At 49.7% G+C, this 58450-nt stretch overlaps 1 protein-coding gene across 3 annotated transcripts; it reads right to left on the bottom strand.

Annotated features, from left to right (window-relative positions):
* Positions 1-19149: 19149 nt before the first annotated feature.
* On the bottom strand, positions 19150-53325 carry LMCD1 (LIM and cysteine rich domains 1). 3 transcript variants are annotated; one of them, XM_076346710.1, is made up of 6 exons: positions 53285-53325; positions 34707-34795; positions 32406-32661; positions 26633-26968; positions 21080-21295; positions 19150-20579 (listed from the first exon to the last, which is right to left on the bottom strand). In XM_076346710.1, the coding sequence occupies exons 1-6, from the start codon at positions 53309-53311 to the stop codon at positions 20421-20423; spliced, it is 1083 nt and encodes a 360-aa protein (XP_076202825.1). In that variant the 5' UTR covers positions 53312-53325; the 3' UTR covers positions 19150-20420. The 3 variants fall into 3 exon arrangements, with proteins under 3 accessions (XP_076202825.1, XP_076202826.1, XP_076202827.1); XM_076346711.1 differs by lacking the exon at positions 53285-53325 and adding an exon at positions 52661-52776; XM_076346712.1 differs by lacking the exon at positions 53285-53325 and adding an exon at positions 35225-35398.
* Between the last annotated feature and the right edge of the window lie 5125 nt (positions 53326-58450).

The following is a 58450-nucleotide window of genomic DNA, read 5'->3' as shown; positions in this document are numbered from 1 at the left end:
CCGGGGCCATGGTCACACAGTGCCCATCCCTCAGGGATGCTCCTTCACTCCCGCCTCGGGAAACCCTATTTTTCAGTGCCATGTACCTTGTGGGTGATGAAATGGCTCGGGGACGCGTTCTGGGGGGAAAGGGAGCAGGACAACCTTCGGATCAGCTTTCAGCTGGGGATGTGGGAGCTGCTGCAGGTGCCGGTCGGGGGGTGCTCCTCCGGGCGCCCCTCCATGTCCCTGCCACCAGAGCACGAACAGGACCTCGCCAGGGAGATGACAAAGAGTTGTTGTACACATTTTCCAGTGTAAGCTGCTCTAATTATTTATAATGAGAACCTAGAGAGCGGAAAAACATAACAAAACCCATATTTGAGGCAATATTCATGAAGCAGCAGCGAGAACTGTGGTAATCCCTTTGGTAACTCCGTGGGTGCTGGAGACCCCTCGACTTCTTGCATCTATTTTTGACATGGAACAGCTCAGATGGTGAAGACATCAGCTAGCCATGCTTGCCCTGCTTTATGAAAAACAAGGAAATACCTCTCCCACGCAGGAAGGGAAGGAAAAAAGCCCTTACAAGTGAATGCAAGGGTCAGCACAGGAAACCCTGCCGCCGTCTCCCTCCCCAGGAGGCACCTCTGTGGGCAAACGCGCGCTGGGGCTGGGGCTGGCTGGGTCGCTGCTCAAAGCAAGGCAAAGCGCAGAGCAGCACAGCAACGCACCGGTCGGGGCAGTTCCTCACCAAGGGAGCCTCCTCCAGAATAAGCCGGGCTCCACGGAGGGTACTGCAGCTCGCCTGGGCTGCTTTATTTCTAAGGAGATGCTATAGATGCTCAGCATCTACTCGTGCGGTAAGTGGGTGCACGCAGGGGAGAGCAGCACCAGTGGTTTATCCACCGCAGCAGACTGCTCGTGCAATGGTTTCCCTGCCAGGGATTAGAGCAGGGTGCTGAACACGGGTCTCTGTTTAGGAAACAAATGTGCAGAGCCCTGCTGCTGTGCAGTTCAGGACCTTGTAGCAAAATATTGGTCGTAGGCTTGCAGTTCCTGGGGAGCGCTGGTGATCTGAGGCCGGCCTGTCTGGCCGGCTCCGTTTGGCTGGGAGGGCAGAGGCATCCTCTACAGAGGCGCCGAGATCACAAGGCTTTCTCCACTGCGCCTGCTAAATCGGAGGAAAGCGACAGAAAAACCAAATCTTTAATATTGTGCAAGGAAAACACTAATTAGACACATTTTGTAGCCGACTGAAATGCAGCATTAGCAGGCCTTTTTTTCTTTTTTTCCTTTTTTTTTCACTCCTGGCCATGTTACTCCTTTCCCCAGACAGATGACATGTTTATTTGCCCGAGCTGTAGCTGGGAGCTTGTACAGTCTTATCATTGTCAAAGCACAGCCGAGCAGAGAAGCGATTTTATCTTTTGCTCTCTGCTATTTTTGCTCCTTCAGGGCTGCCCTTGCAATAGAAAAGTAATTAGCAATTGGGCAGCAGCTCAAAAGAGGTTGCGTGATCGTCTGTGGAGCTCCTTGCTTTCCCAGACAAGCAAATGTTTTTAAGTCTTTATATAGTTCTTGGGTTCAAAATTACTACAAATTAATTACAGGGCTCGCTATCATAAAAGAGTATGTTTTTAAGGACAAGAAAATACATTAATTGGTTCAGGCACTAAGAACATATGAAATAAATTGAATTTCATTTGGGGATTAAGGAGCAAAATCTAGGGAGGCTCCAAGACAAATTTGAGAAAATACAATAGCTGCAGTTAATTGAAGTGTTTCAACTGCATTTTTTTCTTAACCATTTGAAATTTGTTTTCCCAGAATCGGGATCTCTCAGAGAGCTGTGATTTGGGCTCAGACACATCACTTTATATTTAATACTTCAAAACTAACTGGAATTTTGCATCCAGCTGCAGTTAAACGCCATGCCAGGATACTTAGATTACTGTCAGTGTTTTATTTTTACAGGGGGATTCTGCTCGTTCTCTTCCTTTCCAGTTCTCCGCTGGCTTTTTCCCAGCTGAACAACCTGGCGGCAGTGCTGGCACAGGGGCGCAGACCCCACTTCAGCAACCGACCACGGCTCCTGGGAGGGGGGGATGCTGCAGGGGCTGCGCGGGGCCCGGAGCACCCAGGGCACTGTGAGCACCCAGGGTGCTGCTTCTGCCTGGCCGGGGGAGGCTCCCAGGGGCATGCACAAGCGTTTGAACTGCTTGGACCACCATGCCTTTGATCCAGCAATCACGGCTCTGGTTTCTTTGCTTCCATTTGTTTTGAATTCATAGGAAAATAGTAGCGCCCTGATGTCCCAAGCGGGGCCAGTGGCACCCGGCAGCACCCACCCTGCGGCGGGTGCTGGGAGCCTTGTGTGGCACTGGGAGGCCGGATCCGAAACCCTGCATGGCTGCAAACCATCAGACACACACCATGGTGGTGGCAGCCTCTGCACCGGCTCGTTTCGTTGTTCCTCTGCTCCCAGCTGCTCCCACCTCAGCTCCTTCCAGAGAGTGGTATAATTTCAGTGACATTTCACCACCGCTTTCAGATGTGGCTTGTGCACTTGCTGACATTACCAGGGAAAGATTTACGAGCTGTATGAAATAATAATAAAAATTTCTATTTTATTCTAAGCCACTTGAAGGAAAAGAACTCCATTCTGCATTAAAACAAACAGAACAAAGGAAACACTGGGATCGTGTTCATCCTCAGAGGCACGTGGGGTAACAGCACTACTACAAAGTTAGTGCAAAATGGGGAACCTGCCTCTGGAGCAGGCTTGGCACGTCGCAGATTCTGTTTTATGCAGTAAATCATTAAAAAAAAAAAATCCTTTCATCACTATTACTGACATTTGCTCAGCCGACATTAAAAATTGCAGTTAAAAATGAGAAAGCTGAAATCCAGCTGAAAGTTACCTGGAGCCCTGGAACTGCTATTAACGGTTGTGCAGTCCCAGGGTTGTTTCTTACGAAAAGTGTAAGAGCAGCAACTGCACACCATTATGCTTGAGCAAGACTTGGAGGATAAGTTGCATGAAATAATAACATCTGATGAAATATGGTGCAAGCTGGACCCCGTCGATGGTACCCATAAACTCACCAGCAATCTTCAGTGCTGTGCAACGGGGCTGGGTTTGGTGCGATTACCTCCATAAAGTTTGTACGATGTCCGGCCCTGAAAGGCTCTTTAAGGTGAGCGCAGGCAGAGCGACGGCTGAGCACTGCAGCAGATCCCTGCCAGCCGTGCTCAGACCTGGGCACCGAAGCCCGGCGAGCTCCCACCCTTGGCAGCCTCCAAAAACTCAGCTGTGGCCAAACGCAGCCCCCCGGCTTGGGATGGAGGGGCTGGGGCCAGCCGTGCTCTCCCTTTCCACCGCTGTGCCACCACTCTTTCTGGGCTTTTTGTGATAACCATACGTAGCACCTCTCTTCTTCCTTGTTTTCATGCAGATACCTGTTGCCTTTCACCCATTCGGGGATGGTTGGCTTCTGCATGCTCAGAATTATCTTTGCATGCAAATATGGATGTGAGCTATGAGGCAGGGGAAAGGCTTAATCAGTGTTTCAGCCGTGCAAAGGAAAGCAGAAGCATTGCTGTGTTGGCTTACAGGAAAAGGCATCGATGAGCAAACACTGAGCACAGCCCTAAACCTCCAGTGAAGGGCAGGAGGAGGTGTGAGGACACTGCTGAGATCTTCCAGCATCACCCCTGTAACGTGGAGATCAGGGTGAAAGGCAGACCAGTCCCTGGTGGCTTCCCACACCCCCATGGGGACCCACAGGTGACCTGGGACCACCGTGGTTAGAAAGCCCGCCTGCAGAGCTCAGGGTGGCCCTTGAGCGGGGCGGCTGGGGGCACCGAAGGAGCTGGCAGAGCTGGAGGTTTCTGGGGTTCGGGCAGAAGCCCCAGGAAAAGCTATTTGCAGCTGTCTTGTGTGGATTTTTGCTAAAAGCAGCCAAAACAAGAAAAAAATCTTGTATTCCAAGTGAGGGGCCGGTGTTCCCGCACAGATGTTGCACACCCCGCTTTCTGCCGGCCAGGAGAGGGCTGTGTGAGCAAGCTGGGGGCTCTCTGTAGGGTCTGCGATTAGCATTTAATACCGAGGCTCATTACCTGAGGCGATAGTCAGCCCTTTGAAAATATATTTTATCAGAGGCCCAAAGCGATGCAACGGCTTCCTGTTACAACCAAATGCATCTGGTTTGGGTTTTCAGATTTATCCCTTGATCCCTGCCATAAGGGGCTGGTGCTTTGCCAACCCATTGTTTCTCAGTTGGAAACAGATGGTATGGGCTAAAAATCTGATTGCGTTCAAAACCAGTCCAAAGCATTTAATGTCAACCTGCTGGCCAGATGCATTTTTAGAGATCTGCCCCTCCGCCACCTGAGCGCCCTGTCCCCCGGGTGGTGGCCGCACTGTGGACCTGGGGACAAGGCGCACGACAGACACGCTCAGGCTCATGCCAGCAGGACCCATCCCCACCCCTGGTCTGACCTGGCGTTCCCAGGGCAGATAGACCCACGTTTGAAGTCCATAAACCCATCCATTTCCATGCTAGAACTGTTTAATTTTCCAGACCCTGATTTACCTCTGCCTTGAGTTTTTCTTCAAACTGAGTGAAATCAAGAACCAAAGGTGATCCGAGAACTTAATTCTGACGGAAAGCTTACTCCTTCTTGGAAGAGGATAATAGATCCTCACTTTCATGGCAGCCTTTCTAAGTCACATTTTTGGTGACTAAGAAACCATAAAGAACAGCTACTTCAGGGAAGACACATTTATCCTGATACAACATTTTCATCAAAATTGATCGAAACTTAGCTGTAGAGTTTTGCAGGAGCTACTGATATTTCAGAATTTGTTCTGATAAAAAAAAAAAATGACGACTTTTTTCCCCAGGCAACAGCATTTGCAGGAAAACCCGTGAATAATCCTGGCTTTCTTTTGGTGAAAGATCCTGAGGCAAATTTTCTGGTGCTGTAAATAGATACTCTTCCCTGAATCCTCTGTGCTTTGCCTTGAAGAGTGTTGACTACAGTCTCCATCTCTCCAAGACTTGTGCTTGCAACAGCCCTGACTCTTTCTCCAGGCTGTTATTCAGCCCCCAAAACCTGATGCCAGAATTCTTCACTCCAGGCAGAGCGGGCCAGGTTTTCCCTGCTGCTACTCAACCGACTGCAGCAAGTTTCCACTGGGGAATGTGACCCAATGAGCTTAATCAAAGGGTACTTTCATGCTCTTTCAAAGTGTAGACGTGTGTCACACGAGGGACTATTGACTGGGGTATGATGACCAGAAATCTGATGCAAAATCTAAAAGCCATGCCTTGCTGAAGTGTTTAAAGCCAGACCAAGAAAAAAAAAATTAATATAAAAGGAAAGAAAAGTTTCCTCTTGAAGATTTAAGACTAGGCTGCAGCCTCAGGTAGATCAGTTACATTCAAACTCCCCATAAGGTATGAAGGATAAAAAGGACAGGATTTCTGGAAAAAGTAAAACAAAACAAAATTGGGCCACTAAGGCTGTCTAAGATGTTCAAATGCACCCAACTCCTTCCAATGGGAAAAAGCCTTGCCTGTGGCACTGGCTTGATTTCCACAGGTACCAAAAAGAGGTTCCTCTTTAAGAGCAGCTTGACTTCCTACCCTAAACCTTATGTCTATGTCACAATATTAGGGGCTGGGAATTTCAAGCACCAACCGGCAGGGAAGGGCAGTGTCAGTGCTGGCAGGCTGCACTGACTCCATCCCAGCCGGAGAACAGGGGGAAGCTGGTGAGAGCCGGTGTGGTTTGCATGCCACCGGCTGGCACGCGGGTGCATGCGGCATTTCCCGTGATTAGTGGAAAGCATGTAGCATTTGTTGAACTTTTATGGTTTAAATGTTGTGCCCAACAGTCAAGTAAATTGTTGTATATTCTAAACAAAGCGGAACATGCTGGTTGTTTTCTACTGTAAACACTAGGATTTGATTTATCTAAACTTTTGTCATTTTTGGGGAAAAAAAAGTCTTAAAGCATAAGATATTTGTAACTTTTTTCAGTTTGTTTGTACTAAAAAAATGGAAGGGCTCTCCTTTTGGCTGGTGTGCCTCAGCGAGCGCATCCCCGGCATGCCAAGGAAGGCAAATGTGGGCCCTGGGCAGCGTGGCCACCCAGGCTGGAGCTAGGGTGGCTTCCAAAATCACCAGCAACTCCTTGGGGTCTACCAGTGGCCTCTTCTCGGGGACTGATTTCCTGGGGATTGGATTATTCCCTCTTTATTTGTATTTAGTGGTGCCATGGGGATTTGCAAGGTTGATGATATAACCGAATTTTATCAAAAGAGTTGGCATTTCCCCAGGCAGCTGCTCACTGCGCTGCAGCAGCAGGATGGCAAAAAGCAAGTGACAGGGAGAGGTCTCGGTGTCCCTTTACTTTAACCCGACATGACGTATTGAAACAAAGCCTCACCCCAGGGCCGTGCACATGGCAGTGACCGGGGGGGCTGCAGCCGGGTCGGGCAGCACCCAGAGGGGAGCTGCTCCCAGGGTCCGGCCCCGGAGCAGCCAGCTGGAATGCCAGGCTCGCCAGTGCAAGGGCGCTTCGGCTGCCTGCTGACAACTGAGAAGCAAGCACGCTCCCCAGCAGAGCAAAAGTGGGTCTGTGGGTAGGGGAATTCCTGTATGGGGCCAGAGCGATGTGGCTGGAGGAAGCCCCCGCTGGTGTGCTTTTGGGAAGGCAGCAGGCGACCTGTGTGGCTTGGGAGGGGTCAGGAGCAGCAGTGGCTGGAAAGCTGGCGGGGCAGCAGGTGGGGGACGGCAGCGCTTCCAAAAATTGAATCCAAGCTTAGGATTCCCCCTACCAGCTTTTCTCCCAGCTGTATTTAATAATGCAGGCGTGTGTCAGGAGCGAGTGAGCCCAACTGTCTGCAAGTGGTTCAGCTCTGTGGTCAGCGTCCTGCCAAGACCCAGCCTCTGGCAGCAAGGGCTTTAACCCTCGGGCTGCAGCCCTCGGGCTGCCTGCTGGGACAGATGGGCGCACGGCGCTGCTGGGCTCGAGGGGCTGCAAGCAAGCCCACTGAGCCAGGGAGAGCTGAGGGTCGCGCAGCCGAGTGCATGCTGGGGCTCGGTCAGCAGCCTCCCCGCTGCAGCCCCGTGCTCCTCCAAAGGCACCGGGCACCCCTGCCATCAGGTGTTGGCAGAACAATAAACCCTGCTCGAGTATTTGATGTCCCTTGAAAAGTCCCTGGGAAGTGGGTAAATGTCTCTAAGTGTCACAAACCTATTTTTTGACCGGCAAACAGTAGGGATCTCTGTTACAAAAGATGTTAATGTCACCTAGAGCAAACCAGGAACAACGGGAAACATTTTTAGCGTGGCTCCGAAGAATTATTGTGGGAGGCTGATGCAAGGACAGACCCTGAGCGCTGCGGGTCGCCGCAGCTCTGCTGCAGCCCTGGGGACAAGTTCATCCAGTCTTAGAGCCGGAGGACACTGGTGCGGCAGTAGTTTTAGACGAGTTGTAATGGAAGCCCTCAGAAAGAGACATGGTCTCATAAAGGCATCCATTGTCATGAGGGCTTTTCTTCCTCCTTGCTCCCAGACTTTTCTTTTGGATAGTTGATGTCCAAGCCCTGCATTTAAAGAGGTGTCTTGGAGATCTAACATCTGGCCGCAGAAGATGGCGTTCTTGATGCCTATATGTCAGGGTAACACCTCCACATCCTTTGGGCAGCGTTAATATTTGGACAGTGTTAAAATATAACGAGCGTTTCTTAGTTTAGATTAATGCCCTGGCTGTGCACCAGTCCTTGCCAACCTGCGAGACACTGCCTGGATTTCCTCCCACTCCTAAAGCAGCACAGGGCTTAGGGCTTGACATTGGCACTCGGTGTTTAAACAAAATACACATTAATACCTGCGGAAGTAATGCCTGAGTAATAGCTGCAGGAACAGACACGATTAAGGGCTGTGGAGAAAAACAATTAAGCTGATCAGCCAAAATATTAGGAAAGCAACTCTGCAAATACAATTTTTTTCTCTCTCAAAAATAAAGGGGCCTGAGGTTGCTGGGAGCTGTGCTCTGAATATTCATGGGGTATTACTGGTCCTCAGGCAGCGCTCGTTTGCACTGAGGATAAGGAAGGCCACCAACTGTTAACCTCTGCAATTTAGTCTTTCATTTCCCGCATTAGTACACTATGGAAAAAGCTGAAAGTGGCGGTCATGGTGTATTAGTCCTGATAATGGCTGCGTGAAATCAGGCTGAACTCCCTTGTTTGCCTGAAGAGAGGAAGCCTGGGCCCGAGTCTGGGGGGAAGAAAGGAGGATTTTCTCATAGCCTGAGAGCACCGGTGGTGCAGGGGGAAGGACGGACCCGGGCTTGGGGACTGTCGGACATGGACAGACAGTGTTCCCATGGGATGAACACTGTCACCTTTCCTCCTGAGAGAGCCGGAGGCGAACACGATGGACCCGCTTGCTGACCAGCCTTGAGGGCATCAGCTCCTGCTTGTGTCATGTTTGTTTTGACTCTATCATCTAGTCAAGGTTAAACTCAGTCATTTAAAAGTTAGATGCAAAGAGCTGCTGACTCCGCAGGCGCTCAGGGGGATGTGCACGCTTTTGCCTTTACACTATGTCACAGGCAGGCAAATAAACTTTGGTACAAAACTTGGAGCCATTTTGGTTCAGGTAGGCTACTCGGGAAGGGTTATTTTTCTCGCCAGGCTCTTGCCTTCTAGCACTTCCCAGGCTCTCCTGCCTGACCCTCTCCTCCTTTACTGGGCAGTTCTCCCTTTCTCCATCATTTGCAGGTTCTTCTTTGGGTCTGGTGACCAATGTGGGTTGCTACATGACAGATGCCGGCACTATATAGGATGGTGCTGCCAAAAGCAAGCCATTCCTCCCCAGAGCAAAACATCAAACTGTGATGTGGTTGTTGCTTCGAAGACAAAAAAACTGAATCACCAAACAATGCAGATCTTCCGGATTCACTCACGCTGTGTGAAGTGGGGATATGGGAAGGTACTCAGAAAACATGCATTTTCTGGGGGATCTAAAATATAAGCTGGTATGTAGAAACAGAATAGTCTCTTGTAGATCACTATGAACCTAATCCGGCATGAAATGGAGACGACTGAACGCTCTCCCTGGTTTGCAGACCCAAAGAGCAGATCCACATCCCTCCCTCCGCTGGCACGCCTGGTCTCCCTGGTAGGCACTGGCTCAGCGGGGATGGAGTCGGGCAGTGCCCGTGCTGCCCCACTGCCCCTGCCGCACCCCGCCGGGTTCACCCCCCCCCGCGGTGCGGAGCAGGTTTGCTGGCGGCTGGTGAGGCAGCAACCCATGAGCTGCAAGGCTGCAGCAGGGCACGGGGCACACTGCCCTTCCATTTCAGGTCCTGTCCCCCCCCCATCGCTGGGCTGCCTCCAGCCTCTGCTAGTGCTCGCTGTCGGCACTCGCCCGGGAGGTGCGGTTTGGCACTGCGGGGTGTGGAAACACCCATGGAAAAAGCAACCCGAGAACAGCACGACTCTGTCTCTCCTGCGGCCCAGCTTGTACAACAGCCATCTGTTTGCCGGCCTCTGCGTTTGGAGGAAGCACTGGTGAATTAAAGGCTGAGGAACAAAAACGTTTCATTTTGGTTTGTGGCATGTGCACGTGTGCAAGGGCAGCAGGAAGCACGGTGGGGGCTTTGTTTGGCCCCCCCACCCCACCCCAAAAAGGAAGATATAACTCCAGTATCATGCCCATGTAAGGCTACGCAGACACCTTACAGGATCTATGAGACAAACTGCCTCCTGGGAAGTTCCTGACCACAGTCCAGCTCCATGAGACAAACACGACCCAAAAATGCAGTCCCTGCACTACCGACTGCTGGGATGCTGCCCATCGCTGGGCTGGGAGCGGTGGGGAGGAAGAGCCTCCCCACGCTGCTGGGGGCTCGTACAGCTGGGGTGGGGGTCCGTGCATGGCCCTTCTCATGCACTAATACGCTGGAGACCAGCCTGAACCCAATGGCTGGGTCTCCGTCACGGGAAACCACCTCATCCCCCTGCGCAGGGGAGCGAAGGCTCTGTGCCTGTGGGATGCAGGGGAGGCAACGTCCCCTGGGATGAGAGCGGGGTGCAGGGCAGCCTCCCTGCCTGCGCCAGGCGCGACCGAACAAACCCGTTTGTCATCACTGGGTTTGCAGGGCTGAGTGATAGGAATGCAACACTAATTGCAGCAAGTATGATTTTTCCATCCTAACCTGTCACTTCTTGTCTTTCCTTTAGCTTCTCATCACATGGTTTAAAACGCCTTTTGCTAGCACAGGAACTGTGTTGTTGTATGGGGAGAGGGATGAGCACAACGGACTCTGTAATGCAGCAACTAGGGAATAACTACGCATTAGTTGTGGAGAAGGTCAGGGAATGAGGGGGCTTCATTAAAGCACAGCTCTAGTACAGACACAAGGACAGCACTGTACTTACGCTGTTTATAAACTGGCTGACGGTGTTTGCAGAGGGGAATCACCGCTTCTTTTCATTGTCTGTTCTCCTGCATCCCAGGTGAGCCAGCATCCCTCCTCTCCCCCGGCTGCAGTGGCACTACTGGAGCTTCTTGTCACAACTCTCTTCCAGCCACAGGAGGGTCCATCCCAAACCCCGGGGAATTTATGAAAACCCCTCAACATTAGGCACAGTCAATTTATCAAGAATAGTTAATTGAAGGCATCTTGTTGTTACTAATTTGGAGATTCCCAGAGTATGCAATTGTTCAGTCCCTGTAACAGCACCAGAAAAGAAAAATTGCTGCAACAAGTTTTCCTTGGATTTGAAAAATGACCTTTCTTTTCTGCGTAAAATCAGAGCTGCAAAACCAGAAGGCCGGTGCATTCCAGTTGAACGGCTTTTGAGTCCCGTTTCACTAAAAGGGTTGCTTTTCAAGCCTTGTCAATCTAAGGAAATTTATTTAGGCAGTCTCAAGGGAAGGTCTTGGCAAAGTATTAATAGGTTTCTTTTATAAAAGAGACCTTTATTCACTGGTCTTTAAGTTGGCCTGTGTCTCATTCGGCTTTTTGAGTTCATGTGCAGAGAAAATGTCTGTCTTTGACAGTCTCCATGCTTCAGCGCCGTTGTGGGGCTCCAGAGGAGTTTGCTAAGCCCGTAATGAAACATCTGGCTCAACAATAACACAGCTGCATGCGGCGCCTTCTCACCCTGGGCAGTGAGGTGCTGTAGCCCTTGGCGTTATGGGCCTGTCGCAATTAACGCGTGCGGCTCGGTGCAGCCCGCCGCAGGGGGCACGCTGGGCGATACGAAGGAGGATGAGTCACACAGGAAAAAATAACCAAGCCTGCTGTGCATGCTTTCTTACCCCAGATCCGTTGCAGCTTGCCTGCTAAAGGTGCGTCAGGACAGAACCTGCTTCACGGAAAAGCCCTTGTCCCACCCCAGGTTGTGGATGGAGCTAAAGCGCGGGCAGTTGGAACTCCACAGGACCGAGCGTGCCTGTAGCGTTTGGGACCTGCAGACCTGGACTCCCACTGCAGAGGTTTTGCCCCATTTCACCACGTGGCCACCTTCCCACAGCTCTCACTGACATGGGCTACTTGCTTCGAGCCTAGCTGCGGGGCACGGGGTACCCAAGCGATTCAGTGGGACAAATTTCTAGCAAAGGCTGTAGAAAAGCAATGGGAGAATTATCGTTGCCAACAGAGTAGAGCAGTGAAATATGTCAGCACTTTGCACAATTTAAAAAAAAATACTGATTCAAGAAAAACTATTTTCGGCTGCTGCAGCGCCGGTCCTGCAGCCAGCCAGACGATGAGGCACAGCCGCAGCTCACCCTCATGTCAGCGACTGGGGCTGGGCGTGCATTTCTTGGTGGGGTTCCCTGTCTGCAAGATGGTTTGAGCTGGCACCTGGAAGTTGCTTGAAGTAGAAGTGGTTATTTGAACACTATCCATCACGATTTGTTCAGAAGGCAGTTTGCTTTCCAGGTAGACAAAATCCGGTTCCCTTCAGTTTTCTTGTATTAGCAGTACAATGCAGTGCACGGACATGTAAAGTCATAAATCAGGTATTCCTGCAGACGTGCAAGGCAGGACGGGAGAAGCACCGTCGGATTAGCACCGTGCCACGGGGCTGCTGGAGATGCTTGCATGCATCACCTCTTGAAATAATGCATAAAAACCTCATTGTGGAGAGATTTACTTTTTGGGTGATTTGGCTGAAGAAGTTGAGTTAAAAAGTAAATAAAAGCTCAAATTAGATTTATATAGGCATAATTAACCTCACTTTTTATAGAATAACACATACCCATATGAACTTTATTTAGCTCAGTCCTAAAGCAGCAGCTGTTGCAAGTCTCTGGAAGAGTGTTTCCCCTGAAACACACCAGCACTTCATGAATACTTATTTTTGCACCTCTAAATTTTTCTCTCTGGGGCTTTTAAGCAAGTTTTATTGTAGTGTTTATATAGCTACCTCAGTCTGCCTTTGGTTTATGTTTTTCTCACCTGAAGCCACTGAATTTTGAGTTTTATTAGTTATAGGTATCTGAAATCACATTCTTTTAAGAACTGACTGCACTAATAAAACTCCTGAAAAGTTTCTGTTTGAGGCAATTGTCTTCTGTGCAGGTATCTGATTCTTACTGAATTATACTAGAGATTAACAAGTTTTCTATGGTTGGTTGTTACCACGGAGGTAAATAACAAGAATCCCATCGATTCCAAGAAGTCAGGACCGAGTCAATTCATTGGAGAAATGTCCAAGCAAACAGATTTTTTTCTTGAAATACATCGTAAAGGAGAATGCTGCTTAGCTTTTCTTGCAGAGAATAAAGAGAAATGCAGCTCGATCACCACCAAGCCAAGTCTCCACCTCTCAGGCCGGAGCAAAACAGCCTCTTCCAGGTCAAGAGGAAGGATCCTGCAGAGCAGGACTGCTCTCGTGCTCAAAAGCTGTGCGCTGCAGGAAAAGGTCAGAAGAGCATATTTCTTCCCCCCTTTAAGGATTTCCCTACTTTTTCTGCATGGTCCCAGAAGTGCAGGGGGTGCAGAGCTGGCCCCCGGTGCACACATCATCCGTGCCCTACAGCAACCAGCTCTCACCCTGTCACCACTCATTTACTCCTGATGACAGGGCTCCTTCTTCACAGGTTCAGGGCCCATAAATAAATCACAGTGCCCAGTGTTTTCCATAGACCTCTGAGGGAAACCTGTTAAATGTCTCCAGACCTGCCTTCCCTCTGGCTCTGCCTAGAGGAACCTGTGCAAAGCAGTGGTGGGAGCGAGCCTTGCTGTGAGACTCCAACCAGCTTCCTAGTCCCTTGTCAACATTGATGGGTTAATTGACACCTGTCATTGAAGGTGTAGCCCATTAACAGTAAGACGCTGTCTTCCTGGCACAGGGATAGCTAGTTTTCTCCTACCCATCTGAGCTGAGAAATTTTATTTCAAGTTTTATTGTTTGTCTTAGACTAGATGTTGCAAATATATACAAAGAATCATCATTCACTTAGGCAAAGGGCTCCCTTCCTTCAAGCCCACCACCCTTGCTGAGATGTATAAAGGCATCGCTCTAGCCACTGCTCATTTCTTAATTGCTTTTTTCCCCACCTTAGCAGTGGAGGCTCCCCATGCTCACGTGCAGGGCAGTGCACAGGACCCCCCCCCGCAGCTGGGGCCAATTCCTCCTCCGGCCCCAGTGGACGCGTGGCCCCAGGGTGGTGACAGCCCCGGTGGCGAGGGGGGATGCCGTGGGAAACCTGGGAGGAGGAAGGTGACCCGAATGGAGCTGCTGTCCTTAAACAGCCTCTGCCTTTCCACTGGCGAAATCCTCCCAAATCACAAACAGACGGTCCCTTTTTCTTCCTCAAATATTTCTTAAAAAAAATAAAAAAGGGACCACAAATAAGACAGCACTGCAAATATTTGTAGATTCAGATCAGTTAAGCTTTGAAAAACTTCAGCTTGCAAAACTTCAGCTGAAATGTGGTTTCTCCCCAGTCAATGGTTATTTTCTCTCTGCCAATGGGCTCTGCCCTCCTTCCCACCCACCCCACGCTCCCGGCTGGGTCTGCAGTTCAAGGGAGCAGGTGAAGGACCTCCCCGCTCCCGGCACAGCCCTTCGTGCCCCAGCCGGGTCCGGAGGCTCGCCCCTCGGCTGCTGGCATGTGCCAGACTGTGGGCTGCAGCCCAGGGCCAGGGCTCAGGCATGGCCACCCTTCCCCGCCAGAGCTGCCACACTCCAATATTCATTTCTCCTCCATTAAACAATTTATTTTCAAAGTGCTTCTTCTCCTAGACCATCTTGAGGAAATACTGGGGGCAACTGCACTCACTAAGCCTGCTAAATAATTAACCTCAAATAAGTAATGGCACTGGGCAACAAGTTAATTTTATCCCAATATTTAAGCATCTACAGATTTTGCAGGGTCAATCAGGAAGGCTTCCCCAGGAACCCCGTTGCCGCCCGCAGCCAGCTCCTCACCGTTAAACACACGCCTGCGTGGGCAGGGCTCCCTCCCAGGAGCGGGATTTCACATGAATTCCGTCTCTACACACACCCTTGGCCCCTGCTCTGCTGTTTCAGTCTCTTTGGCTGTCGCAGCCCATTTTACCAACACCAGCTGGCGTCTCGGATGTGGGGATGGCGGCGTGTTCTGGCCTGTGAAAAGCAGCAGCATCTCCGACGGTCCTCCTTCTCTCTTCCTCGCAGGAGCCCTCGCCCCACTGCAGCTCCTGCTCTCCTGCCCTTCCCTCAGCCAGCACGCCCACCCCGAGACCGGGAAGGGAACCGAAGCAAGACCTGGGAGACTTTCATATCCAGAAATAGTTTACTTAAAGTTTTAGGAACATTGTCGTGTGTTGTCGGTCGTATTTAGGAGAACAATTATACAGAACATTTGAGTTTAAATTGGAGCTGAATGTTCACGTAGGAGGCACAAAGCCCTGTGCTTGCCATCTTTGGCCATCGTCAAGAGGAAATTGAGAGGTTTGTCCTTTGCAGATTCACAAGCTAAAACACTGGCATCAGTTACTGCAATACACGGTGCTCAATTGACCGTTAGACAATGCAACGTATCCCTGTGCTTCCATGAAAGAGCTAGATTAATATTAAAAACCCACCAGGTGAGAAGTTCAGCTCACCGGTTCAGCTCTTACGGACTGCTCCGACCGGCAGACGCCAGCGCTTCGCACCATCCGTGCGGGACCCCTGCACCACGCGGCAGCATTTGAAATGAGCAGCGTCCACGTCCACAGAGAGGTTTCACAGCAGCAGCACTGAAATTCACGTATCGGCAGCACAGAAAACATTACTGGCCCTGTGGCACTGTCACCCCCCAGCCTTGCCACCTCCCTGGGAAGGGCGGCCGAGGTCCTCGGCACACCATGGTGCTTGGTCGGCGCAGCAAGACCTGTTGCCGTACGCAGCTGTTACGAAATCCCTCACCCTGCCCCGTCTGTTCTCACTTGGCAGAGAGCAAACCTGGCACAGCCGGGACGAGCAGCTTCAAGCATCCAAACGCCTGGATTTTCCAGTTAAAGGAACCCAGTGCAAAGCTTGGGGAGAAAACAAACAAATTCAGGTAGCCAGCATGCTGGCACACAGGAACAGATGTGGAGACTGGGCACGTCTCTCTGGCCAAAGCCACTTAGAAAGCTTAACCTCTGCGCAGCATCCTAAGCATGGAGAAAGACCCACGTCTTAGGTCCTTATCACCCTAGCCATCCGACCACAGCCAGGCAAGAGGCTTTTCACCTGAGCCGTTCATGCGAACACGAGCTGCTCACTCGGGGCCGCGTACAAACATGGCTCTTCAGCTGCAGGAGCACGGCAAGTCCTGGGAGATGCCCACTCAGGCAGGGTCTGAGCATCCCATCGCGCCCCAGTCCCTGTTCCCCATCCTGCTGCCTGCTTCTTCATTAGTTTTTATTTCATCTCCCTATCTGTCTGGCCACAACACAATGCAGATGAGCTGAATCAGCAAGCGGGATTGCTGACACCATCCTCTGCCAGGGACCTTTGCTGTGGGCGGGGAAGGAGATCACGTCAACTGTCTGGGGGCTCGAGTGCCGCACTGTGCACTGACCCTCTCGCCTGGGGTCCCAAAGCAGCCTGTACCAGCTAAAGGTCACACACACAGCCAGACAGGATAGAGCGGTCTTTGTACAGGAGCTTTTATTTGAAACGATGGACTGGACACAGCTGTGGCACAAGACGCTTTTCCAATAGTCACACAACACGGTCTTCGCCCATAGCCTATTCCTGTCGCACGTAGTAACCTTGTGAAGCACCTTGATTTTTATTAATTTTGTGTATTGCTTGCTGATGGCTCTCTATTAGACAGGCCAGCATACCCCCATAAATTTAACTTTCTTGAAACCCAGAGCTCATGACCTGCAGAAGGCAGCTCCAGCGGCCTCTTTTGTGCTAGACGATAAACTACGCTATGTTTTGCTATAATGTCTTCACTTGGGGTGAATATCTTCTCATGCTTAGTTTTGATATTAAAATTGAGTTTCAGTGTAAAGACTCACATACGTTTTGAGCTGTTAGATGCATTAATTTCATGCTTTCGCTCCTGACACTTGAGAGGCACAGGATTTTGTTAAGCTGTTTAATTGTAGTAAATTTTTTAGCAGACAGTATTTTACAAGCTGCAAAAATACCTGAAAGGCTTGAGTGGATGCCAGCAGTCCAAAAAGCCTGAAGCAATCATGTGTATGCTGAAACAGGGACTTCAGAGGACAAGAATTACCATTTATAGATCACAAAATCAAAACCCAAACCAGAACACGCTACAGTGGTACCTATTTTCCAAGTAGCCAAATAAAGACATTAGTGATGGAGGATTGTGTTAATGGGGGCAGACTGTGTAAGAAGTTGATGCTACTATGTGTGGATCTGCGGTCACAGTCCAGTAAGATAAGCCCGACAAAGGTACCATCGTTGAGGACAATCCTTGTACGTAAAGTGGACTTGACACCCCTCTCACCCGGAGACCATCCCACCGCAGAGAGGGTGGTGGGGATGACCCCTCGCAGCCCCCGGGAGCGACGGCTGGGGACAAGGGGAGGGCCACCCACCGCCACAGTGGACAGTTAGGCAGTGCCGGACATGGAGGCAGGCACCGGTCTCAGCATTATGCCTCCCTCCCCGATGCCGTGCTGGGGTGCCAGCGCTCCCCCCAAAACCCCATCCTCTCCCAGCGCCTCTGCTCTGACATTTACCCAAGCTCCCACCACACACATTCTTCTGCAGCAGAGAAAACAAGAACCAGCTCTTCTCCACCGCCTCCCTTGTGAGGCTTTATTGGTTTTTAACCCTGGCAGTGGTGGAAAGGGGATCCCCTTTACCTACACACCTCCCCAGGCAGGGGAGAAGACTGCACGAGAAGAGGGGTCTGTTGGAAATCCCACCTCTAAAGGGCTTACGTGTAGGTGCTGCCCCACAGATGCAGCAAACATGCCAACCATAGGGAGCTGGGAGCAACCTCAGCCCTCTCCGCACAGAGGCACAGGACAAGGGTCCCCACCCATACAGGCTTAGCAACAGACATTTGAGGTCCAGACAAGCATCCCCCACCCTGGGGACATGCCCAAGCCACCCACCATAGTCTCATCTGAACTTGATGCACACCATATAGCTCTTAAGCTAGCTTGCTTAGTGTCAAATACTCAAAAAAGGAAAAATTGTCACTGCACACTTTATGGGGCTCAATAGTGTCAGTGCTGAGAGCACAGCACCCAGCTCATGGGGTCCCCCAAGCCTGGGAACAGGACTATGCTGCCTGGCACAGACCCCCCCTGCCAGCCCCTGGTTTCACGCTCAGCTGGGGAGGGTAGGTGGCTGCAGGGGGAAGCAGCTCTGGAGGGGGGATGGCCAGCATCCCCATTCAGACACAGATGTTTAAAGAACACCCTACTGCAGTCAGGGGTCTGGCTCACCCCTCCCCTGTGCTCAGATTATCACAAACCCTGCAAGGACTACGTGGCCAGCCAAGGCAGAACAAACCAAAAACACCCAGGGAGAAGACTGCAGCAGTCAGTTTTCTGTGATGGTAGTAGTTTAGAATAGTCTTTCACTTTTAAAAACTCAATGTTTTGTTGATTATTTTTTTTGCATTTAATTTTCTTCCAGACACCTGTGTGCTGGCTGTGCACCTACCTTGTAGGCAGATCACTCTTGGAGGTAACCAGCTGTGTGCACAAATCAACACTGACTGTCCTGTTTGGCTGTTAATGGCTGTGCTGAAATAGCATTTCATAGGTGACTCACACTATTCCTATCCCTTCTTACACCGAGTGTGTGCACTTGTGGCTGCCTTAACATCGCAGGGTTTAGAACAACGATGTGCCTGTAAGTTTTTTTTTTTTTAAAAAAAGATGTAAAGATATTTCCCTTGTAACAAAACGAGGAAGAGGCAATAAAGCTAAGCACTGGGCTTTATTTTTCATTCCCACTTTACTTATAACCAAAGTAGCTGTATCCAAGGCTGATCCAAGAGAGCTTTATTATTCCTCACACAACTTCAGGTCTATGCATCCTCTCTTGACTTGCAGCATCCGATTGAGTTTACAGAAGCAACACCCCCAGGCACTCAACGCATCCCTTGAATAACCCAAGATGGACAAGCGACCCCAGGAGCACGTGCACCGCGATACCCTGCAACACACGTCCATCACCCCCACAGCTATGGCTGTCTCTGCCACCTTGGGATTTTCCTGCTCTGCTCCAGCTCCGGAGCAAGCATTTCATTTAATTTTTAAATACCCCAGCGTTTCCAGGAATATCAACCATGCAACAGCACAGGGCTGGACAAAGCATAAGAGGTGGTTACCCCCCCCCCCCCCCCCCCCACGTGTACAGATACGTCTTTACACCACATTGGTCTCACCTACTCAAAGATGGTGATGGACTTGGCCTGCTCCTCCCCAGCAGCGGAGCAGGGCACCCCCCGACACACACAGCAGAGGGGCAGAGTCCGTCCCAGACTCACATGCTCTAACCCTGCAGCAGGTAGTTTCCCCCCAACGCTCATTTGCAAGTTATTTTATCGTAAGCAAGCAAACATCCACAGCACGGAGCACGCTTTAAAGAGAAACAGCATCTTCTGTAGCAGAAAAAACCCAGCAATTAATTGTGAGCTCATTGTACACTCACCTCTGCAAAAAATATTCCAGTTCTCTGGCAAAGAATGTAGACATTTAATATAAGAAAAAAGACTGAGCACACAGATATCTGCCAGCCTGGACTAGTTAATATTTTCAGCGACTACCAGAAGCATCACTTGATGTAGGGAACAAATACTATCTGCAGAGACTCAGTGCCGGATCCTGGGACAGTGTCACCCCTATCAGGTCCAGGAGGGGAAGGGGACCTCCCCTAGGGACAGGAGAGCTGCACGATGAGGAGCAGGGCAGAGCCCAGGGCGAGGGTGCTGCCGGCTCCGAGGGGAAGGTACGGCTCCCTGGTTCTCAGAAGGGGTCACTGATACATCACAGGGAAAAACTAGCATTGCAGCATTTCAGGCACCCCCCCACCTCCGCCAAGACAGCTTAGGCTGGAAAGCTGTTTTCCATAAAATTCCTGGTCAAACCCAGCCAAAATAAAGGCCCATACTTTACATGCTTAACGACCTCCAGCATCGCAGTGGGAACAATGCTGCTCTGTGGAAACATGCTCGCCTGGAATAACAGGCAGTCGGAGGCAGGGGAGAGGCCAGGGAGCCTGGTCGGTGGGACCTGCCAGGAATGCTTTTGCATTCCAGTTTCAGGGCTAAAGCTCACATGGGTTGAGCCAGTCAGCTGCTCCGGGGCAGAGCTGCACCCTTCCCATCTCACCACGGTTAAAACCAATCACCCTGTGTGCCAACTCATTATTTTTACATTTTTGTACACTTAGGAGGAGAAAGCTATAGCTACATGTTGCTGCAATTTTATATTATTTGGTTTCAGAAAGTAATCACCTGGGTTAATCAAATTCTTCAAACCCATTGCTCTAGTACAGTTGTCAGCAGCCTGTTAGTGTAACCTTCCAGCATGGATTTCAAAAAATACTAAGAACCCTTGTTTTTGACCACGACTGTAGGTTTAGTATGCCAAAAGTTACTTTTGAGATGTGTTATTTCCAAAAGACTATTGCAAGATCTTAGTCATAAGAAGCTTGGAGAGACTTTATAAAAAACAGCACAACACAGAACCTCCTTTCCAGTCCCTCCTAGTCAGACACACCATGTACCTCCTACCCGCAGGTGTACGAATTTCCTTTGCTTCCTCCCCAAGGAAATATTCTCCTGCAAGCTGTATTGGATGCAAGGGGGCACTTAGTTGCTTGCAAGTGAATAGTCAGGCTTTAATTTTTTTTTAACCTTCCCCTTCTCATGTACTTATCAAATGACCCCAGTCCTGGTGGGACCTTGGGGAGCCCACTTCGCCCCCGGGCTGATCCCTGCTCAGAGACATTTGCTTTTGCTGCAGGTCATGCACAGGAGGCTGGCGTTGTCCAGAGTGAAGGGTTTGCCGGTCAGCAACGTCTCGCACTCCAGGCAGGCAAAGTGCTTCTTGTGCCAGGCCATCCCTTCTGCCTTCTGGTAGTCCTCCGAGAAGATGATCTACAGGACAGACAGACAATTGCTTATTTCCACCATCTCGCCAAGCCGGAGCACAGCAGGAGCAGGGAGAACCAGCCCCACACCTCCCACCAAGCCTGTTGGCCATGGAGGCCAGGCTTTGGGAAGGGGTAAATAAGAAGCACGGGACTGCTCCTGAGCAATTAAGCCAAAGTCATGGGCTGCAATTAAGCACTATAAACCCATCAGGTTTTAAATGCAACTAGAGCTGTATTGTTGCTCTGAGATAGATATGGTGCAGTTAACCGAGCGTCATTAACATCACAGACTTTACCCCATTTTCTTTAGGCACCTCCATCTCCCCAGAGCAGCCGCAGCCCTGGTGACCAGCACCAGAAGGATGCTGCTCCCAGCCGGCATGCCGGGAGGCACAGGTAGGCGAGCAGGTTAAGACACATGCCAGAGAATCCCTGAATTAGCCTGCGCCAGGCCCCCAGCGCAGGCAGGGAGCACCGGGCAGAGGGAACCCAGCTGGTCCCTACCTCATCGCAGCCGGCGCAGCGTGGCCGGAGGCTCTCACAGTAGTGGCGTCCGCACCAGGCGGCCCCGCTCTTCCAGAAGTAGATGAGGTCGACGAGGGGCTCGGAGCACCGGCAGCACACGAAGCACGCCGGGTGCCACTGCCGGGAGTAGCCCGCCCTGTCAGCGTACACCACCGGGCAGTCCCCTGGTACCGCCTGCTTGCAGGTCTCGCAGCGCTGCAACAGAGAGGCAGTGGAGTGAGCATGGGGCTGGGCACGTGTCAGGCGGGAGCAAAGCAGCGATGTTCAGTGCACAGGATGGATGTTTACTTCTCGGACATACTGATTCACGGCATCTTTTCAATGCATTGTTCTTAACTGCACAGCTAGCAAAACAGAACAACACACTCTCCAAGCACATCCTCAACACTTCCCACTCTGAAGTAGTCTGAAGGACCTACTGTGTTCCTGCTTGACATCCCACAGCGCCAAGGAGGGCAGTGGAAATAAAATGTTTAATTCCAGGACTGCTAAGCTGTGTGGCTTAGGTTGTTTTTGTTTGAGCTCTTGTTCTGTGGAGGGAAACTTGAGAATACCAAAGCCAGATTTTACAGCTGTATCAGCTTGGAAGGCCCAGCAAACACACCACTCTGAAGTGAGGGTATAGAAACAGTGCAGCGAGGTGGAAGAGCAAGGCAACGCTAAACTGAAGAGAAAGCAATAGTCGCAGCTCGAGAAAAGTGCTGGGAAAAAATGTCTCAATTGTGCAGTAGGACTCAGACATCAGAGAGCACCACAGGGCACCCATGGCCAACAGAAGCAACATCTCCAAGCCTATCGCCCCACATCTGTGCAAACATTTGGACTGGTGCTACATCTGGACAGAGTGTCAAGCCATAATATAAAAGTCATTATAAATATATATTTGCCAGCCTTCACCTGGAATACTGTTTACTTTCTTCCAGCCAGATCCTCGGGCAGGTAAGAATGGCACCACCCACCACCAGCTAAGTGTCTGGCCTTTGGGACCCCCCCGAGCTAAAACCAACCTTCACTAAAATCCAAAGGTTCTCTGAGAGAGTGAAGACATCCTATAGTGCAGAAGCACAGCATGTCAAAGACGTTATTTTGCATAGAGATTAGGAACTTTCGTCTTTTCTCACTGTTTTTTAATATATACATCTATGCATAAGACAGATGTCACTCTACAGATTTCAGCACAGTGCTTTCAATTTATAACAGTCCAGAGAGACAGAATTAGATTTAGCTAATCTGAAGATTAATTAGCATCTGTGCATATTACACACAAGACCAACTGGGTTTATTCTTTATCTGTGCCTGCAGAGTGATCCTGTGATTAGTTAAGAGCAAGCTTTAAAGCTCTCCTCTCTGAAGCTGACAGCTGAGGGGCTGTTATTTAAGTTCCCATTTAAGCCTGGATAGTCCAGGTCAAGCTGCTGAGTCTGTGCTTTGTCACTCCCTAAAAGAAATGCTCTTAAGTAGCAGCTGGAGTCTCTTCCAGCAGAGCCCTTGGCTGCAAGGCCAGAATTCTACTAGCAACCTCCGCAGCAGGCTGGCCGGGGCTTTTACAAAAGCAAGACAGCGTCAAGCAGCTTGCATGTCACACGTGTTGCAGTTTAAGCTGCTGTGCCCAACCAGAGCATTTGCACAGCATGTCCCCTCCAGCACGCTCCGAGGTCAGGAATTTCCCACCCTGTGCTCAGACAGCTTCATTTACAAACACCCCGATTTAAGTCGACAAGTTTCTAATAGGTGGGTAGAAGAGACACAAAAACAGAATTCTCAGCAGAAGGTAAACTAACAGTTCCTGAGCTGCAGGAGGGCCCCAGGGATGGGGCAGGGACAGAGGAGGGGGACCTCCCGCAGGGCAGCCGCGGTCCATGTCCTGAGGACCAACACCCTGATGCCACCACGGCCTGGAAAACCCTGCGGTGGGTGTACAGGACCCCCCGGTGATCCTCACTGCTACAAGCCCAGTAAAGCAGCAGCAGAAACAACCTCTCTGGGGGCACAGGGAGAGCGGGGTTTCTCTACGAGTTCTGCAAATGTCAAACTACAGACGAGTTTCCTCACCACATCCAGCCCCTTTTGCTAGGTCATGGCATGAGTGCTAAAAAGACTATTCTTTATATCTAAGGAGTTCTCTTAAACTCATTTCTCCCTTTACAGCAGGCGGCTACAGGTCTATCCCCACCCACCAAGTGGCTTCTCTTTGTTTTGTTACTATTATTTCTAGCACACCATGCATTTTGCTATTGCCTCCTCCTTCATTCAGTCTGTATTTTCAGTAATGGCCCCACAGTCCTTGGAGTGGTTCCACCAAGCTGACGGGCATCTCCTGTTTTACCAGCAAATCCCATATGACGAGCAAAGGCAGCGCAAGAGGAGACAAAATGCTTCCTGGCTTGGCTTTCCTGCGAGTCTGAAAGGGGATATGTCTGCTTACACTGCTCCTTCCACTGTGAAGGGCTTCAGATGCATTTCTAAGTACTCCCAAGACCCACGCCAACGAAGGAGTAAACTCCAGTGCGGTGCAGAAGCCGTGCTATTTCTGGTCCGTATGAACAAGGAAACCAGTACGTGAAACTGCCATGCTCGGTGCAGAGCGGCTGGCAGGGCACTACTCCCGGCACACCAGCCTTGCTGTCAGTGAGGGAAGATGGGCACCGATGAATTCTGCACCCATCATACGGGACCGAGGCTGTATTTTTCCCCATGCCCCTGATACCTGCCCCCAAGGTACCAAATCTGAGCGAACTGCGGCACCAGAGAGCCCAACCCTGCAGCTGCCTCCACACCATCACCCCCGGTGAAACCGCCAGACCCATCTAGCCCAGCTTATCTTGCAAGATCTAACAGCAAGAGCAAACACCAGCAGCTTTCCAACTCCAAGCTCAAGTTTCTTGCCAATAAGAACTGTTAAAAAAACAACTTATTTTGCTGTTTCTTTCTATGGCAATTATTCACAGGGCTTTTCTTAAGCATCATATAACTTCCATGCCCCTGCGATTTACATTTCAAATTTAAGATGGTATTACAGCTTGGTACTCATTTTACATCTCCATCAGGTAGGGAGAGGGGCGAAGACTTCATTAGCACAGTTACCAGAAGCATTGGCCAAGAAGGTGTCCTGTTCTCCTAAGTTTTTCCAAACTTGCTCTCTCCGCTGGCTGCTGTTTTGCAGTGACAGCTCCCACAGAAGGAGCTCCCCAGACACGAGGCTTCCCCTGAGCACTCACTATGTTGCTGCCCTCAAGCTTTTTGGGACAATGGCTAATTTTGATCAACTGCTTCAGGATTTGATTTGATTCCAGCACAGTGGCTTATAACACCAGAAGGCTTTCCAGTTCTGGGAGGGTTAAAGATGATTTTATGCTCGGTGGAGAACATTCAGCTTGTAGGACAGACGTATTACAGTGATGGGGCCCCTCTCTGCAGCCGAGAAGTTCAAAAAGCTGTTTGAGCTCAGATGCCTCTGATGGTGATTTACATTGGCCCTGTAGGTTTTCCTTCACACAATTTCAACACAGCTAGCCTCAGTGTACAATAAAGGGTTTAACAACCTTAGCACAGCCTGTTAAGGGGTTTAACAACCAACCACACAAACACCCAAGGAAATAATTCCAGCTTGTTTCTTGGTCCAGCATTGGTGCTTTCCGGGTTTATTCTCTTCTACAGCAAGGGTGGTGGTTTTATTTTGTTTTTTCCACACCTAATCTTCATAAATCTATAGTTCAGACTCACACCTTGATCTGAAATAGGGTGAAGTCACATTGCTGGTGCTGGATTAAGAGGTTTGGTATTTAATAGATTCAAATCTGTGTCCTACTTCTAATGGACTCAATGAAGAAACTGATTCTCAGTCCCTTTACATCCATTCTCGGTCTTCATATAGCTCATTTTGCTCACACCTACTTTCAGCCTCACACATATTGCAAAGTAAAGTGCTACATCTCATTTTTCTATGGCAGAACTTTTCCTCCAGTGCAGTTTTGTGAAAGCTAGTAGACCTTCTAGAAGTTTAGCATCTTTCAGATCTTGGGAAACAGTCCATTCATATCAGGTCAGCTGCATTAATTCCTGCACAGGAGATCAAATTAAAACGAGCAGCATTTTGTCAGAGTGGGAAACAGGAGGCCTGTCTTGAGTATGGCAAGAAACCACAGTACTCTGCTGCGAGCTGAGCTGCACAGCATGTCAGTCAAACTGGATCTCCCGCAACTGCTTTTAAAGCTGTTCCATTTTTCAGCTAGTGCCTCTAGAAAAATGATGCTTTAAAGTATGGAGAATAACATCACAGTTATGTATTTATTTGGAGGGACAAGCTTGCAGTCTAAATAAACCCTCATTGCCAAGATGACTTTTATTAATATGTTTAATGGAAACCTTCCTTTTTTGGCTTTTTTTTAGCTAAAAATTCTTTGTCCAATTCAGTATTTTGCTGCAATAGTGAAAAACGTTTACTGTATCACTGGACTCTGAAAGTCAGATGCATGTTAATAGAAAAGGCCATAGCAGAGGGGAGACATTACCCAATATGGAAGGAAAATGAAAACTGCTCCTAACACATTACAATCTCAGTGCAAGTAATGGCTAGAAGAATCTTGCCTTAAGAACACTGACACCATTTTTTTCCCCAGCTTTAAATCCTCTGCTGCAATTTACCCTTCACAAGGGCTGTACGCAATTTTCAGTCACCATATTTTATGATAAGCATTTGTTCAGCAACCACAATGGCCGCTCCAGACAGTGCTGGGAGAATATAAATCTAAAAGGGTGTTAGGGAATCAATCATTTCCCTGTGGAAATGTATATTTATGCCCAGAGACATGCATGGTGTGCTCAAAGTTCACCAGAGTGATTACAGCCCTGGGAGCACTATCACCATGTTCACAGCTTTGCATTAGACTGAGCCACCACCTACTGTCACTTGAGGTCTTTCCACTTGCGTTGGTCTGGAAGCCTAGGTGGAAATACTCACTAACTCGTGGTAAAACAGTTTCTGACCTTGAGTACCTTATTGACTCACAATCATCCAGGGACATATCATGCCCAATCTTTCAGAGCTGCCAAGAATCTAAAGTTGAAATCACCGGCTCCTAAGCTAATGGAAAGTTTACTTACCTTGGTGGTTCAGCACAGCTTTTGCTGTGGAGGGAGGGAGATGGTGAAGGGGAGATAACCCACCCCTCCTCATCCCTGTTAGATGGATACTTGTGCTCAGCAGGGCTGGCAGGAGCACGCAAAGGGTCCCCACCAGGGTCTTTCACAGGGCTGTACTAAAACACGCCACGATGCAACTGAGCATCGCAGCACTGCTCCGGTAGTTTGAAAGAGCACTGCAGCAGACTTGGAGAAGCCCACAGGAGCCGTACTGTGAACGAGGAACAGCTAACCCTGGCTGGTGCAGTCATTTTCCCCTTCTAGCTGAGACTGAATCTTCCCCCCCCCCCTAGTTGAGACTGAATCTATCCCCTGAAAGCTCCCCAAACTCAGAGCAGAGCCGGGACACCCCTGCCAGCCCATCCCGCTGCTGTGGAGCGCAGCACTTACGTAGTGCCCTCCCGCGGGCGCGCTCTCCAGGGCCCCGTTGGTGGACTCGGGGGGTTTGCCGGCAGCGATGCTCTTGTCCTGCGGCTTCCCCTCCTCCTTCCCGCTGCCGCCCTGGCCTGGCAGCGCCACCTCCCCAACGCCCAGCGCTTCGGCTTTGTACTTCTTCACAAAGTCTTCCATCAGCTTCAGCTCGCCCTCCGCGAGGCCGCAGCACTGGGATGGGTCCTGGTCATACAGCGGGAGTTGTCTCATCAGCTGCCGCCGGCGATAGTATGCCCCATCCGTCCCTGCCACCGGCTGCATCTCCTTTGGGATCAGCTCCATGTACTGCATGGCCTGGGATGGAGAGAGCACCGACAGTTACTCTGAGCTGCCTTCGGCAGGGAAGCACGAACTTTCTTTGTGCAGGTGCTTCGCAAACAAATATTCTGCTTGTGTTATGGAGTAGTGGCAGAAAACGCACCTTCTCCTCCTTTCCCCTTTGAGTCGTTCTAACCTATGCTTCAGAAATAAAAGGCTGAACTTACTCAGATGCAAGTAGCAGCCAGGCTATTGTTAATCACTTCATCCTCAGAAGACAGGTTGGGTAGGTTTTTTTTGAGGATTTTTGGTTTCCTTTTAAAAAAATAGATACCAGACTCCCCAGGAAGCAAAGCAGCAAAGACTTGCTTCACTAGTTTGCACCCAAATCCCAACACACCCTCCCTCGCCAGCACTAGCATGCCACTATGCCAGGTAATTTCACAACAAGGCTGCTGAAAAGACCAGAAACCCATAAGCATCAAAACCTGAGACCAGCCAGCGTCCCGCTGCCTCGTGCCAGGACAGGGAGAGCTCCGGGGAGCAGGTCAGAGGCTGCACCAAGAGCACCCCATAGCCCTCACGGGCTGCATGCAGCATAACTTACAGAAAAATAACCCCTTTTATAAATTAAAAAATAATCTTAATACAAGAAAAAGTAGTCAGATAGCAGTTGAGTCTGTATGTAACACTGACAGCCACCCAATTCTACCCAACTGTTGATTTTGCAGTAAAGGGAAGGTGTTTGGTCACTGATGCCCTGCAACATGGAAAGTAAATGCCAAGAAACTATCCAAAGTCTCCTACTCAACTGGCCACTATCTTAAAAGCAGATTAAATCATGATCTTGCAAGAGGTCTGTCCCACACTGAATTAGCATTTGCAGGACAGTGGGGTCTGTACAGTTAACTTCTTCTGGCCTGGTGCTAAGGGGAAGGGAGTTTCCCACTCAAGGCATTTTTCCTATTGTAGTGTGAAGAGCTAAGGGGCAGCCAGTTGGCTCTCTGCCATTCTGTTTTAAAGACCAGCATCCAGCTGTATTAGATTTGTTTCTTACTTGGTCAGCATTTGAAAACTGAATTTTAAAAAAATTAGAAGTGATTAACTGTTTACTGTACATAGTCTGGTTCAGTATGGCCTTTGAAATACAGAAAGGTTTGCACAACACTGAACAACTCATCACATCTGTAAAAACTTCAAAGTCAGCTTGCACCTCAGCTACTTTCAGCCAGATAGCAGCATTGCAGGGCAAGATTCCTGCCTGAAGATTTGCAACAGCAATAGCTAAGTGATTTAATGGAGGCAGGGCTTCTTCCCCATTTCTTGGAGTGCATATTAACATCGCTGCACATTATGATATTAGACATCAACACTCAGTATATTGTGCCTCTGTGCAATGGCAAGACCGATATCCAGAAGTTTACTGGGGGAGGGCTGTCAGCCCGTGGGAGAAGGTGCTGCTCAGGAATAGCTGGTTAGAGAGCTGCGGGATGCTGCATAAGTGATCTGGTGCACAGATGGCTTTCACAGAAGTAAGAAATCCTAATAGGAACTACAGAAGCAAAAGACAAGAACTCCCTGACAGCTCCTCCCAGGCCTCACACAGGCACTGCCCCACAAAATAAGGATACTGTCAGTGGTATCTGACAACTGCAAAGAGCAGCAACCAAAGCCTCGATGCTGTACGACCATGAACATTAAGACAGCGTATGCTATGCAGTCTGCGCTGGCTTGGTTCAGCCACTGCAAAAGCACTAGCAGAGTAGTAATGTGGTGGGATCTTAATGGAAGAAATTCTTAATCCACTACAAGTGTGCCAAGACTAATGAACACTTATACCAGAGCTACAAGAATAGCACCGTGCCAGCACATGTATCTGAAGCATCTTGTTCCACTCCAGTGCCAGACTCTCCATTGCCAATACAAAATGTCTGTGCTGAAAGTGAGAGAAAAGCAAAGTCTCAAGCCTTTAGGAGTACAGTTGGACTGCTCAGTGGCAGGTTTCAATATCTGCCCAGACATGTGGTGGGATTTCACTCCCTGATCAAGGGAATGCTTAAAGTTATAATTGCAGATGTCAAAATGTGTCCAGAGAATAGATCAGGGAAAAAAGTTTTTGGCGTCAGGCTGAATTAACATGAAGGATAAAGAGTTGTTTCTTCTGCTGCTACCATTAATTATTACAGTCAAATGCTTTACTATGTTGCCTTAGCGCAGATAATTTTGAGGAAAAGCATTTTAGGTTTTCACTGTTAACTACTGGATTTTGGAGATATTTTGTAATCTGTCCTTTTCACTTTCCCCAAGGACCCTGAATATCTACTTCATAACTTCTCCAGGCACAGCTTAATGAAAACACGCTCTGAACTTTCTCCTACTATTGGACCATCCACTTCAGGACAACAATATTAAAAACAATCCCAAGTTTCCTTCTGAAGGCAGGCTGGAAATCACTGGAGTGAGTCAGTTATGCACTAAAAGCTTTTTGGCCCAAATCCCTTTTAAACTATCCCAAGAAAGGCTGACATCTAGCATTTCTCCTAAAAGTTTGTCAAGTTGATCTTCGAGCCAAAATTTATCAAGGTTGTCTTCAAAGCTCCTGCACATTGTTTACTTGAACCAAGGTATCTGCCAGCCTGTTCAGGCACTATGAAGAGTTCAAAAGCTTTCATGAAGCACATGCTGCTGAGCTGCCCCCTCACCAGCGCTGCAGGGATGGAGTTTGCTGCTGCGGGTGGGGGAGCTGCTGGGCTCCCCAGTGCCCCCACTGCACGGGGCTGCATTCGGGGTCACCCCAAACACACACTCGCAAGGGGGCATGGTTGGGGTTCAGCCCCATAGAAGAAGAAAGCAGCCCAGGAGCTGCAGAGCTTGGGCATCCTTCACAGCAAGGAGCTGACCCTGCCCCAAGGTGCCGGCAGCACCGCGCTGCAGCCAGCTTGTGGAGCAGTGAAACCCAGGTTTCTGATAAATCCCGGGCTGGGCAGCATGCTTAATGAATCAGGCTGGCGGGAAGAGTGCCAGCATTGTTCTCCCCGTCCCTCACAAGCTCCCAGATTCCCCCTGGGACCTGCGGAAGGCAAACAGTGGTTAAACAAACATTCCTGCTGGGCCAGCTCCTACCAAAGAAAAGAAGGAAGAGGCAGCTGTGAGCAGCAGCTCTATGTTTAAACAGCCAGGCAGTCGGATACATGGGGGTCTCGGTCCCTCATTAAAGCCCAGTGGTCTGCTCCAATTAGCACCACAGGCCCCAGTTGCGTTCCCAGTACAGGCTGCATGCCACCCCCAGTCAGCCTTTCCAAGGGGGTGATGGCAACTGAGTTTTAAGAAATAATCAGTCTGCCTCTCGGTGTGCAGCTGCAATTTCACATTTGTTTCCCCAATTCTTTAAAAAAATCTGGTTGCAATTTTCAGCAGCTTTAAACTATTTGTTTAATTTGAAGAGCAAAAGCTGTCCACTAATGACAGTGTAACATGTAATGTTTTTAGTACAACACCACAGTTAAAAGCCAGTTAAATGCTTTCCCTCAAGAAGTGCTCTGCTGGCTAACACTTCCACACACCGAAAACCACTTCCATTCGTTCCCACATGGCAGTATCGCTCGCCCGGACAGAAACCAGGCGCAGGAGGGAAGGAGGGGCTGGGGGATTGTTTTCAGATCCAGCCCTCAGCATGGGACCACACTCATCTCCTCTTTTTACCTCAAGTTCTCTTTACAAAACCTAAACAAATATTTTTATTTGGATCAGACTGTTTATAGCTGTAAGCAAAAAAAAAAAATCCCAGCTCCAGTGCTGAATCTGGGATGGGTTCCTCTGGCAGCAGTGATGGGCAGAGTTCATGCCCACGCTGGCAGGAGCTGCGGACAGGGTGCTCCCAGCCGCAGAGCTCACCTTAGCTCTCCTCCAGGCTAGCACACCTTGGCACAATGAGCTTTCCCACTCCTGTTCCCTGAGGGAGCAAGCTCAAGTCTGCTGGGGACAGGGACGGGCTGCTGCTGCGTTTCGGCAGAGGTGGTGGGAGGGTGCCTGGGCACAGGGGCTCTGAGCCCACTGCTCTGCTCCGTTGCCCTGGGCTGCTGCTGGAGGATGTTTTCTACTGAAGCAATGCCCCTCTGCAAGTGGGAGATGGGAGCCCCGAGACACAGCAGCCTGACTGCCCACCCAGCATCGACTGCCCACCACAAGGAGAATTTAAACCCCCTTTCCCCCCTCCTCCACTTATTCAGCAAATCTGAGCCGAAGTTAAAGACAACAGCATTACAAAGACATTAAGCCACGAAGTAAGCACTGTCAACACACTTGGCATTCCTGCGCATGCTTGTCTGGGACCAAGGTGATGCAGCATTCAACAGGAAGCAAGGCTGCGTTCCGGGGAGGTTTAGGGCCATTCTGTGATTTAGAGGCACAAGTGAGCACTAGTTGCACTCCTGGTTAATAAACCTGAGATGCCAGGCCTATTTTAAGTCCAAGATTTTTAATGACTACCTCAGCAAGCAAAGAAAATAATTACTGTATTAAAGACAACAGTTATTCTGCCATTATCATTAAAGCCCATTTCCGTAACAGAGTAATTTACAAACACAGCACTGGATTTAGATGCAGCATTACTTCTTTCTACATTGATTTAATTTCTATGCTTTTGAGACAGACTGAAGCATAGTTTCCTGAAGTGTTTGCTGAAAAGACCTCCAGGTTAGTGGAAGTGTCCCAGCTAGCTACCTCCACCTGTGCTGGCTGGTTTTGGGACAGGCTCACACCCAGATTTGTAAGAGATCAGACTCAACAAGCAAGGCAGGACCCCCTTCTCCAACAGGGATGTCAGAGTCCAGGGCAACTCCTCCTGCCCAAATAAACCACCCAAACAGCTTGTCTCCACTGTTTCTCCCAGAAGCCCAGTCCAGACCCATGTTGTTTTAGAAGCATGGAGACAGGTCTCTGGAGTTAACTCTTGTCCTTGTGCATGTCCCACAGCTTGCACAGCTTTCTGCCTTCTTGGTGCCCTCCTGGGGGTCTTTAGGGAAAGGATCAAATCCCAGCCCAGACACCCCAAGGCGGCCTGGAATAATTGCTCCCGCATCCAGCCTGGGGTTTTGGAGCATGCAAACGCCTGCGTGGGCTACACAGGCGTTGTACAACTGGCAGGACAGCAGAGATGGGATCTCTCCTCAGCAATGTTTTTATTGGACATGAGCTTTACCAAAATAGTGAGCTTTCTAGTTGTAAAACCCATTAAGACTTCTTCTGGAAATGTAAACAAACCTATAAAAACCCAAAGGCAATCCATTCCCCTCTCCTACCTACTCTGGTTATTTACATAGTTTTCCAAAATACAAAGTAGTTATGTACATTTTTGCTCTGCGAGGCAAACCATATGTTTTACTATTTTTCCTCGATACCTTTATTCCAAGCTGAGTTATGTTCTTCATTAAGTGACACAACTACCAGCCAAATGCGCTGCGGATTGTCTTACCAGCTTCTGGGCGAGCCCCGGGGGAGCCCACTCATACGTGATGGTGTCGAAGGTGGGGTCTTTCCGAGAGACGATGGGGTTGGTGATGATCATGCGGTTCCTTTTGTAAATGCGAACGCCGTCACCTCCTTTCACCCGGGCAGTGAGCGTGGCATACTTAGAGTCCGACAGCAGGCGCCCAATTTTCCGATCGTCCTCCACATCCGAGCTCAGGCTGTGGTCCTCCTGGCTGCATTTGCATGACTTGCAGATTTTCCTGTGGGTGACAGCGAGATAATCCTTTCGATGCGAGCTGGGCCACAGGAGGCATGCGATCATGCGATGGGCTCAGCCACCGAGCATCAGCCTCTTCCAAAGGTTAAACGCAGACTGGGGTTATGGCATAAAACAAAAGGCTCCTGCGGCCTGAGCTGTGCATGGGAATTCAGCACAATGCATCCCAGAGGGGTCAGCAGCAACACAGAGCAGAAAGCTACAAACCCCTAAGTGCTGTCCCCAAGCGAAAGCAGCCGCAGGAGCACTGCTAGACTGCTGCCTCCCACCCGCCGCGGGGAGCTGCCGCTTTCCTTGAACTTTGAAAACCCCTTCAAGCATCACTAAGTCTCCCACCCTCACCAGTCTCCAACAGCTCAGCACTAGACTCACCTCTTACGAAGCTTTACATGCCATTAAAAGTGACTGCTAAAAGAGGAATTGGTACTTAAGTATCTATCATTTTAATTATAATAGCTATAAGTCATAAAGATAAGTCTAAGGCTTATAGACTGGCCAGCTTTTCCATCAAATGCTAATAGCAAAAGGACAAAGTAACTCTGACGCAACCCCAAGTATTTCAGCAGGATCCTGGAACAATTATGATTCAAACCAGCCTTTAATTTAGTAAAAAAAAAAAGTATGATTCAGCCAAATGAGTGTTTTAAAAGTTTGGATTTCCACACAGCTGAAGTATTGAAATTGAGAACTGAAGGCTGCAGGACACAATTACATGCCACTATTGCGAAGCCTACTGAAGCACTTCAGCAGCACAGACAGCACAGCTGCAGACTGCAGGCTGCTGTGCACCACTGCAGCAGGACACAGCTGCACAGCCCACAGCAAACAGGAGTTCTCCAGGCTGACAGAAGAGAGTCTAGTGTTTTGCAAGACAGCCTCAGAGGGCATTAATTCTTTTTTAATTAATGACATCCGGATAGCTCCCTTCCATTTCAAAGCCCCCCTCTGTTTCTCCCATTTCAGTGTGCAAGCAGATAGGGCAGGGCAGCAGCTCACGGTCCCTGCCCGGAGCTGAACACACAGTACTGGTCAGCTCCCACCAGCTACTGATATTGGTGGCTATTTACCTAAATTAGTGTTTTTAAGAGGAAAAGCTGAAAGTATCAAACACCAAGATGTTTCTGGCACTAAGCATAGCATTTCAGCCATCAGGGTGCTTGGGGCAGTCGGCAGGAACAGCCACCACAGCACTGCTGAGCGGGATGCAGCACCAAGCCCTTGCCAATGCGGCTTTGTTTAACCCCACCAGCTCTGTACCCAGGCTTGCCCTCAAGGAGGGAGACAGCCAGGCACTCGGCACAACTCCAACAGTGCAGGATTATCCTTTTGGTCAGCATTTCCCTGCCTCCAAAGCAAGCAAGGACATGTTTGTTTTCACTAACTCATTTCCAAACAACCTGACAGGCTAGGAAGCCAGCACGCAGAGGATCCATGCAGGCAAAGGATACATGCTCCAGCACACATGCTGCGCAGGGCATCGGGTGCCTCGTGCCGAGCACAGTGTGCAGCAGCTTTGGCACTGTGCCCCCATCCCAGCGTACCACTGAACAGCACCAGCCACAGAGGGCTGTGCTGGGGACGGTCCCATGGCAGGTGACCCTTCTGCAGGCTGGGCCATCTCTCACCCCAGCTTTCTCCTCTTCCCAAGCCACAGCTTGCTGCCAAGACCTGCACCCAACCTAGCAAAGATAGTCTCAACTCCCAGGGAGCAGGCAATGTTAGCAAAAGCAGAAAAAACCCACTGCATGAGAGCCTCAGCTTGGTTTAAGCAGTTGTGGATGAGATTTTAATTCAAAAAAGTAAAAGAGAAGAACCAGTGAGGGAAGGGAGATGGAGAGCAGGCAGAGCAGGCAGCAGAGCATCTTCTCAACTCAGCAGTTATCCTATCCAGACAGTGCGTCCTCTCTGCACCTCCCAACACCACTCAAGTGCTCTGCAGTTCTTTGCACTCAAAGTCACCAGAGTCCAAATATCGACAGGACCAAAGGGACAGCGTTGGGGCAGGACCCATCAAGGCCAAGACATTACCTCCAAGAATGTGGCTCAAAGCCTGTGCACATCCCTCTGCAGCGTAAACAAGGCACACCTCTTCCTGACTGTGGCTGGCTCACCGACATCTGGAAAAGAACAGGACAGAGTTGGAAAGGCTTTATCCTCAAAGATCTTCTGAGACTAGAGTACCAATATTGAGTTTTGTCCTTCAGACATTGATTTCTTCAGCCATGCCTTATGTTCTGTGAAGCCTCAAGCCTCCCAAATGCCATTTGACCACTGTCCATGCAGACCTGCTACAAGTTTATGCAGGGATGCTCGGGATGAAGGTTTTCACCTTAAAGTGAGCAAAGATAGCATGTCTGCAATGGTGTGGGGGAGATGGCACATCAAACACAGTGAACATGCACACACACTGGGCAGCCACCTTAATCTCATGCACAGATGCCTTAGGTCTCATTAAAAGGTTATTTTGATTTAGCTTATATATTACATATGAATCTGTGCAAGTCAGAAATTTCATGCAGCGAGACATGGAGGTGCATTGCCATGACCTGATGCTAAACTTGCTTTACTGCAGCTTGGACCTCCTTGATCTTTCTACAGGGGCTCAAGTGTATTTTGGGAGTGTGGCGTGTTTCCACGCCTCTGGTGCTGGGTTTTATGGGTAGTTTCCACGGTGAACAGGAAACATGGCAGGGAAAGGCTCCAGGCAGGAAAGGCGGGGGGGGGTGTGTGAAAGGGCTGTGGTTGTGCTGCGCTTTCTGCTGCTCACTGAAAACAGAAGAAAGTCACTTATATACATGGGTGCTCGCTGCTGCATAGAGACAGTCCTAATAACCTCCCGACAGGAGAGAGACAAGTGCAAAAAACCACAACAGGAGCCAATAACATTAAAAATAAACCTTATTCTAGTGTCTACACCATGGATTTATCAAACATCGCTTTTTGAATGTGAAGAATGCAGGCAGGTACGATGGGAGACAAGAAGTACTGCAGGAAGCATCAGGGAGAAGTGACACCACAGGACGCTGAATTTCTCAGCCTGGTTGATTTTTTTTTTTTACAGAAACTCAGACTCCTGTCTGACAGACATTTGCTCCCTGCAAAAAATGGACTTCAGGAAAACAAGGACAGTCCCACCCCCAGGACACACACACCTGGCAGAAGCAATGGCAGCATCACAGGAGCTTCACCCCATCTCAGCAGAGCTGACCCTGTGCAGTCAGAGATTAAACTACAGGGTGGTCATCCACCTCCAAAAAAATACTTTCAGTCCTCAAGAAGCATTATAAAGTGTCAGTCTCTTGCAATTTTCTGACCACTTCGGACCTCACAGCCTGCATTCTCTGTTAAGGCTTGACACATACAGGTCTCATACCACCATGTCCTTTTTGGTGCTTGCTCCCATTCATCAAGTTTCTGTAGAAGATCTTTAATCCCTCTTGAAATACAAACTAGTTCTAGGCACTGACCCTTCATTTGTGCACGAACAGTTTCGGAGCCCATCAGAAGAACAGTTAAGGCTGCAGAGGTTTCTAATGCTGGAGAAGGGTGTTGCCTGCCTATGCAATCTTAATCTAGTCCATGTGTTTTTCTGTGTTATGAGAGTCTTTCATTACAAGATCATACACTATTTAAATCAATATTGTTACGCCGCCTCCTGCCCCAGCTCCTCATTTTCCTCGCCCAGCCCCAGCTCCTCTCCCCACTCAGCCGCCCGCAGCCCTCCTCATCCCCTGCACGCTGCTCCCCCTGCCCGCCCATCCTGCTGCCCCCCAGCAGCAAGGGCACAGCACTCCCCCGCTTTACACGGGGATGGGCAGAGGCCATCCTTGCCAACACCCATTTTCAAATGGAGGCATCAATAGCAGTAAAAGAACAGAGGTTTTTAAAGTGAAGGTTTGGGAGAACGTGCTCAGTTCCTTCACTCTGCAGTGCTGTGGGTAGTTAAAAAAATAGATTCCTCTTTGAGGAGGCTCTGCAGGGACCCTGCATGGGCAGCCAGGCACTGCAGGCTTCGCTGGTGACCAGCCCTAAGCTCTGCCCAGCAGCGCTGGGCTCCGCAGCTCTGCTGGGAGGCAAAGCTGGTGACTGCGCTGGCAGCCGCTCCTTCCTCCTGCTCCCTCCCGGATCCACCCGTCCCGCTTCCAGGCTCCCCAAAGCTCCCGCACAGACCTGGGGCACCCCAAGGTCCCCTCCAACATTCAAACTCATATTCTGCAGCTTTCGAGAGGAAAAGGTTATTTGATGGCACTCAGTTAGGAAAGACATTTAATTTACTTGGAAAACCTGGTGTTGCTAATAAGGATGAAGCTTTTACGAGCAGATGGTTCTAGAAACAGCCAGACACTGGTTTGCCAATTTTAAAGGTAGACTACAAGCCTTTACATGCTTTTTTTTTTACAGAACTATTAAGTCCCCATACAAGGTAGCTCATCCTTGAGAAACACGCAGCCCAAAGGGTACAGAGCAGCCCATTTCAGCTCACTTTGCCCAAGGGACTGCTATTTCATTTGTGACTCGGCTTTCACCTGTAGTTTTTACCTCATTTTTCACCTGCAGTCTTTCCAGATATTTTGAAGCCAGTGAAAAGACCTCTCACCCTGGGAATTCATAAAAATAAGTCTTAAAAATGATCTTAACATGCACACACACTCCCCCCTGCCTCTAATATCCAGAAAAATAGGACATTTGATTCTTCAGCTATGTGCCAGATCTCCAGAACAGATAGAGACATTTAAGTTTCCAGCACAGACCACTTACAATCTTGCCAGTTCTGGAACTGTGCACTAGATATCTACTAACTGATGGGTTTTTTTACTGACCCTGATCTTAATGAGTCAGACAGAAGCTGAGTGTAGGCAAGGGACTATGAATGGTTGTTTATTTAAAATACAAACATCTGGATTAAATAAACTCATTTGGAGAAGTTTCATTACATATGAGGGGAAAGCAAAGGGAAAAGTGTTGTCAGGAGTAAGAACCAGTATGTAACCCCCCAACAAGACAACCTGATGCTTCAGACTCCACGTGTCAGTGCAGGAACTCAGTCATTTGGGGGTTGCCACCAGCCTGTGACCTCCACAGATACATAAACCCAGCATTTCACTTTATTACTTCAGTGTTAACAAGACCCTTTCTGGGTCATTTATTCAGCCTGGTAATTTGTTCCACTTGTCAAATATGACTTCTGCTTCATGTCCCAGGTCCAATTTTACTCTTTACTCAATCTGAACCCCGTGGAAGTTCCCTACTCAATCAGTATTCTCCAGAACACCCTTGTACCTGCTCTCCAGAGCAGGCTGGCACTACCCATCACCCCAGTTAGCTGGAGGATCTGTGTCCAGGCTGCTGGATCTGTTTTAGACACCCACCCAACTCCAAATGCTGCCACACAATGGCTCGGGCATGACTGTCCATTGCCAAGGGCAGGGTGAGCATCCTAAAGCCTAACAGCTGGCAGAGCTGGGATCAAACGGGTGGTGCCCCACACCACCATGGGCCGAACAGCCAGCTTAGATGGATGTACAAGTCCCACAAGTGCTTCCAAACCGAGGGGCACCCTGCAGCACAGGCCATCTCTGTAAGGCTTACCGGACCAGCTGAAGTGGGGCAGGCTGCACCTTTCCACCTGCTGATCCAGCACAGCACCTCTGCCAGCACCCTGGGAACTGCTTTTGGACTTCTACTGTTGTCTTACCACGGTTACACATTTACTCAGCCCAAATACAGTAAAATGGATCACATTTAACACAGCAAAGTCTCAGCCCTTATCTTAAACTGCCATTATCATTTCACTTGAAGAACAAGCCCATTAGCATCAACAGGTGATCCTTGCCTTTGGGTTATACAACAAAAGCTGATGATCCATTTCCTTAACACAAAACTAAACAAGTCCTAGCCCTGATCTTTGGCCACATACAGCTTCAGACACGTGCTGAAGACTAGTCACCAGCCCTCCCATTTGTGCACTGCTCTAGCCAGGACCAGACCACATGCCTTTGCAACCAGGAGCTCCAGTTCTCCTTGGAAACTCTTGTTTGCAGGTGTCAGTGGCACGACTCACTGCTCCTCACCATGCAAGCTAGCTGTGAGTCTGAAGCTATGGGAAAACATATGGGGGAAATGATGCAAAAATTGAGAGGCTCTTCAAGGCAACACATGGCTCCTGAGATGACTCGTTTTTCCCTACCCTCGGAGGTACAGGTCTCCAGCAGGAGGGGAAGGTGCTGGGATGGCAGCTCATCTCCACCACTGCCTGCAGGGCAGCTCAGGTGGCCCCATGAAGTCACAGGGACATCCCTGTGGCACAGGCAGACCTCGCCAGGGCAGCAGGAGCAGCCTGGGCAAACAGACCTGAGCCCCCTCCACACGGGGACGGGGCACTTATCCACCGACTGCTGCATCGCCTTCCCCTGCCAGCTCAGACCCCTCCGGGCAGTGTCTCCTTGTGATGACTGGAAGCACAGCCACATCTCTGTATTTGGAGGACAGCGTTATTCCTCGCTCCCTCAGAAGTGGAGAGAGGTTTGAGCCACTCATTTCCATCCCTGTGCAGGGGCCAAACATAACAGGCGCCGCTGCCTGTTTTTTGGGCTGCCTGGTCAGCAGGACTTCCTGCCCAGATATGGAGCTTCTCCTCGCAGCTCCGCTCCGGCTCCTCAAATATGCATAAAAGGAGATTTCTTTAAAAAAAAAAAGACACATAAGACACTGCAAAAAACCCAAACCCAGTAAGATAATGCGAAACAAATGCTCCCCAACTATCTTAGATTCCACCTATGCCCAAGCCCATTTGGGAACAACAGTGTTAAACCAGGAGATACTAAAATTTAAGATAAAGAGTTTGAAGACATTTGTAATGCTTTTAAAAAAAAGCCTGTGTCAACAAACTGCTTGGAAGAAAAGCAAATTCTGCTCACCATGACTAGATATACAATGCATTTTAAGATTTCTGTTTTGGCTTTTTTGTCTTATAGCATTCTTGCTATTAAAAGAGAGAAAGCAAGTCAGTGCGGAGGAAATTCTTAGGTAATGAAATGATAGGAAATTGAGGCCATTCTACCCACAAAAATATCTCTGAACAATCCTAGGAATACGCCAGTAATACCATGGTTCACTGTTTTACTGGCCAAAGGCAGGGCCATCCAGACACTGGCAAGTTCGTTCAGTGGTTGGAAAGTAGAAAGCCTATAATGACAAGCGACAAGGAAAAAACCCAAACATGGCTCCATCTTGGTTTAGAGTTTGAGGACTCCTTTGGAGAAGAACACTGAGCTTCCAAGGCAGGTCTGGCGAGATGGACCCCTGGTTAGAAGTTATGAGCAGGTCAGAGTCCAGCTCTACCAGCCTCCTCCATTTGTAACTCAGCTGAGACTTCAGAAGGTTTTTCTGGTGTATCATCACCCTCTGACCAGCCCAGCAGACCTTGGCCAATGACCCTTTGCCAAAGGGTCTACTGAAGCTAGTTTGACAGTTGAGCTTGTTGTGAGGGGACTGTTCTCAATGGCACATGGAGAAAACACTGTTTTCACATCCACATGACTTGAAAATCCTTCCAAGAAGTGGAAGCTTCTTTCCACTCTCCTCACAACCAGTTCAGTGCCAGAGATTTACTACATCCACAAAGAGAAGACTTCAGACTAAGCTTAAGTAAGTGTTTCCCAGTGAATGCTCCTCTAGGAGCAACCATGCCATGCCTAGACTAATGCTACCGGCAAATGGACCAAACTTCAGACAAATGGGCTGAACTCAGACCTGCAGTGCTCAGACACACCAGCTATCACAAGCACAGGCCCTCAGAAACATCTCCTCCCTTCTAGAGTTGCAGCTACACAAGTACTTTCCCCTCTTATGTATAACTGGATATATATGGACACAGAACCCCATCAGCTGCCACGGTTTTCTGGTCTCCACACATCCAGTCTAAAGCTGTAGCAATAAGCAGCTCACTGCCAAAAGCATCAGTAGCAGGATGGCTGCTGAGATCCTCCTGCTGAGATCCTCCTGCAGGCAGTTATGAGCAGGCAGAGGTACTGTACAGTAAGGAAAAGAGTGCCTTGGGATGCATTTAACATCTCTGCTTTGTACAGCCACAGAAGTACGGGGTGGCTCCAGCACCCTGCTCCTGGGACACTCATTCCATGAGACCCAATTGTTTTATGGAGTAGGAGTAGAGGAAATTTAATGTTAACATAAGATTTTCACAGAGCTTACAAGAAGGCCAGTTAGGGAAAGCTAGCATCCTAACATCCTCCACTAATAGCTGCTTTTGCGGAGAGGTTGGTTTATCTCAGGTCCTTGCAGAATCAGGAAGCCCCACTGAGCATGTGTAACACAGATTAACCCACCAAGTGCCACGAGAACCTGTAGCAGTATCTGCTTTCCTTTAAGGACCTTAATGAGTTTGATACATGAGGGGAATCAAGCACAGTAACAGCAGAGCAATATCTAATGCAGCCAAGCATGTGCCTGAGGGGCTGTTTCACTGCCTGCAGCCTGGTCCCCCCCAAGCCAGAGGCACCCACCTTTGCTGAAGAATTTGCTACCGCGTAAGGGAAATGCAGTCATGAGTCTGGCACTTGCTTTTCAGTGATGCTTGATTTTCTTCCTTTTCTTTTGCTATTAGACTGCTCAGACCAGGCTGCTTCCCACACCATCTCTCTTTGGCTATGCACAAGGCACAGCGTCAAGACAGGCTTGATAAATTAGTTTTGACCTCCAGCAGAAGCATGCTACGTGTCATGAGACCACAGCACAGACAAGGGACTTGGTTAAGTGACAAACAAGGTGGAAACAGGAAAGCGGAGCCGGCTCCAGCTGCTAAATCAGTCACTAACAAAAGGATGATAACTGAAGTAAGGAGATCCTTATCTGATCAGGGATGCTTAGACCATACTCCCTTGGAAGACCTTTAGTCCTCTTTTCTCCTGCATATCCACAGGGACCTTGCTCTAATCACAAAAAGAGCTTGTAATAGTCCTGCAGATGGGAAACAAGCACCCTGAAAGGCCAAGGTATCTCCTAGCGGGACGGTTTCACCATTAGCAGCACATACACCATGTACCACAAGAAAACACAGAGCAGCTTCAGCCAGAAGAGGACATCCCTTTGGTCAGCAGCAGCACTGGCCACCACGCCACTGCTGAGGGGGGATGGACCTGTAGTAGGGTCACAAGCCCAGCTGGCAGATTAGTCCGGAGTTGCATCCTCAAGAGGAACTCGGGCCTGAAATAAGGTTCAGAGTTTTGGCAAGTTTGGCCATTGTGGTTATTAATCGAAGGCTGTTGAAGACCCATAAAGCTTCCAAGAGTATACACTCTCCTGCAAGAGTTAGTTTCGTGCACAGCAATGGGATGCAAGGCAGGACTCAATTTGTTTTGACTTGCTGTGCTAGATGCCAGTGGAGAGCACAAGTACTATCAGAGCAGGTTCACGAGGGGGCTGAAGGGTAACCCCACAAGTGTTATTCTTCCCCAGCACTGCTGCATGAGTCACCCGCTGCTCTCCAGCCTCTGAAAGGCTTTTGGGACCAGCTGCTGCAGCCGCAGCTCCAGAAGGGTCTGGTGAAGTGGGGCCCTCCTGCTTCTGCAGAGAGGCTTCTGGATCCTGAAAACACTATTGCACAACACCTTATTTGGAGACTAAAAATGGCAATGGAGACACGTAATTACCTCAAGTATGTTTTCTCCTCCTTTTTAGGAATGGAAGAGGAAAAGCTGGTTTCCAAAAAGTTACTACAAGTTCACAACAGCCCTTCAGAGCCGAGGTCCTCGTTTCACCTCTCCTCACAGTCAGACCGCTCCCCAGCGCCCACGGCAAGTTCAATATAAATCCTTCTGTGCAGCCTCTGGAAGACCCTCACGCAGTCTCGGCATTTGATACCCTACCCCATAAATCATAGCCAGGGCAGAAGAGAGCTTAAGAGAAGCTGAGGGACCACATGAACACTTTGGGTGGGGTTCCTCCAGCTGCAACAAATTTTGGAGATTAACAACTCTGAAAGAGTTCCTTGAACAAAGAAAAAAGGGAAAAGTCATATGATATTCACATGGGTGGGACCAGTTTGCTCAGCACAATTGTTGAGGAGTTTAGGGATATGGATGGATAGCAAATAATTTGTTGCCATTATTTGACTATAATAGAGCTAAGCTTGCATAATAATAGGGAGCTAACTCAAACTTCCTTAAGGATTTCCAATAACTGGAGGGTGTAAGTGTTTACATCTAACAGAAGAGGTATCTACATCACTGTGAGGGGAATGCTGCAAGCTCTGGAAAGTACACCACAAGTTAAAGCTAAGGAGTATTTACATGGGCTGCAGGAGAAAAATCAGCCAATCCCAACAGCAAAATATTAACACATCCAAGGGGCTGTGTTTAAGTTAAAAACAGGAATAAAGCCAGACTCAGTATGTACAGAAAGTCTCTTTGGTTGCATTTTCCTTCCTATTGTGGGTCCAGCAGGGCAGATTTACCATCATTGTTTTATTATACACAACCACAGGTTGCACCCAACTGTCCCTTCTCAGCACGCATGCAGTTGCCTCTCCTCCAGGAAGGGTGGGCTACCTAGCAGCCTGTTTGACCAAAGCTAGGGACTTCTGAACTCTTTGCTCTTAAAAGTACCAGCAGCACGTAAATCATCAGCTACTGGCCAGAAAAAGCTGCTTCTGGCATGCCCAGGGACACGGTGGCACGAGTCTCCCTGGCACAGAGAGCTGGCAAGCCCACCTGCTGCCAGATGACCAAGTGGATGACGGTCATCCAAAGCAGCCCCCCAGCCCCATGGAGACCCTGGGCTGAACTGGGGCACTGCCCTGGCTGCGTCCAACGCTTCCTTCAGAGCGCTTCACTTGGGCAGCAAGGCCAAGTACTTGGGTCAGTGACCTCTGCAAATCCATAAGGCACCAGCTGCAGGGACAGAGCCATCACAGAGACCAAGCCTGGGGTGTTAATGTTATTATGAGATTGCCTTAAATTTAAGGCAAGGTAGGACACTTGTGCTAGCAGTGAAACAGATCCTCTGCTGCTCCCCTCAATTTGTGTAGTAACTAGAACTACTCCATTTCTGAGCTCATACTGTTCTGTATGCTATTGGGAGTCTTTAAGGTATCAATGTTTCAAAACTACTATAGTAAAGGTAGTGCCAAGGTAATATTCACTCTGAACTAACAAGGAACCCATGTCAAATAGTCTCACTCCTATTTTAATTTCCTAATTCAGGCTGAAAAGCAGATGCACTAGAAGAAATAAGATTCTCAGTTATCTGGTCAAATTACCAAGACTGTTCTTCCCTTCAGTGGTTCCTATGCTGGCAAAAGGTTCACTTCAGATGCATTAGACTGATCTCACAGGCGATTGCCTGAATGAGGCCCTTTGATTTTATTCATTTGACTAGCTCTTGTGTATGCATTTAAGTGCAAGGGCAGTTATTGCTAGCACTCCTTAGGATACCAATGTATCACTACCTGCATTTCAGCTCAGCAGCACAGCAATGCTGAAGGCTGAGCTATCCACTACAGCTCGGCATTCACAAGGTGCAATCGAAGTGCATGTCAAAAAAGTCAAACCTCGTTTTTGGTGTAACCTAACTGATGCTCCAGAATTTCAGGTAAACACCAAAGGCACTGAAAACTTGGCCTAAGTGTCCCAGTAGGAAAGGCTGTATACATCTGAAAAAACTCACAGCTTTGTTTAGATATTTAAACAAGTAATTACTTTCAGTCCTAAAATACTGAGTTAAGGTCCTTTTACCATGCAGAAGAGCCCCAGTCAACCCTCTCCTGGGTGGCAGAAACCTCCTTTCAAGAGCTTGGCCTTAAGCACCTTAATTCATGGTTTGGATGGGCAATCTGTCTCACTCAGAACTTTCCTAGATAGTTTTCCCCATCTTGGAAAACCTCTGAATAAATTCCTTGAGGAAGGGGGATCACCTGCTTCTCATTAAACCTGCCTCAAATTTTTCAGGGAAAATCACCCCAAAAAGACATCATTGGAGAGCTGAAAAGTTCCAAAAAGCTCTTTTGTGGAGTTGTTCCTCAGGATCCAGTGCTGAGCATGGGCTGGAGCAAGTGTTGCTCCAGTGCAAGAGGAGCAGCCGCTCATCCAACACCAAGTGCTGGCAAAGACTAAAGATGCAGATGACTTGACCTCAGCTTGCTGCAGGTACCAGCATCAGAGCCAACACTGCCCCAGACTTCTGCTTGGGAGGGCACAACAGCCAGTGATGCCACCCCACTTAACCCATCTTAAATGCACACTAAAAAGCTACTGAGATACTGAAGGAACCCAACAAACAAGCCCTGGGTGATATGAAATACCCATGTCCCAGCTGGAGGACAAGGAGTTCAGCCTGAGTCACCTCAGGGTTTGTTTTGGCTCATCCTCTCATCTGGAACAGATACTCCAGAAGTCTCACATGCAAGAGCCCTGTCTGGTTTCACCGCTCTGCCATTTGTTAGGGAAGATGTTTGCTGCTTCTGCTTATCAAGCAGAGCCAAGGTGTGACATTGGTCTGATGACGTCAGTCTGACACATGTCAGCTCTGCTCTCAGCCCATGGAAGCATCACTCACCCCAGACATACACGATCTGGGAGTTTGCATGCAACAAGGAAGGGGAAGTCAAAGCTAAAGCACTTGGACCAATTAAAGCACAAAAAAAAAATACTAGCTCTAGAGGTGCTCCTGGGGAGATGGATTTTTCTTTCCACTTCGTCAGTGTCAGCTCTAAGGACACTGATACGCCAGAGCAGAAGAGCCATGGCAGCAGAACTGCCGCTCCTGAAGCACACTGACCTTGTCCAACAGTTTTACATACTGGGTATTACACTGCTTTTTTTCGTCTCCTGCTAATGACCAAACATCTTCCTTGACTATACCTGATGTCTGGTGAGGTCCAGTTTCAGGTGTGCTTGGGAGTCAGCTCCCAGTACCGGCACAGAAGAAAACTGTCCAAAACAGCTCGGGCCAGCTGAAGGCCAGGCAAGAGGGCTTACCTCCAGAGTGGGAAACTCAGGGCTGTGCTGGACAAGCTTATCTGGATTTTAGAAGGGGCTCCTTGGCAGTGTCTGCAAGTGGCATAAATTTGTGCAAGGGCAAACAGTTATTTTTAGACATGCATTAATCAATATACACACTTGTTACTATAATTTTGACTGAGAACAGCAAAGGATTGTTTTGATTTGTTTTCTCATTTTCATAGACAGAAAACATCTATTGTAATCATGACCTGAAAGCAATTTGTTTCTCTGCCAGATTCTGAGCAGTTATCCAAGTTACCACACTCACAGGAAAAAAAGTAATCACTTACCAAAGACTGTCTTTCATCTCAAATTCTCTCTATAGGATTTAAGTCATCAGTGAATGAGCTGGTATCATCTGGAATACTGGAAGCACTTACTGATATTACACTTTGTAGAGTAAGAAGTTTGTTGCCTTTTATTTTATCAACATAAAGACCAGGGAAAGGCACCAATATGTGAGAAAACTATTTCAATGGAGCTGCCAGATCTCAACCTACAGGATGACAGAGATACAACAGAACCAGAGCCTCTGCAAATATCTCACTCTTCCAAGAGCACATAGTTGGCAGCATTCCTTTCTCCACTAACAATGTGTGAATTAGTGATAAGAGAAGGGCAAAGTTTGAAAAATAAGATGAACAGATTTTTCCACAAGCAAGACATAATTAAGATCAAGTGTCTGAAGCACTAAGACCAAACCAAGCTGTGAGTGGGTGTATGGAATGGGAAGAACTCACCCAAATTTAATTAAACAGCAGCTGTGCTGAGTTCCAGAGTGCTCAGGTAAGTGTCTGATTGTAATCATCAGTTGCCCTCACTGAGCCAGCTTTGTCCTTCCCACCTCCAGCACAAGGAGAAGGTGCTGAACTACCATTCGGAATGGGGGTCCCTCAGTACACCGACATGTTGCACTTCAGGAGCTGCTTCCATCAAATTTCTGTACACCACACCACTGATTTAGTCCTCCTAAATATCTTCTCAGCTCTACTATTCACATTTTACAGCTGAGGAGGTCGAGACACAAGAAAGCTGAAGATGTGCCCAAGGGCACAAAGGCATTGCACAGCAGAGCAGATGAAGGGCAGAGGCATGCCTGGGCCACCCACCCCTCTCCTTCACCCCGTCCTTCCCGCGCTGCACCTTCACTGTATCAGCTCCAAGTTTTCCATAGGATCTGGCCCCCTCCAAAATCTCAGAAGGCCCATCCAGCTGTGCAAGAATGCAAAAAACATGGCTTAGGCATGGAGTGTTTAGGAGGAGAGGTGTAGTAAGTTAGCAGCCCTCTGACAGCTACTGAGAAGATGTCACACCAGCCTCTGGGGCTGTAGGTCTGTGTTTCCATCCTAGATGTCCACATCTGGAACAAGTACTTTAAACTAGGAGAAATACTGCTCAGTTACTATATCCCGATGCTCTGGATTAAGACACACGGCTGATGGAGCCGGCTGGCTGTCCTCCTGCAAACTCCCTGTTGCAGCTGGCACTTGTGGATGCTCTTTGGTAGTCCAAGCAGACTGGCAGCACACACGATAGGAACACACGGGATGTTTTTTCCCACTGGAGCTTCATTATCTTGACACAAGTTACCCTCATATAGAGGGAAAAATAAGGTGAGGTGCTTTTGGGCAACACGTTTCCAGGTCTTCAGAAAGAGCAAATGAGTAAGTCAGAGTTCGTTTTGTAGCTGGTGATGCCCTGAACCCTAACACAGAAGCTGAAGGGCTGTGCTACCTCAAATACTGGTAGGCCATGGGCAACCAGCCACAGTACTTTTGGGTAAGTTTGCTTTCCTATGTTCCTCTGATAAGACAACAGTAGATTTTTTCTTCCTGACAGGTTCCTTCCCATTGAAACACTATCTGGAATAATTTACTAAAGACTATGTAAAACCTAATCCTGACAGAATTTAGCCCATTGTCTGAGTAGGTAAGGCAATAAACCCCCAGCATTTAAACCTTCCAACAGCCATGTACAACTGTGCTAGAGATTAATGATATTTGCACAGCAGTTTGTACACAACAGCCACCCAGCTGCTTCAGTGCTTCTCTTAACCAAGGCTGTAACATTGCAGGCAAAAGCAAAAGTTCCTTTCCTGGAAGCATGTATTTTTGCATGTTTGAAAGATACAGCTAAGAGCATCCACAATTAAGTACTAGCAGAACAACCACCCTTTTTATTTTCCTTATTTCCTACTACTCAGCCATCCTCCTCCATTTCCCTAGTATTTTTATTTGCACTGTTTGACTTTCAAGTGAGCCAGGCAGCATGCACTCCTGTTCACTAGTGCCCATTTAATTCTCTGGGATCACCCACCCCCTCGGCACAAGGAAGAACAGGCTTCCCTCTCCCTTGCCTCTGATCAATTCAGAAGAGCCATTCCTGAACAGGTTTGAGATATTGCACCTAGTGAGCTAAACATTAACAATTTAGGATGCCTTATCTGTCAGCAATTAAGTCAAAGCTGCTCTTCATTTCAGTTGTATCAACTGCTTTTAATGCACTTTCTATTTGACCCATGAAAGCACAGAGGCCAACATGCAGAGGAGCGCAAAACCAGCAAATCCAGCAGGAGGAAATTTGAGTCCCCCATTGTAGGGGGAAATAACTGATCTGGAGCAGTTCAGAGACTTTAAATAACTGAAGGGACGAAGTCAAAGGGTTTGCAGTAGGCAAGATGGTAAGAGTATGAGGAGTCAGGCTGGTTACCAGCATTAGGAAACTCTTGGTCTTCCGAAAATTGCAAATAGCTGTCCTGAAATCTTTCCCTTTCTCCGAGCCCCATCTTTAAGTGGAGCAATAGCTTCAAGCAAGGACATCTGAATACCTCTTTTCCTGAATGGCTGAAATACAATATTTCCTTTTTAAAAAAGAGAAAAAACTCAGCCTAAACAAACACTCCAGACACTGCCTCCCTGCAGGACAAGAGGGATTTTGTAACTTGTAAATTGTATTTTATGGGGCTTGATTTTAGCTCTGAGTCCAAGTCCCAAAATAAGCTCTTTAACCCATGTGCTGCTTTATGATTTCATATCTATAAATACTTGTTCAGAGCTACGCAGGTTTCTGCATTAAGATCAACATCTGTTTCCCCATGACAGCTGCTGCAGCGCTTCCTCCCTTGGGCTCCAACACAATGACGCTGTTCTTGGAGCAGGGATTTCGGACCCACAAGTACACACCACCTTCCAAACAGGGGCACACGGGGTGATACAGTCGTCTCCCCGGGCCATCAGCCATGTATAACCTGTCACCGACACAGGGACCAAACCCCTTGTCCATTGAGAGAAGGCTTTACAGAGAAGGCACCAACTTTTCATAATGAAACTCTGAACTTGTGCTAATGGAGACTATAACCAAAAATCATGAACCTGAAAGAAGTCCGCAAGGGATAAATAACTTTCTGCAGTCTAATTGTTAATAATTGAGGTCCAACTTTCAACAGCAGAGATGAAATTGCTTGTACAGTTCCTGACAGTGTTTACACAAATGAGCACTAGCATGTTTAAATGACTAACGCGATGGCTTCACAGGCACGCTCACTGCAATTACAGTGCTTGTCATCTTTATCACCGCATGCCCAAATTGCTTGAAAGTGGTTTTGGACAGAACAGATTTCACAGATGTGTCCTGCAGAAGACGACTTCTGGGTATAACCCCCATTATTTGGGAGCTCAGTTCTTCCCCTGCGAAGCCAGCCATCTGCTCGAGCGCTGCGGAGGATCGCAGAGTCCTTGTCATGCTGAGAGGAAAAAACACAGCTAGGGATTCAGCCCAAGTATGCTGTACACCTCCATCAGGTGATACAGTTTATGAAAAAAGGAGTGAAAAAGCTGAGTCTCCAATGTATTCCTCAAGTTTTCTAAAAAGCTCTAAATTGTTGGACTTTACAAAGGACAAGTTCCCAATCCTTAATAGTGTTCCCATGTACATCTACAGATACAAGCAGAGGAGTCTTCAAGTGTCCAGATACATTGCTGATGGAGAAGGGAGGCTTCTGCCTCCCTCCGAGACCCCACGTCACCCAGACCCCTGCATACACTGGGGCTGATTTATCACAGCAGCAGCGATGCTTTTTTCCTGTCCTACAGTCTGTCTGCTTCGGATGTTTGCCAAAACCCATGCTAAAGAACTTAAGAAAAAGTTAAAGAACCAAAATTTGTATTAACTGAGTAAACTTCACCTTGGCTTTGAGCAGTGCTTTTAGCTTAGTGGGTTATTTTCTGCTGACAAAAATGGACTGAATTTAGTGAGAACAGTACACAAATCCTGCTGCCTGCACAGTCCAGCTGAACCAGCTCCAGTAACGCACAAAATGCCAGCCACCACACTTTATCTTTGTTTTGGGTTTTAACTCTCCATTTAGAATTAAATCTAAACAACCCATTTGCCAAACAGAATGCCGTCCCACTCATGCTGTTTTAATTTCCTCAGAAAGAATCCCATAATACACTAGGCAAGACATCAACAATAATTAAACCCAACAGTGATTGAAAATCAAATTTTCAGGGCCTTGCAAGAAGCCCTAATGAGTTCCAGACTTGCCTTCCCCGACTTGCTCAAACTGGTTGTACGACACTGCCAAGCCAAATTAAAATTTGACAGTATTCCACCCCATGCCCAGAAAAAGTGCCCTTCTCCCGATTCAGGAAATTAAACAGCCGTCTACTGAGAAGACGCCCATTTGTCTTTGGACATATATTATTCAGACAGTGATCCAAGGTCTGTATTATTTTTTTTCCTTGTTTTTACTATGTCATTTCATATCCCTTTTGAAGTGCAAACTAGCTGGGACTTTTCCTTTTTTATACTACCATGCCCGGTTCCAGTTCAGGTGACAGGAGACAGGCAGCGTGTCAGAGGAGTTATGCAGACACAGGGCATCACACCTCCCTCGCCCCACGCAGGGGGTGTTACGCTCAGCACTGCCTGCCCATGAGCAGATCTCATAGCAAAACTACACCCTTCCACTGCAGACAGTTTGTGCTATTCCCTTCACAGATTTTAGCGAAATTGCAGTTAAAGACGAAGCCTTGTCCTTCACCCTTCCACCAAGGGGAGCTACATATCCAAGCACAGAGTTTGGAAAGGCTCTGAGGGTTTCTGCCATTTGCAAGTCTTTCAGGTGCCTTGTAAGCCCTCTGACGTACCGCTGTGCAGCCTCACTGCTCCATCCCCTGTGGATGATGCTCGAGAAGCTCCTGGGAGATGGGTCTAGTGCAGAGACAGCTTTGCTGGGGTGTATTTCTGCTCCATGGCAGACTTGCTTAGCCCTCCTTGCTGCCCATGTCTAGCCCTGCTTCTCCGCTCCCTCCCACACGGGACCCCCCCGCCTGGGGCTGCTGGCAGGGGCTTTACCCTGCTCAGGACCCCCAAGCAGCGCTCTGGACGAGGCAGGAATTGAGCTGCTGTGACAAAACCAGATTGACCACAGGCCAAACAGCATGCAACCCACAGCTGCAGTTGCCCATGAAAAAGGGTCAGTTTTCACTCTTGTGGCATCGATCTTCACTCAGTGCCTGGTAAGAGCTTCCCGAGGGCCTCCAGTTGGCATCCAAAGGTGCCCTCACCACAGAAGCTGTGGCAACCAGGACCCTATGGACATGCCCGAGGGTTATCAGCAACAGGGACCTGCTGGCAGAGGACACATTGCTCTGAGTCTCTGGGGACGACACACCAGAGGAGGCCTTCCTGGCAGGTCCTTGCTGAGCCCTGGCCACCCCCGCATCCCTGTGGGGACAGGGTCACCCCACAGTGCCGCACTGGGGGAGCCTGCCCTCAACAGCAAGCAGAGACAGGGTCCCTGCAGTGGGCAGCCAACTGGGTCAGCAGGGACAGGGAAGGTGGGCAGAGCTGGAAGGAGGAACCCCCGCACTCCCACCCAAGGATCAGGTATTTCAAGCAAGTCACACAGAGAGCGGGAACATTGCACTGCAGAGGGGAGCCCAGTGCAGGGCACAGCCCCGGTCACCCAGACTGCAACACAGACAGAAGCCCCGCTGCCAAACACCAACATTTGCCCAGGGTCACCTGCAAGGAGCATCCAGTTTTCCACAAAACCCAGCAAGTAGTTTTCCTTGGGATCCAGCAGCAGCGCAGTTCAAACCTAATAGGATAGAGGGAGCTACACCTCGACGACAGAGACAGGCTGACCTTCCCATCCCGACAGTCAGGGAGGGATTTCCAAGGACAGCGCTGGCAAGAAACTTCTCACAGAAGTTCATCGCAAAGGGTGCCATACCCCCAGGGAAGGTCTGGAGGAGCCCCTGTGCCCTGGCAGTCCCACCGAGGCCAGTCCCAGGGCACAGAACGCTGGCACTGCCCAGTCGGGGCCATCTGGCATCAAGAGATGGGATTACAACAATGTGGAAACCGAGAAGTGCTGACATTAGGTGTTTAACTCATCTCCTAATTATGCAGTGACAAAGGTACAGCAAGTAAGGTCGTAAGAGCAGCTGTTCCCTGACAACCCATTCCACACTTTTTTTTTATTTAGCAATTAAAATCCCTTCCATTCAGCTTAATGCCATGCCAAGAGGGCATTTCAGTTATTCTGGTTCTTTTGCTCATCAAAAGACACTGTGGCAGAGGTCTGGGATTTCCTGGGGAAAGCAAGCCTTTGACAGCCTGAGCACAAGGAGTGAACACCTTCCACAGGGTGTAAGAGGAGACACACAATTCCCCCCAAGGACACAAGCTCAGAGCAGCGGTGGTCAGAGTCTCATGCAAGTTAATTTAGACAACAAACCATTGCTTTTCCAGCAAAAGCTTTGCTGAAGTAGATTTCTTGTATAGAAATAAGAACAAGCCCAGATGCATCGTTGGACACTGTGGCTGGGCAGACCCAGCACGTGCCTGCGTGGCCGCAACACACAGCCAGATTTGCCCTATTGAGATACAGCAAAAATTTAAGTACTTCAAGGATTACTTTTGTCCGCTCTTAAACCTGAGTATTTAATAACTCACACAATAGCCATGCTCTGGGACATTCCTCCTCTTTGCATCTGCTGCTTCAGTTCCTTACTCAAAACCAGCGTCACAACAGTCGCTGGGTGAGTTTTGCTCCATAGGACTCCAGCGAGCTTTGAATCAGGCCCCAAAAATACAAGGAAAGAAATAAATGGGAGCAGACTGCCACCGTAACACTCGCTGTTAGGTGAGCGTTTACCGCTCCGACCCGAGGGGGCTCCGCGCCTCCCCCGACTCAGCGAAACGTTGGAGCGAGCACAGCCGCTGGTGCAGCGCGGGCTGCCGCGGGGTAGAAGACAGGAGGTGAGGGGACAATGGGGGAAAAAGAAAAAAAAAAAGACAAAAATGAAGCTTTACAGCCCTGCCGGCGACCGCGGTCCCCAGGTGCGCGCCTGTCCCTCCCCCGCACGCAGCCTAACGCCGTTTCCCAAAGACGCAGCCGCTTCCCGGCACCGCGTAGCCCCGCCGCCGGGCTCCCCCGAGCGGGCACGGAGCGCCCAGAGAGGAGGGAAAGGGAAGAACCACCCCACGGGGCGCCCGGGTCGGTCGGTCAGTCGGTGGGTCGGTCGGTCGGTCGGTCCGTCCCCCGGTCCGTCCCCCCGCCCGGCGGCGCGGACCCACCTTCTGCACGCCGGGGCTCAGCTCCATCCCGCGCCGCGCCCGCCGCTCGCCCGGGCTGCGCCGCCCGGCCGGCGCCTTTCATTGGCGACCGCGGCTGCCCCGAGCCGCCCTCAGCCAATCCGCCGCCGGCACCAAACTTTCCTGTCCAATGGAGTGCGGCGGGGCGGGGCGGGCTGGCTAACGCGCGCACGTGTGCGCGGGCGCGGCGCTCCGCTCCTCTCCGCGCAGGGCAGCGCGGGGGGCGCAGGGCAGCGCGGGGGGGGGAACAGGGCAGTGCGGGGGGCACAGGGCAGGGGGCACAGGGCAGTGCGGGGGGCGCAGGGCAGCGCGGGGGGGAACAGGGCAGGGGGCACAGGGCAGCGCGGGGGGGCACAGGGCAGTGCGGGGGGCACAGGGCAGGGCAGTGCGGGGGGGAACAGGGCAGGGGGCACAGGGCAGCGCGGGGGGGCACAGGGCAGTGCGGGGGGCACAGGGCAGGGGGCACAGGGCAGCGCGGGGGGGCACAGGGCAGTGCGGGGGGCACAGGGCAGGGGGCACAGGGCAGCGCGGGGGGGCACAGGGCAGCGCGGGGGGGCACAGGGCAGTGCGGGGGGGCACAGGGCAGTGCGGGGGGCGCAGGGCAGGGGGCACAGGGCAGCGCGGGGGGCGCAGGGCAGCGCAGGGGGCGCAGCCCAGCCCAGCCCAGCCCAGCCCCCTCCCGCAGCGCCCGAGGCTTTAAAAAAAAGGAGAGGACAAAGAAAAAAAAAAAAATAGTGTTTTTAGGTGCTCCCGCCCCAAAGCGGCGGTGCCGGGGAGGGGTGCGGAGGGGAGGGGATGGGGCCCGCGGCCTGGGGATGCCCGAGTGGTGTGCGGGCCCGGCCGGGGTGGAGGGAGCTGGCAGCTCTCAAGCCAGGTCGCCTTTCTTGGCTGGGCTGGGTCTGTCCAGCTGTCCCACCGTCCTGCTGTCCCGCCGTCCCAGGCTCTGACACCAGGCATGGGGAAAAGGATTTCCCAAATCGGAGAGGAACGTGCTGGGGCAGTTCATCACAGGAGACAGACGTGGAATGTTTTTAGCAGAAGAAACTGTCCGAAATCATGTTTCTCTTGCTATTTCAATGTATGTTACACGTTGAATGATCATCTATTGCCTTTTGGGGTTTTTTACGTGAAATGGCAAGGTCTTCTTTACAGCTTTCAGCAAACATTCCTGCCTTGGCAGGGAGGTCCAGCACAACGCCCCTTTGTGCAGGTGAGGGTAAGAGGGCTCCACATGCTCCCGCTCCCAGCTCTCTCACCCCATTCCCCCTTTCCACTGTCCCCCGCTCTTCTCCCCTCCTCATTGTGCCTGAGTCCAGGAAAAACCCGTGCTGAAATATAGCAGAAACCAGGATCCAACTGCCTCCTTATGTTCCGTGATCAAAGCAGAACTACCAGGAGCAGGGAACACAACCACAGCTCGGGACTGAACTGTCTCTTTATGACTGTAACTTTAAAAAAAAATATTCTAAACTCTTGTGTTGATTTAATACTTCACACGGTGGTACATTTTTCTGAGATTTCTTGCATGCATTCCCGCAGAGAAAGGAAGCGGATACCCCAGGCTCATGTTGACCTGTGTTCAGTTTCTGAGGGCGCTTCACAATTGGGTTATGTCCCTTTTGCTGATCTGCTTCCGCATGTGACCCCTGCAGGGTTTATTAGAGCTCACATTGCATTTTGTCCCCAGCACCTGGATATGCTTTTCCAAAATGAAGGAATACAATTTACAGCGGCCGTGTGGAAAGGAAAATGAGTGAACGGCGGCGAAGGCTGGTACCTCACTGGGAGGAGACTGGGAATGCAACGCAGGCGCCTGTATTTCCCATCTTGTGCTCCAGCCACGCTCTGCTTTGCTTCCTACATGGTTCCTCAGTTTGCAGAAGAAGATAAGGACTTTCTGCTGCTTCCAGCTATGGGTCGCTGCAGAGAGGGGTAAATCTGGACGGTGCCTCAGGGGGAGCCGAGTCGCTGAATTCTCCAATCGCGCCTCAAAATCAGCCAGGGACAGTGATGACATCCTTCTACAGCTGGTGAATGCCGGGGTCTCCTCTGCAGCCCTGTGCCATGCTGGGCGCTCTCCCTCTCCGGCGCAGGACTGAGCGGTCAATGCCTCCCAGGATCCAGCCCAGGGAGAAGGGATTCACTGTTCAAGAGAAATAATTGGGAAGGAGCCGTGTAGGTAATACTGGCCTGATACAGCAAACAGGCCAAAGGCATCAGGGGCTGGCGACCCCCCCGGAGAGCGGGAATGTGCCCTGACCCGCGGAGCGAATGTCTGATTTTTCAGAAGAGGTATTTAAACAGCCTCAAAAAAATCTGGGTTAAAAAACAAAGGCAGATGAGAAATTCTGGAGAGATAAAGTCCCTCTGGGGAGGGTGTTTGAACCTGACCTTCCAGAGGCATTCTGGGAGCGAGCAGAGGGAACGGCACAGGGATATTGTTTTTCAAACCCATGCCATGAAGGGCTTGGCAGCCCCAGGAAACATTTGAAATGGCAATGGGGTGACATTATCTCACTCTCCCAATGCACACACGCACATGGCAACCTGGGAAATAGGAAAGAACTTACAAAGGGATTTCTGGGAGCCACAAGGCACGGGGTGACGGGCCAGCACCCGGCAGGGAGCTGCTGCCCAGCCCCAGGGACAGCTGAGGCAGGTCCTCCGACAGCTCCCGCGCTCGCCCGGAGCCGAAAGACGCGCTTCGGACAAGCGTGGAGAAAAAGCAATCTGTTTGTGGGTGACGAATCCATGTTGCAGGGAGACATTACATGTAGAAGTGCTGGTTCTGGGTTTTTTTTGTTTCTTGCTTTTAGTTTTAAATAGCAGTTGTAAAGGTATGCACCAGCACGCTCCGGATGCCAGGGCAGTGACCAGGCTCTCCCCGTGCAGCGAAGGCTTTTCATCAGCATGGAAACAATGCTTGACACAGCGCATAATAAGGCTCTATGATTTCTTACTATTGGAAGATAATAAAACCAAGATTAGGATAAGATTTAAAAACATCCTAGATGCTTATATTTACAATAAAAATACATCTGGAATTGTAATTAATGGTAACACAAATAAATCATGACAAGCGATAGCTAAGCGTAGCCAGAGTGAGATGCCGTATCAAGGGTGGATTATTTCTGATGTTCAGACACCCCTTGAGAAGCACCTATAGTGGCTGCTCTCAGAGACGGGAAACTCAGTCAAGCTGAACGGTGACTGTTTTAGTTTCTAGGTTTCTGAACAATTCAGCCTGTCATCAGGAATAAACAAGCATAAGTGTTGTCTTTGAGGATGAGATCTGCTCCAACGTCACGGCAGGTTGCGAAGCAGAGCGAAGTGCAGTCAGGGCGAGGCGAAGGCATGTTAAAGTCGGCTCCGAGGAGGACCCGACCGCTCAAACTGTGCCTCGGGAAGGATGCCAACGCCAGTTATCACTGACAGCCTCTGAATAATGAGTCTGCGCTATACTTAGCTCTTTGCTAGGAAGAGACAAAATCATCCTATGACTAAACACAGCTCAATCTCTGCAGTAGTCATTCCCCATAAATTGCCGACAAATGGACAAAGGGGAAAGATGCTCAGTTATGAGAAACAGAGATTTCAGCTTCCTGTTGATTCACCAGCAGCTTTTATCAGGACAAAACTATCCCTGCAGAGGTGTCACCAGGCTATTGCTTCCTGAAGTGCACTCGGCGATCAGCTGAGCTCTGAAGGCAGGAAGCCTGTACCATGGACAAAAAAATAGTTGCTAGCTGATATAATGGCAGTAGGCGGTTGGCATTAGTAATCGTTTCTGAAGCAAGCAGAGCTCCACTCTTCTTCTGACGAGATGCTGAAGGTGAAGCCAGACTTCCCGTCTCCTTTGAGTTCATCTTTATTGGTCTGCGAGGTCAGGAGTTTATTGGAGTCACTGAGGACAGGGGAAGAAAAGACATATTAGGTCATCTGTGGAGGGCCGTCTCTCCTAGTGCATCGTTCTCTGTGATTTAAAGCATCTTAAGCAATGCCCATTTCTCTGGTCAGCATCTGTACTTTCTAAGATGGATTTTGCAAGGTCTAACTCAGTTGAGTTTGCAGCTTTACTCCTCATTTATATTCCTGCCACTCGTATTCTTCCAGCCATGGCTTTGAAGAATGGAGCAAGCCGCTTTCCAGCCCTTCCGACTTTTGAACCTGGAGAATGAAGGCCACGTCCTCCCTCCCCCTTCCCGAACCCTGCACGCTCTCACCGGACGCTCCCCCTGGCAGAGAGGGAGCAGCTCACCAAGCCCAGCTCTCTGCCGCCTGCATCAGGGCTGCGTCTGGATCTGGCAAGCCCCGCTCAAAAGCTTCACTTCTTGCAGCGGAGACCCACCAAAAGGTGGGAAGAAGAGGATGAAAAAGGAGAAGAGCCCATCAGGTGCTGAGGTGCGGACAGGCACTCTCTGAATTAAGACAAACTCCCAGGCAGCTGGGAGTTTGCAGCTGGCCGATGATTTACCAGATCAGCTCGCTGGGCCGGAGCTTCCCTGTCCCCTCCTTCACCACCGCCCACATGCCATCCCTGGCTGTGGTACGCAGTCCTGCTTGTGCAGCGCAGCCCTTGGCAGGATCCGGCCCTGGCATGAGAGGGGTTACAGCGTGCTCAGTGCAGTCCTTAGTGCCAGACCTCAGATCGGGATTTCTGTGGCGGCGGGCACAAACCCACGTGCTCCTGTTTGTGCGTTTGCTGCCAGTCTCGCCCGTGGGGAGCGGGAGCCCCGCCTGGACACCAGCAGCCTGGTGGGTCCCCCCGCGGATGCTGTCCACGCTTACACGGAGCTTTATGGACACACGATATACGTCAGCCATAAGGACTCAAGGGAGACCGGTCCCTGAGCCACAACTTCATTTTCACTGCCCCTGCATGCGTGCCGGGATGAGTGCTGGCACTCTGCTCTTATCCCAGCCCCCCTCCCTGCTCGGGCTTCTTAGGGGAAGGGGACAGGTCCCGAGGGAGGTGGAGAGGTGACACGGAGCAAGGCCTGCTTGAAGCTGCCCGGCTGGGGAATCGGGGTCAGGCTGCGGGGTGGGGGCTTAAGAGAGCAGACGTGTAGGGAGCAGACTAGCAAGGCTGAGCCCTGCTGCAGGAGGGAGGCAGCGCTGGGTGAGCAGAAAGATTTTCCTAAGAATTTC

Source organism: Aptenodytes patagonicus, chromosome 8, assembly GCF_965638725.1.
Source record: "Aptenodytes patagonicus chromosome 8, bAptPat1.pri.cur, whole genome shotgun sequence".
NCBI lineage: Eukaryota > Metazoa > Chordata > Aves > Sphenisciformes > Spheniscidae > Aptenodytes > Aptenodytes patagonicus.
This window is presented reverse-complemented; position numbering and strand designations above follow the sequence as displayed.

Bases quoted from the DNA above. Each gene is read 5' to 3' on its own strand.
- LMCD1 (XM_076346710.1), bottom strand. From the start codon at position 53,311: ATGGAGCTGAGCCCCGGCGTGCAGAAG. The intron at 21,296-26,632 runs GTAAGTGCTGCG...TCTCTGTTGCAG, and splicing joins CGCCCGCGGGAGGGCACTAC to CGCTGCGAGACCTGCAAGCA. The intron at 20,580-21,079 runs GTAGGGACCAGC...TCTGTCCTGTAG, and splicing joins GCTGCGCCGGCTGCGATGAG to ATCATCTTCTCGGAGGACTA.